The sequence below is a fragment of the Sapajus apella genome, unplaced genomic scaffold (genome assembly GCF_009761245.1).
Source record: "Sapajus apella isolate SASKATOON/1434 unplaced genomic scaffold, GSC_monkey_1.0 scaffold24, whole genome shotgun sequence".
Classification (NCBI taxonomy): domain Eukaryota; kingdom Metazoa; phylum Chordata; class Mammalia; order Primates; family Cebidae; genus Sapajus; species Sapajus apella.
The window spans coordinates 12073261-12145349 of NW_022436964.1; the positions used below are offsets into that span (position 1 = coordinate 12073261).

At 38.7% G+C, this 72089-nt stretch overlaps 1 protein-coding gene and 1 long non-coding RNA gene across 4 annotated transcripts in view; one reads left to right on the forward strand and one right to left on the reverse strand.

The window, feature by feature from the left end:
* Positions 1–5496: 5496 nt before the first annotated feature.
* On the forward strand, positions 5497–21836 carry LOC116559811. Its single transcript, XR_004272639.1, has 3 exons — positions 5497–5686; positions 10972–10980; positions 21824–21836. It is a non-coding gene; the product is annotated as an uncharacterized LOC116559811 (long non-coding RNA).
* A 25302-nt stretch (positions 21837–47138) lies between these two features.
* Positions 47139–72089, reverse strand: part of TMC1 (transmembrane channel like 1) — a 238850-nt gene continuing 213899 nt past the window's right edge. The window contains exons 15-21 of one of the 3 annotated variants that reach the window (XM_032290923.1): positions 67701–67768; positions 62920–63159; positions 56643–56768; positions 53061–53139; positions 52908–52959; positions 49782–49794; positions 48202–48710 (exon numbers count right to left, since the gene is read on the reverse strand). In XM_032290923.1, the coding sequence (XP_032146814.1) occupies positions 48602–48710; positions 49782–49794; positions 52908–52959; positions 53061–53139; positions 56643–56768; positions 62920–63159; positions 67701–67768 (687 nt within the window). In that variant the 3' untranslated portion in view covers positions 48202–48601. Of the gene's footprint in view, positions 47858–48201; positions 48711–49781; positions 49795–52907; positions 52960–53060; positions 53140–56642; positions 56769–62919; positions 63160–67700; positions 67769–72089 lie in introns of those variants that run through there. The other 2 variants (XM_032290921.1, XM_032290922.1) reach the window with 2 other exon arrangements.

Consider the following 72089-nt stretch of genomic DNA (forward strand, 5'->3'; position numbering starts at 1 on the left):
ACTTGCCCATCACTCAGAATGTCCCTGCTTGGGGCCTGAGAATCTGACTTCAGCTCTCTTCTATCTAACAGATGGACAAAAGCTTAAAAATAAAATCTGAATGCTGATGGAGGTGGGACACTGTAAAAATTTCCAAAGCTTTAGTGCAAATAAATATTGGAAATAAAAAAGATCATTGTGAAAGGGGCAGAAAGCTTCCCTGGAGCAAGATTTGTAGCACTGGACATTCTGAAAGGTAAAAGCTCTGAACCTTGCAAATCTAGGCATCTTTGCATATAACTGAAACTGAGAGGTCTGTCATATCCTAGCCCTAGGCAGAAAGGGCTGGGGACAGATGAAAATGCTTAGCTACAACCTGCCTTTGAGATAATTGCATGTTCCAAACAACATCAAACAAAAAGACAGTCCCGACTTTATTGGCATAAAGTGCTATTAGGCTGTCAAGAATCCTGTGATCTCAAACTGCAAGAATAGGCAGAAAATGACTTTCAGTGCAGGGGATATTAAGGGATTGCAGAACATTTTCCCCAAAGTTGCGTTATCACCTTTTTTTTCTCCAATCTTTTTGCATCACATTCTGGAAGAAAATAAACTAGGTATGATTTTCCCACAAGGCAGATGGTACCATTTAAAGAAAGAGATGGGTTTTGTGGGGCTTATGAAAGTTTCATCTGAACTTTCCCTGATCTATAAGTTTTTTAGAAGCAAAGAAATGTAGGCAGTTATGCCATGATTATACCCAGTAGGTAAAAAAGAAGCACTGAAATTACATTTCTGTAAATCAACTACATTTCAGTGAACTTTCCAGGGCATTTTGGTTGTGACAGGCTGTTTGCCGTAGATTTAAGAAGAAAGTCAGAATACAGGACTGCAAAGTCAAACTCCTTTCTCTAGAAACAGACAAAGCCTTTCTATGTCTGCCACAGGGCTCCAAATTGAAAGGAAACTAGTACACATTTTAGCCCAGAACTATTAATATATGGATAGTGAGGCCCCAAAGGGTTAAGTGGGACAGCTGCTATTACAAGGCTACTTAGAGGCAGTGTCATGACAAGAATTCAGGAATGCTGATTCTTAGAATCAGACTTTTCCCAGGATCACGCTACTTGTCACTTTTCTAAATAAAAATACTTGCATCTTCATATTGAAAGTGACCCAAGAGTTTCCAGAACACATATTATTGATAGTTGTTCAATTTTGTCAGCTTAGCGTGTGTTTGGAGAATTAGTTTTTAATTCTTACTCTATAAGGTTTGGGAAAGTCAGAATCCTTCTGTAACTTCAGGGCAAATGATTCAGATCTGGCAAATCAAGTTCTTATCACTCTGGAATTGAGAACTGGTATAGGGTTGGGCACATAACCACAGCTCAGCCAGTCAGAACACTATTCAAGACTGTTACTGGAATTAGCAGGAACTAGCAAGAATGCTTGCTAATATATCTGGCATATAGAACAAATGAGACCCAAGGGTTCTAGTTAATATACAGCTTTGTTTTTATCTCCTGCTGTCCCATGAAAATGTATTTAGTGGGAGAAGTTTTTCTGACCCTGCATGAAAATTCTCACAGACCTACAATTTTTTTTCACTCTCAGAAAATAAAAAGTTCTTTATACCTTTGTGGACAAAAAAAAAAAAAAAAAAAAAAAAGCAAAATTCTGTAAAATATTTGAAGAAATTTATTCTCAGCCAAATGTCAAGACCATGACCCATGACACAGCCTCAAGAGGCTCTGAGAACATGGACCCTAGGTGATTGGGTTACAGCTTGCTTTCATACAGTTTATTATTCATTATCCTGTCATAAAATTGGCTGTAGCAGTCACACTATCTGGGGATCTGGGTGTGATAGGGTAGACCTAGCCTTCATTACTTAGAGAGCCAGACAGAAATATTCCTGAGAGCTCAGGAGACCCTCTAGGTGTGGATGTTTGATTAAGGAGGGTCAAATAGAGACTAAAGCAGTCTCAAGTAGGACAATGACCATCGCCAAGAGCTTTTGAGCTTTAACTGTTTCAAATTTCCTGTGTGACTAAGTTATTTGAATATTGTGCTTTACAATAATCAAATCAGTCTTCATTTCTTGACAATACTTCCACTGTAATATATTTTATTTCTAAGCGTGATTTTCCATTCTATTATGGCATGTTAACCCAAGCTGAGGCTCTCAATAACTCTCACTTGGGATTCAATATATTTAGACAAATGCACATTTGTTTATACACCTAATTTGGCATACAACTGCCTGAGGCTTACTATCCTCCAAAATCCATCTGTGGGTCTTACAAGTTAAGAACTTTTCTTTTGTAGATGCCTAAATTGGCTTTAACTGACATCTTGAACAAGGCAAGATTATTCAGTATTTTTAAAATCACTTTACATTTTTGTATTATTTTAATTTTTAAATTTAAGATGTTATTAAACATTTTATTAAGTGCTTATTATACACCAGGAACTATGCAAAATTTTTATTCCTATTTTATAGATGAGGAAACAAGTCTAATGGTATTGTGCGAAGTCTACTTCACAATCTGTGGCAGACCTGGACTAAAACTCAGGTCAGTCTTTTAAGGATCACTCTGATTTCCTTTCTTTTTGCACCCTCTTTTCTTCTCCTGTGGGCTTTATCTTATGAGCATATTCCTAGTCTCCCTGATTTAGTCAGGATAGGCTATATATCATGCACAATAACAGAAGATAAACCTCCAAATTTCAGTGGCTTTGCACAATGAAGGTTTATTACTCTGTCACATAAAGTCTGATGCAGGGACTGGACTGTGCGTTTCCTGCATCTTATAGCTATGTCATCTAGAACATGTGGCCTTAAAAGTAGATGTTTCAAGTGGACAGGAGAGAAGTGGAAAAAGCACAGTAGTTTTCCCTGCCTCAGCCCAAAAGTAATACATTATAGAATCTTAGAAAATCCTATCAACTTTATAATTCTTGCTACCATCACAGAAAAATACATTCTATTTCAATGCCAGCTCAAAGAAATACATTTGCCTACATATTATATAAGCTCAGCCATTTTTTTTTCTGCATAATATTTTTCCATCTTTTCATCTCTGTAGCAACCCGAATCTCCCAACCTACAGATAATTGTTATCGGAGGTGTGAGAAAAGGAAAGCTTTTGGTGATTCCAATTTGGGCACATTGGATATTCACTTCTTCTTGTGAGTATTTGGCTTCTGGTGAGGTATAACATCTGCAGTGAATCCAAGAGACACTTGTGTACTTCGCCACCTCAATGCCAAAGGGGACACCTAAATCTGTGAATAACCATCCCTATGTCCAGCATCTACACAACAAAATAACAAGATTTTATAAATCCACCAAAGCACTTTGAGAAAAAGTTAAACCTCTGTAACAATATGCCTGGATAGCAACCACAAAAAATATTACACAAAGCCCAGAGGTAAAAACAAAATATAGAAGCAATCAAATGGTGCCATCCTTCAAAAAGAAAATACCTGATGTTGGAAAACTGCCTTACCCAAATATAAGCGGAAGAGGAAGACAAGCTGCTACTCCGGAAATGGTTTGCCTCTATTAATCATGACAATTCTTTTGAATTTTTTATCCCCCTGCCATTTGTTTTCTTTTTCTTCCCAACCTCAGTAAATGACAGCTATATTTATTGAGCTATAGGCTTCGAATTAGGGTGTGTGTGTGTAAGTATGTATTCTACACAATTTCTAAGTGTCCTAGTAACATGGTAGATGTTCTCGGATCAAAGAATCTCCATTTGCAGATTCAGTGAAGGAAACTTAAGTTTGAGGAAGGTAAGTTATTTCTTCATAAACCTATTAAGTTGTGAAGTTAAAATTCAAATCCTTGTTGGGATCACCTCAAAGGAAGCCCCCTTCACCAGATTCAAAAGGGGTACACAAGACCTCCTGCAACTCTTCTTCAGCATTTCAAATAAATACATCTGACTCTGCTCCACTTGGAACAGTAAATATATGGTAGAAATAACTAAAGAGACTGGGGGGACAGGAGCCTTGAGGCTTTTCTGTTTTTTTTTTGTTAAAGTCTTGAACGACAATCCAGCCAGGTTACTAAGGATCACACAATGTACTCTCTGTGTTCTTGCATGCTTTCACTTCACCAATTAATTCATTCATTTATCCTTTCATGGGTTTAATTGTTAATTTATTAACTCAACTTTCTTTTCTTTCATTGTTTGCCCTACTTCTGAATGCTCTGATGTTTGCTCCTTCCTTAGACAAACCTCCACACCCAGAGGGACTATATTCAAAAAAGGATTCCTTCCCAGTCCTCTGAGTAATGAGAACTCCAGACCCACCCTGCCACACCCAGTTCTCCACTTACTGTGACCACTGCTAGTTTTATCAGAGGGCCATATGGCAAAACCAACTGGCAATAAAGCACTTGAAAAAAATTCAGATCTCATCAACAGATTGGTTTTATTTCAGTGGTAATTTTGCAAAGGGAGGAAGTAGACTTGAACTCCTGAAGGCTCTAAAGCTAGGAAGCTCTGAGTTCAAATCCTGATTCTACCAAGTCTTATTGTGGGATCTTGAGCAAGTTATTTAAATACAAAGTTGCCACTTGTACTGGCAGGATAAAGATGGTACCTAACCCATAGGTTAAAAGAGGGTTACAGGATCATGTAAAATACTTAGAACATGTGACAAGACACATGTCAGTCACAGTTAGGTTCCAGTGAAAGTAGGAGATGAGATACACAGAGCAGAATAATGTCAAGAGTAGCAATTGGGTTACTCTTGAGGGAATGTAGGGGAGAAAACTTATGTTTTTCTTCTGCCTATCTTGGGTTCATTGGCTGGTTACCCTGTAACAAAAGACAGATTACAAAGACAAAAGCATGCATACTTACTTAAGTTTTATGTAACAAGGGAGGCTTCATTAGGAAATGAAGACCCAAATAAATGGTTAAAGCTGACTGTTTTATAGTCAGGTGAATGAAGAATGGAGAGTTGTAGAAAAATATGATAGGAGGAAAATAAAGAGTATGAACTAAAAGTAATAAACTGGGGGAAAAAGCAAGACCTGTTCATTCAGATTCCTCTTGGTGTCCTTGGTCTTGGAGATAAGGATGTTCCTTTCCTCCAGGTGTAAAAGGGCATTTCTCATATGAAGGTCTTAGGACTTCCTTCAGGGGAGAAGGAAAGGGAAAGGTCAGAGAGACCTTCTTGCATATACTGCTTCTCAATTTCCTTCAGCTTAAAATATTCAATATGCCAAAGGGCTATATTTTAGGGTAGCATGTCCTGAACCTTCTGTTGGAAACAGATGCTTGGTGCCACAAAGAAAAATCAGCACTGAGACAAAGGATCTCTCAGCAAGGCAATCTTTACTTCCTGCAGAAAGGGTACCCTCGCCAACAGTCTTTCTGGGAGAGTACAATGAACAAAGGAAAAGCAGACATATTTATCCCTTATACATTTGGGTCATCCTTATGCTGTGTCTCATCTTTGTTGGTTGAAACCAGACCTCACAATCTAAAACTGAACCAGATTGGCTAATAACTTAAAATTTTCTTGAATAGGTAAAGGCAATGGATAACAAAAGGAAAAGAGGAAATCCAAATATGGAAGGGACAGGAAGTTACTTGCAAAAGGACTTAGAAAAATAATAGCATAAATATCTTGGTTAAAATACAAGGACGTAGAATGCACTACAAGCCTGTGAGCATGTTTAACAGTTACATAGGCTATGGCTTAACAAGGAGTTATCAGCAAAAAGCAAGAAGGCTTTGAAGAAAGTCTTCAAAACAAACTGTTATTTCTAACACTTATGATTTATTAACAAGAAAGGAAACTTTGAAGAAAGACTTTTCTATTTCCCATACCCCCTGAGGAACATGGAGCAAGGAACATACAGTGATTGTCAAGACGTCTGCTCCAAACTGTTTTGGAAGGTTGGGTCTTGCCATGTATCCCCCAAAACTGATAGTCTCCTTGTAGAGAAGAGACATTCATCATCTCTACCATAAAATGAAGTAAAAGTTTGTCAACTGCTCCTTGCTCTCTTTTTTTCCCATATGAACAAGACTTACCAAAAATCCCTGAATATTTCTGGCTGGATATTTTTTGTTTTACAAATTTTGGACCAAATTCACTTTTTCATTCAAATTTATTCTCTTGCAAATTCCAGGCTATATTCATGATCCTTGAGGGCTTGAAGCCTTCATATTCACATGCTTTAGTCTCATCCTCAAAGTTTGAGGCTTTGTGTAGCAACAATCCTGAGCTAGGATGTTCAGACAACCATCCATTCATGCTACTGGAGAAAATGACTTTTCCAAGTTTGTCATTGCTGGGTCATGATAGCCAGCTTGGGCTTTTGCCCATACAATTGCCCACTGCTTGTGCTTGGCTGCTTGCCCTCTTCTCCATGGCTGTGATCTGCCCAACCAACACCCTGCTTAATTTAGGCCCCACTGAATTGACAGTTTCACGTGGAATTACTCTTTCTTTTTGTGTGATAGCTTTTTTAGGTCAATCTTGATATGCTGACTTCTGAGAGAGCCTTATTCTTTGACTTAACAGGATAGAAGCCTTCATGTTTAAAGTAACAACTGCTGGTTATTGATTTGCAAACTACCCCACAAGGCCCTCCAAATGGAGCAAGGTAGGGGGTACCTGTGAGGCAAGGTAAGGTGTGAGCAGACCAGCTGAGGGGAGCCTCCCTTCCTCCCTCCATCCCAATCAGAACAGCTCCTTCTTTATCTGTTTACATATTGTGCTTCAAAACAGGTTTTTACTTGAAAAGGGATTATAATAAAGGTTGAGTACTTCTGGCCTGAACTGACTCCCTTATTAAATAGGACTAAAAGTTTCAGAGTGCTATGACTTGGTGCTCTTTGACTACCAGCCTTGTTTCTCAAATTGGAGCCCATGAATTTGGCTTCCCCCCATCTTTCTTATTCAAAAGATGATTACTAAAAATATATTCTATGGAGGTGAATCTAAGCATAACAGGACACCTCCAAACCTTCTCCAAACAAGACTGAGTAATAGAGATCTACCTCATGTTGTGTGAATGTCTTAATCCTAGGTTCCGGGTGCCAGATTTAGACCTCTAAGATCATGTAAAAAGTATTTTCCAGGAGGCTTTATGGGTCTCATGTCTGCCTTGGCAGCCCAGAAATCCCTGAGGCAGGCTGTATACGTTAGACTCTGAAAAACCCTCAGAGTCATGAAAAACAACTTGGTAATGTCATTTAGTAAATGTAACACTAAGCAAGTGTTTTTCCCATTACCAATAGATTATAACATTTTTTAAATTTCCCATTTCTCTCAAAGAAGGATAGGCCCCATGGAAGAGATAATAAGCTCAGTTTCCTACTCCACTAATATTGCAAAAAAAGAGAGAGAGAACATGCAGAGCAATAGCTTAATAAAATTAATAAGCACATGACCCTTTCCTGATTTCTGCCCATCCATTCCCTCAACACAAATAAATGCCAGTGATTTTTTTTTTTTAAGAAATAGGTTTTCACTCTGTGATCCAGGCTGAAGTGCAGTAGCATGACCTTGGCTCGTTGCTCTGGCTAGGATTTCCAGAACTATGTCAAAGAGGACTGGTGAGTGCGGGTACCCTTGTCTTGTTCCTGTTCTCAGAGGGAATGCTTTCAACTTTTCCCCATTCAGTATTATGTTGACTGTGGGTTTCCCATAGATGGCTTTTATTATATTAAGGTATGTCCCTTGTATGCCGATTTTGCTGAGGGTTTTAATCATAATGGGATGCTGGATTTTGTCAAATGCTTTTCCTGCATCTATTGGGATGATCATGTGATTTTTGTTTTTAATTCTGTTTATGTGGTTTATCACATTTATTGACTTGAGTATGTTAAACCATCCCTGCACCCCTGGTATGAAACCCACTTGCTCTTGGTAGATTATCTTTTTGATATGTTGTTGGATTCAGTTGGCTAGTATTTTGTTAGGGATTTTAGCATCTATGTTCATCAAGGATATTAGTCTGTAGGATTTTTTTGTTTGTTTTTGGTTGTTTCTTTTCCTGGTTTTGGTGTTAGGGTGATGCCGGCTTCATAGAACTAATTAGGGAGGGTTCCTTCTTTCTCTATCTTGTGGAATAGGGCACACACTATTTAATCTATAACAGATGGGTAAACTGACTACTATATTTCTGTAATTATAACCAAAGCAGTATGTTCTGTGAAAGAGGGCAGTACAAACCATGGAGGAGGGGTGCCTAACTCAGATTTATCCCACAAGGTTAGGATTATGAGAGGCTACTGAATTCTGCTAAGATGTTGATGTACGTAAATGATAATCAGCTAGTATTCTGGAGGTCACAAAATTTGTAATGTCCCCAATGACTCCTGTAGATAATAGCACTATTGTAGAACCAAAGATTAAACTTTTCAGGTGTCTTTCAGACTTTTTCATTTCTGAGGACTAACTCCACCCAAACCCACAACTCATGACTTAACTGGTTCTGTGGCCCAGAGGCTGACTCAGTGAATATTGTCCACACCCCTAAGGTTGCATCCCCAACCAGTCAGCATTTCCCATTCCCTATCCCGCTGCCCACCAAACTATCCTTAAAAAGCTCTAGCCTCTAAGCCTTTGGGGAGATTGATTTGAGCAATAACTCCATCTCCCACATGGCCAGCCTCATATTAAACTGTTTTTTTACTGCAATACTATTGAAATCAAACCAATTAAATTCTCAGTGAATTGATTTTGTCTGTTCAGTACACAGGAAAAACCCATCAGATGATTGCAGAAGAAAGGAAAAGAAAAAGTAAGAAGGATATGATTTGGGGGACCTCTTCCAGTGGGGCCTGTAATCATAGTATACAACTCTCTGGAACAAAGGTGAACTCCAGTCTCTTAGAGAAAAACAATTGCCCATCCTTATTACTCAATGGTTTTCCTAGATTTGGACACAGAATTCAGTCCATCATATAGTCTACCCTAAGGCATGATTCTGTGAGCCAATAAAGTTTGCTTCTGTGTCTCTGACCCTCACATACACCAAAAAATCCTGACTAATTCTCCTCCCTCCCCACCTGCACAAACACAAATAGAATGTTTTCTCTTATGTATTTTATATATTATTATATATTATAAAAAATATATTTCATATGTAGTTGGACTTTTATATATTTATGTTATATATAAATATATAAATGTATAATATATATTTATACATTTATATATAAATGTATATGTTTATATACATTTATATATAAATTTATTATATATTATTTATATACATTTATATATATAAATTATACATTTATATATAATATATATTATATTAACATTTATATATTAAATTATATTTTATTATATATTTTATAAAATATTTATTTGTATAATATATGTTTATATATTATATATACGTATACATGGAAGTAAAGGCTCCAAGGCTCCCATACTGTTTCCTCTGCCTTGCACTACTACGTGTTTGATATACACAACTTTTCAATGTTTTGGCAGCTTCACCTACAATTTTTTTTAAAAACAAGGAGCAGGAGGTGATGGTAATCATCACAGCTTATTTTTTCTTGTCACACGGAAAGAAACAGATCTTTGTGGAATAATTTAATCTTTTGAAGGCTGACCCAGAAACACAAGTAACAGCTATCAATGCCTCTTCCAAGCCAGTGAGGCTACAAGAACAAGGGTGTCCAATGCTTCTTTTGAAGAAAGCTTTAAATTCATCTCACTAGTTTGGAATATGAGAAAAATATTTTAAAATGCATCTCTTGGCCTCTCTTGTTTTGTTGTTTCCTTCCTGCTACTCTTGGCGAGTATTAATAAAGGAGATGGGAAAAGTGAAAAACACAAGACAGAACTATATTTTTTTCACTTTTTTTGCCACTGAAATGAAAAGATTATAATAATAATACTCACCATTTATTAAACTCTGCTAAGCACATCATGGCCTGATTCAATCCTTTTAGCATCATACAAGGAAGTTATTATCTCCCCTTTACAGAGAAGGCTGTGGCTGGGGAGGTGGGGGTTGAGAACTCGCCTGAAGTCATAGCACATCCTAACTGCTAGAAACTATTTTCTAAACTAGGCACTTCACACTGACCATCTTATAAAGTCTCACAGCATTCCTGGAATAAATGCATTATTGTCAACATTTTTACAACTTACAAAAGGCTAAGTGGCACATTGAGGGCAGAATTCAAACTGAGGTCTTTCCAACTCCAAAACGTGTGCTCTGACTACTGTACCATAAACTTTCTCTTATCTTCTCAGAACAAACATACTGAAACTGCCATAGTTTCAGAACTGTGATAATCGATGCATGGTCCCCATTGGTAGATTTAGTGTTTTACAATAGAGTTTCTCAAAAGCAGTTTTAAAATATCCTTCAGCAAGCATTTACTGAGGCCTCCTCTAGGCCAGGCCTTGGGCTGGACATTGCAGGCATGGCCACAGTAAAGATGACTCAGAACTTGCCCCCGGCGGGGGGTCATAGTCTGGGAGCATTGGGTAGAGGAGCAGAAAGTAAATTAGAAAGCACAACACACAAAGCCACACACTTGTATAACACACACTCAGTAAATGGAGGCCCACTAACCCCCAGAGCAGGGTTTCTCAACCTCGGCATAATTGCATTTGGGGCTGTCTGAGTCTTTGTTGTGGAGGCTGCCTGTGCATTGTGGGGTGTTAGCAGCATCTCTGAATCCTACTCAGTAGCTGCCAGTAACCCCCCTGCACCTGTTCCCCTTGTGACAACCAAAAATGTCACCAGACATTGCCCAATGTCTCCTGAGGATCGGGGAGCGAGAATCACTGTTCCACAATTACATCCTGGCAGAAATAAGCAATAAAACAAAATCAGTGGCCATTAATAATACTACATGATTTTTAAGTAAGAGCTTATTTGCACACCAAGTACCTTAAAATCCTGATCTCGTCCCATCCTCATCAAAACCTAATGTGTGCACAAGCTGGAATGATACCTATTTTATAGGATAGGGCAGGGAGGCACAAAGAGTTTGGTGGATGCCTAGCTGCACAATAGTGACTGATAGAGCTAGCATTTGAATCCTGTCCTGCCATCTTAGTCAGTGCACCGAGATGCAAAAAGCATTTCTAAAGTGTACTAGGCTCTTTCATTTTTATTACATGTTCACTGCTATGGTTTGGCTCTATGTCCCCACTCAAATCTCATGTCCAACTACAAGCCCCACATATTGGAGGAGGGACCTGGTGGGAGGCGATTGTATCATGGAAGTGGATTTTCCCCTTGCTGTTCTTGTGATAGTGAGTGAGTTCACATGAGATCCAATGGTTCAACAGTGTGGGGTATGTCCCCTTTGCTCTCTTTCCTGCCACCATGCGAAGATATGCTTGCTTCCCCTTCACCCTTCTGCCATGATTGTAAGTTTCCTGAGGCTTTGCCAGCCATGTCTCCCATACAGCCTGTGGAATTGTGAGTCAAACCTCTTTTCTTCACGAATTACCCAGTCTTATGTATTTCTTTATAGAAGTGTGAGAACAGACTAATACATCCACAGACTGACCCAATCTAAAACTAGTAACATAAAGGAATGAACATTTATAATTTTATACAGGGTTATCCTTTGTGAATATTCATCTTATCCATTCTGGGCCTAATTAATCTTGCTTATGTTGGATGATTTGGTTATGGGAGTCTTGCTTTAACCAGGGAAAATATGTACTAATTCTGAAGAATGTAATACATTTCATATCTTGATTTATGTTTTGGCAGTTCAACCATGCACTGTGTGGGGGCCAAAAAATCCCTAAAGATAATCATATGATATTGGCTAAGACCAAATGCAGCCACTTATTTCTGTTGGTATGTCTTAATGAGGCAAAAAAGCAGACCTAGATGCCTCTTCTTTCTTAAATTAAAAATGAAACAAGATAAACAAAAAAACTTTGAGAGAACTCAAAGCTTAGTAGAAAGTTTTTGTTTAAATTGCCAATTCTATCATTCAAGCAATGCAAGTAAACTGTCCTCAAATAACTTTTCTAGGTATTTTTCAAAAAATTCTAAGTAGAATATTTGCTTTATAGGCATGGTTTTTAAATAGTTCACTGTCTAGGCTTAGATAACTTGGATAGAATAGTTATTATTTAATATTCAATATTTTACTTCAGCAGACTATTAGGATCTGCTCCTTGTGACTCAGTTTTTTGTATCTATGATCTGTTGGTTTATTACCCAAATCTGATAAGTAAACATCAGCATAGAAAGCTTTACTGTCGCTGAAGTTTTATTAAATAAATGAATGTAATTGTGGATTGTTGTCTGTGAAGTTAGGACCTGGAAGAGAAGAAAGCTACCAACAACATTCAAACTGAGAGAGGCCAAAATACTAATTCATAATTAGCCTGGTACATATGAAGGATCAAAAGGAAGAGGACTCTATGTCTGACCTCTGAGAGGTATGTATCAGTATACAGCCACGCCAGATGATGTCAGGTGGTGTGTTGTGGTGTCAATGACTTGATTTGAACGAAGAATCACTTGTAGGTTGGACACTGTTTATACACCTGACTCAAATTTGCCATTGTACCATTTAAGTGGAAACAAAGGAGAGCCAGATCTGCTAGTTAGTGGAGTAAACCTCTCACAATAAGAAGGGAGACTGGCCAACTTAAAATACAAGGCAAGTTATTTTCATGCACTTGTAAATTACATTATGAATAAGTGTTGGGAAACATTGGGCTGATAAAAAATTTACTATTGATATCTTCTAATGCTACATGAAGCAAATATGAAATAAAGAACCATTCTGAACGTAATCAAACTATAGATATTTCACATATTTCCACAACTAAGTGTTTTCACTAATTCTTATAGAATGTCCCCCATTCACCACAAATATGTCTGCCCTATATTAAAACAATAAGCTATTTAAATAATAGGGCTTGTGTTCCTGTATGCATAGGAAATGGTTCAATTCTTTCTGGTGCAATCAAACATCCTACCCCACTGTCAATCTGGCCATCTCCTACTCTTCTTTTTAGGTTTATACTTAAATGTCACTTTGATAATGGTTTATTCCCTAACCTCCTAATTGTAATTAAGTTCCCATGTACATTCCCTCTTCAAATTTGCATTTTATTCCTAGCATTTATAGCAATTTATAATTTTATGTGTGTGCCTCTTTAACGCCTGTCTTCTCATTTAATACCTTTTCTACCCCTGTGTATGCAGGCCCTAGCACCATAGTAGAGACTCAGCATGTGTATTTAATGAAGAAATAGTGAATATATCAGCAACAGAAATAAGAGTGACCGTAACTTCCTTAAGAGAGGCAAAGAGCAGCTCCTGCTCCTGGTAAGCCCTGACTGTATTTTGTTTCTTTTCCAAAGATGTCTGTGATATTCCTTGTTGTATATTTATAACAAAATTATTTTATCTTGAGCCAGCTGGAATGAGCTTCTGTTTCTTGCAACAGAAGTATCCTAAGTTAGAGCCAGAGGATGGGGGCACATTGACAAAACATAAAGCGAGTATGATAATAACAAGGTACCATTCCAGCAAGAACATCTGAAGAAAGAAGCAATGTCTCAGTATTGTTTATCTTTCCTTCATCTATTCTGAAACTAAAACCCTTAACCAAATTTATTTCCAAAGTTTAACCCTTTAATAAACTAGCCTCTGACTCCACCTGGTGGAGATACATAAATCTGTGAAAATAAACCGATACAAGTAAAGATTCAAAAGTCACCAGATCTCTTTCAGTCTCAAAAAGAAAACACACACATATCCCAGAATTCAAATAGATGACCATCCGAGATGTGTTATATGCACTCAGAGGTCCTGAAGAAGAAATAGTTTGAGTTGATCATTTGACTGTTGCTCTCAGCCATAATTTCTGCCTTTCTAGGTTGTATCAGGCATTTTGAGTGTCCAGAGACCCTGCATATTCTATTTTCCCAGTTACTTACTGCTAAGGTTTTAATATTTGTCTCCCTCCAAAACTCATGTAGAAATTTAATCCCAAATATGGCAGTATTCAGAGGTGGAACTTTTCAGAGGCGACTGGGTTATGAGAGCTCTGTTCTTATGAGTGGATTAATCCATGCATGGATTAATGGAATAATGGGTGAACGGATTAATGGGTTTTCATGGGTGCGGGACTGGTGCCTTTATGAGAAGAGGAATAGAGATCTGAGCTAGCACACTCACCCCCCTCACCATGAGAGGTTCTATGCCACCACGGAACTCTGCAGAGTCTCACCAGCAAGAAGCCACTTACCAGATGTGGTCCCTTGACCTTGGACTTCTCAGCTTCCATAACAGTAAGAAATAAATTTCTTTATAACTTACCCAGTTTCGGGTATACTGTTATAAGCAACCGAAAATGGACTAAGATACTTGCCAATGGCTCCTGGTTAGTTTCTACCAATAAGTACTGGCAGAAGTTCGAAAGGTAGGAGTGGTGAGAAGGGACCTTTTTTATTTTAGTTTCTATTGGCATTTTCCAGCAGCAAGGAAAAGCGGGCATTTCATCATCATCTTTTAGCATTCCCAGCACCCACAGCAAGGAGTCCCTTCACCTGCTGAGTAGCAGCCCCTCGGTAATCCTAGCGTCTATTTTAGGTGGTTCTTCATTTGCAGTTTCAGGACTGGCCCAGGTAGTTCTCTTCTCCATGATTCTGAGCTCTAGTGATTCTATCACTTCCATGTACTCCTTCAGCCACAAGTGTTATTGCTATTCCCAGTAGCCTTTAGCATACAGTTACCTAAATGTGCCCAAATTCCTGTATTATATTCCTTTGTTTGAAAAACCTTGAGTGATTTCTGACTCACTTCTGTCTCAAGGCCTGAATATTCTGATTCAGATGAATTTCAGATAATGGAAAACAAACAATTTAGTGAATAGAAAAGATGAAATATTTTTTAGAAAACCATGGAAGACAAAAAAGCAACTGGAAGTCACACACACACACACACACACACACACACACACACACACACTTTTAAGTCTAGAAGCTATAATAAATTATGGTAAAAGAGTGATAAGTTTGCCTACATGAATATTGAAGTCTTTTAAAATTTTTAATCTAAAGAAAAAAGTGTACCAATACAACAGAAAATTTCAGACTGGAAAAATATTTGTAGTCATTGTCTTAGTTTGAGCATTTGTCAATTGCATTACAGCAAAACCCTCCAAACTGCTCTCTCTGCTTTGAGTCTCTTCTTTTTCCAAACCATTTCTGCATATTGTCAAAGTTACATTTTTAGGGAACAAAGTAAATGCTGTCACTATGCTCTTTGAATTATGAGTCAACAAAGAGATTTTTTTAAACTGATTAATTTTATAATTATCCACAGAAATGCATATTAAAAGGGCAGTGAGGTGTCTGCTAACTCTTCGCTCTCTTGGATACAGCTTAATTTCTTCTTCGAGGGACATTTTTCTGAATCTTGTTCTTATACAATTATAGCAATTTTTCTTTCTTTCTCTTTCTTTTTCTCTCTCTCTCTCTCTCTCTCTCTCTTTCTTTCCTTCTTCTTTCCTTCTTTCCTTCCTTCCTTCTTTCCTTCTTTCCTTCTTTCCTTCTTTCCTTCCTTCCTTCCTTCCTTCCTTCCTTCCTCCCTCCCTCCCTCTCTCTCTCTCTCTCTCCCTCTCTCTCTCTCTCTCTCTCTTTCTTTCTTTCTTTCTTTCTCTTTCTTTTCTTTCTTTCTTTTGAAACAGGGTCTCACTCTGTCACCCAAGCTGGAGTGCAGGGGTGTGATCTTGGCTCACTGCAACCTACGACTCCTCGGTTCAAGCTATTCTCATGTCTCAGCCTCCCAAGTAGTGAGATTATAGGTATGCACCATCACACCTGGCTCATTTATTTCTGTATTTTTAGTAGAGACAGGGTTTCACCACGTTGGCCAGGCTGGTCTTAAAGCCCTGACCTCAAATGATCCACCCACCTCGGCCTCCCAAAGTGCTGGGATTACAGGTGTAAGTCACCATGCCCAGCCAGTTACAGCAGTTTTGAAAACAATATTCTAATCACGTCCTTTACAGAAACATGGATTAAGCTGAAGGCCATTATCCTAAGTCGGTTAACACAGGAACAGAAAACCAAATACCACATATTCTCACTTATAAGTGAGAGCTAAGCAGTAAGTACACATGGACATAGAGATGGGAACAGTAGACACTGGGAACTGCTAGCAAGAGAGAGGGAGGAGGGCAGAGCTGAAAAGCTACCTATTTGGTTCTTTGCTCACTAACTGGTTGATGGGATCATTTGAACCCTACATCTCAGTGTCACACAATTTGCACAGGTAACAAAGCTACAACATTTAGCCCTTGAAACTAAACTAAAAGTTGAAATTATAAAACGAAAAATTTTGTAAATAAATTATGGCAAATCCTTTAGAAATAAAACAATATTCTAAATAAACAAAATAGAGAATAGAAAAAATAGAGAAAATTAATGAAAACGAAAATGGATTCCTTGAAAATGCTTTTTAAATGACAAATCTTTAAAAAAGTCTCAAATAACTAAAATCAGAAGTGTGACATTACTACCCATTTACATAAATAAAAGGATTATAAGAGCATTATGAACAATTGTACCCCAACAAATTGAATAACGGAGACAAAATGGACATGTTTCTAGAAACACAAAACCTTCCAAGACTGAATGAGGAAGAAATCTAAACTCTGAATAGAATTATAACTAGTAAGGACACTGAATCAATAGTCAAAAACCTCCCCAAAGATGAAAGCCCAGAACTTCATGGCTTCACTGGTGAATTCTATCAAACATTTAAAGAAAAATTAACACCAATCCTCCCCAAGTTCTTAAAACAAAATTAAGGGGAAGAAACATTTTTAAATCACTCTGTGAAGTCAGCATTACCCAATACCAAAATCAGACAATTACAAAAAAAAAAGTAGACCAGTATCACTGATGAATATTTATACAAAAATCTTGAACAAAATACTAACAAACTGAACCCAACAGCATGTTAAATGCATCAGATACCATGCCAAGTGGAATTTATTAATAAAATGCAAAAAGGGGTCAACATATAAAAATCAGTTAATGTAAGACATCACATTAACAGAATGAAGGAGGAAAAAAACATGACTTTCTTAATTGGTACAGAAAAAGCATTTGACAAAATTAAATTTCTTTTCATGATAAAAGTACTAAACGAATTAGGAATGAAATGAAACTACCTTAACATAATAAAGGCCATATATGAAAAATCCACAGCAAACATTATACCCAATGATAACAGACTGAAAGTCTTTCTCCATGCTCAGGAACAAGCAAAGATGCCTCTTGCTTTCAACACAGTAGTAGAAGTTCCAGCCAAAGCAATTTGAGGAGAGAAAAGAAAAAAAGGAGAGGAAAGGAGAAGAAAGAAGAGGGGAAGGGAAGAAAAGAGAGGAGGGGAAGGGGGAGGAAGGATTAGTCCGTTCTTACAGTGCTATGAAGAGCCTCCTGAGACTGAACAATTTATGAAAAAAAGTTAAATTAACTCATACTTCCACAGGCTTACAATCACGGCAGAAGCATAAAGGGGAAGCAAGACCTTCACATGGCGAAGCATGAGACAATGTGAAGGGGGAAATGCCGCACACTTGTAAACAAGATCTCAAGAGAAATCACTTATTATATCATAAGAACAACCAGGGGAAAATCCACCCCCATGATCAAATCACCTCCCACCAGGTGCCTCCTTCAACACTGAGAATAAAAATTCAACATCAGATTTGGGTGGGGACACAGAGCCAAACCATATCAAAGAAAGAGGAAGAAATAGAAGGCATCAAAACTGGAAAGGAAGAAGTGAAATTATCTCTGTTCACAGACTCCTTGATCTTGTATGTAGGAAATCCTAAAGATTCCACCCCTCAAAAAAACCCTTAGAATTAATAAAGGAATTCAGCAAAATTGCAGCATGTAAAAATCCACATGCAAATATCAGTCGTATTTCTATACACTAACAATTAATAATCCAAAAAGAAAATTAAGAAAACAATTCCATTTACCATTGCATAAAAAAGAAAAAAATGGGTAGAAACTAACTTAAGGGAAAAAATATGCCCTGAAAACTATACAATATTGCTGAAAGAAATTAAATAAGATATAAATAAACAGAAATATTTCCCATGTCCATGGATTGGAATGTTTATACTGTTAAGACAGTAATACTACCTAAACCAATTTACAGATTTAATGCAATCCCTATCAAATCCCAATGACAATTTTTGAAGAAATAGAAGAATCAATCTTAAAATTTATATGGGATCTAAAGGGACCCCAGAAAAGCCAAGATAATCCTGAAAAAGAAGAACAGATTTGAAGGTCTTTTTTTTTTTTTTAAACTTACTACAAAGCTACAGTAACCAAAATGGTATAGTACTTGCATACAAACAGACATACAGAGCCGTGGAATAGAATAGAGAGTCCAGACATAAACCATCACATGTATCGTCAAATGAATTTCAACAAGGGTACCAAGACCACTCAATGAGAAAAAGATGGTCTTTTTAAACAAAATAGTATTGGGAAGATAGTTATCCACATGCAAATTAATTAATTTGGATCCTCATATTATACCACATACAAAAGTTAACACAGAATGAACCAAGTTAAGGACAACGTATTGTATATTTCAAAATGACTAGTAGAAAGGAATTGAAAAGTTCTCAGTACATAGAAATAATCAATAGCTGAGGTGATGGATACCCTAAATACCCTGACTTGATCTTTAGATAATCTATGCAGGAAATAAAATATCACAGGTAACCCATAAATATGTACACATATTACATATCAAAAAAGGACCAAAACCTAAATGTAACAGCTAAAATGATAAAACTTTTAGAAGGAAAAGTAGGGAAGTCCCACGTGAGATTACATTAATCTTGGTTAATCTAAGATTAGATTTGGCAATGATTTATTGGGTATGAAATCAAAAGCTCAGATAACAAAAAAAAAATCAGACAACATCAACATTAAAAACCATTGTGCATCAAAAGACACTGAGTAAAAATTTTCTCCCACAAGATGGGAGAAAATATCATAAACCATATATCTGATAAACATCTAATACTCTGAATATACAAAGAACTGCTACACTCAACCACAAACAAAACAGCAACCCAGTTAATAAATGGTCAAAGCTCTTGAATAGATATTTCTTCAAAAAAAGAGATACAAATTTCTGAAAAGCACATGAAATGATGTTCAACATTACTAATCATTAGAGAAATGCAAATCAAACCCACAATGAGAAATCACTTCTCATCCATTAGCATAGCTATTATTTAAAGGACAAAAATGAAATAGAAAATAATGGTCTGTGAAGATACAGAGAAATTTTCACCCTTGTGTGCTGCTGTGGAATTGTAAAATGGTGTAGTCACCAGGGAAAACAGTATGGTGGTTCTTTGAAAATTAAACATAAAAGTACCATATAATCTAGCAACTCCATTTCTGGGTACATACTCAAAAGAATTAAAAGCAGAGACTGTAATATATATCTGTATACTCATTTTCATAGCACTGTTATTCACAACAGCCAAAAGTGAAAGCAATCTGTGCTCTGTGTCCCTTCATGGATTAAACAAACATATATATATATATTTACTATTATTTAGCCTTAAAAAGAAAAGACATTCTGACACATCCTACAAAATGGTCGAACCTTGAAGACACTTGAAAATGGTTAAAATTGTAAATTTTTTATGTATATAAAAAATAATAAAAATTTTTCTTTAAAGGATCAATGAAATGATCAACTTATTACTGTAACATTTTATATTATTATTACTAAATTTCAATGTAAAATTTTTCTGCCACTGGAATAAGAAAAGATAAATGTATTTTTCAATGAAGTAATTTATAGAAATGCTTATAAATTCTGGAAAGTAATACTTGATGAATATGTAACTTGCAAACATCTATCATTGTTAGCATGTCTTTTAACTTTATTCTAAATATCTTTTGATATCAGAAATTTTAAAATGTAGTCAGTTTATCAATAGTTGTTCTTGTATCTTCCTTAAGAAATATTTTCTTGCTTATTATCATCAAGGTATTCTCTTTTATTCACTTAAGGTTTTTTTTTCTTTCTTTTTCTTTGAAACAGGGTCTTGCTCTGTCACCCAGGCTGAAGTGCACTGGTGCAATCTCTGCTCACTGCAACCACCTCCCAGGTTCAAGCAATTTTTTTGCCTTAGCCTCCCAAGTAGCTGGGATTATAGGCATGCACTGCCACACCTGGCCAAATTTTGTATTTTTAGTATAGACAGGGTTTCATCATGTTGCCCAGGCTAGTCTTGAACTCCCAGGATCAAGCCATCTTCCCACCTTGGCATCCCTAAGTGCTGGGATTACAGGCATAAGGCACCGTGCCCAGCCCTCATTTGACTTTTTAATCCATCCGTAATGATGTAAGCTATAGAACCTAAGTGGAGAGCTTTTCCTTTCTGCTTTGTGAAACATTTGCTGTCATAAACCAATGTCTTTTATATACTAGATTGTTTTTAGGCTCTAAGGTTTATTTTTGTTTGTTTGTTTGTTTTTGTTTTTTTGTTTTTACCACTGCAATGTTTTGATTATATAGTAGGAAGTCCATGTGGCCAATTAAATCCCATGCCATAAGAAAAATGAGGTAGCAATGTGACTAAATGACTAAATTTAGTCAATTTGGAAACACTAATGCTGATGCATGATGCTATATGTGTTTGTGTGTTTGTGTGTTTGTGTGTGTGTGTGTGTGTGTGTATCTTTAATACTCTCACCAAAAGTGATCCAACAATAACAACAATCCATTCTCCTACAACTACCACTCATATATTAATTTTTGGTCTTAATGCTATTGTAGACTGAAGGAGAACAGGTTGCCTTGGAGGTAGCTCTTTGCAAATCATAAGGAAGAAAGGTAAAAGTATATATGGGTCTGGATTATCTTGGGTTTTTTTAATTATTATTTTTAAATATACTCCTTACCATGAATTTGAGAATCTTTAAAAAGTGCTTCCCACAATTTCTTTTTTCTTTTTTTTTTTTTGAGACAGAGTCTTGCTCTGTTGAATAGTCTGTGGAGTCCAGCGGCATGATCTCGGCTCATTGCAACCTCTGCCTCCTGGTTCAAGCAATTCTCGTGCCTCAGCCTCCTGAGTAGCTGGGATTACAGCTGTGCGCCACCACACCTGGCTAATTTTGTTTGTATTTCATTAGACATGAGGTTTCACTGTGTTGGCCAGGCTGGTCTCAAACTCCTGACCTCAAATGATCTGCCCACCTCAGCCTCCCAAAGTGCTGGGATTATAGGCGTGAGTCATCACGCCTCTCACAGTTTCTAAACCTAAAACAGTTTTGTTCCTTCCATACTGTCTTGTGTCATTCTAGAAAATATGTGTCTGATTACTAGTAATAATAAAGCACTTACAATAAAAGGAAATCCCATACAGTTACAGCCTTGGGCAATTTGGTTGGTTCTTTTCTTAAAATATAGTCAATCTTCCACTTGTATATATAATGCATGTTGTAAAATGTGTTACACTGTTGAATGAATATGTTGTAAGAAAGCCTGTACTCTCAGAAAGATAAAATATTATATAAATCTTTAGTCAAGATATTTTCCCTGCTGATAAAAATTGCAGTAGATTATTTACAAAGATGTTCACATTCCTTCATGCTCCTTTGCAGTATAAGTTCTCATTCCTCACAGTACAAAGTAGTGTCTATCCTCTCTTCCTCCTTGAATTTGGTTTGAATTTGTGACTTGCTTTGACAAGTTTCAGGCCTGAGTTTTAACAGGCCATGCAGCTCCTGCTTTCATTCTCTTGGAACCGTGCGCTCACTATGCTGTGAAGCAGTCCAGTCTTCGTTAACGGAGATGAAAGATAATATGGAGGAGAATTGAGGTCCTCTAGCCAACAACTAGCCCCAATTGCCAGAGACAGATGCATTCCATCTTGGACCATCTGGCCCAACCACTGGCTGAATACAGCTGCCTGAGGGCATCTAGACAAGCCCAGCAAAACTACTCAGATAATTCACAGAATGTTCTGAATTAATAAATCATAAGTTTAAGCTACAGCATCTCAGGATTATTTTTTTACACAGCAATACGTAACTCAAGTAACAACATATACATAGATATAAACAACAACATTTTTTTTTTAGATGGAGTCTCACTGTGTCACCCAGGCTGGAGTCAGAGGTGCATCTTGGCTCACTGCAACCTCCACCTCCAGGTTCAAGGAATTCTCCTGCCTCAGCCTCCTGAGTAGCTGGGACTGCAGGAGTGTACCACCACACCTGACTAATTTATGTATTTTTAGTAGAGATGGAGTTTCACTGTATTGGCCAGGCTGGTCTCGAACTCCCAACCTCATGATCCACCTGTCTCAGCCTCCCAAAGTGCTGGGATTTCAGGCATGAGGCACTGCGCTGAGCCACAATAACAATTTTTTCAAAGTTATCTCCTGTTTGAGTTAAAATTTTTTAGCTTACTTCAAAGGACGCTGCAGATTTTGTAAGCAAATGAGCAGGAGATTTTTATGTTAATTTTTATAGAGGCCCCTAAGATTTCTCACAAAAGAAGACTGTGGAACACTGAACTCTTTTTTCTCATGGTTAAGGAATGTATTGTGCACTGAGATAGAGCAGGGACCCTGCTTATGGACCTGCAGGTCCTCCCAAGCATGGAAGTAAAGGAAAGTCTTGAGTTCCAACAAGGAAAATTTCAGGCACCCAGCTAGCCCTGAGAAATAAATAGGCAATGTGATAAGCAACAAGGCAACTTAAAACAATAGATTCATGGGATGTTTGGTTTCCCTACAGAAACTACAGATAACATCTCAACATATGTCCCTGAATTGTTTTTCAGAAACCCAGGACCCCACCAAACTGATCTGCTGGCACGTAGACTTCAGAGAAGGTGGAGTAAGGGGGAACAAGGAACTGAATTCTGACCACTATTCTTTAAATTTCTTTCTGAGGGGCCTGGAGGAAGTTACGTCCATGAGCCAGAGCTAACAGTCTTTTTGCTGACTCCAAATTTTTAAACAAAGCTTCTCTTTCTTAACCAATTGTGAATCAGAAAGTCTTAAAATCTACCTCTGACTTGTAAGCCCCCCACTTTAAGATATCCCACCTTTTTAGGCCAAACTAATGTGTAGCCTCCATATATTGATTTATGATTTTCCCTGAAATTTTTGCATTCCTGAATTTTACCACGCCTTTAAAAACCTTTACTTGTAAGTAATTGAGGAGGCCAGAACTTAACTGAGAGCTGTCTGAATCTCCTTGCTTGGTGTCCTACAAATAAACATCCTCCTTTTGAAACTGGGCTCAAGAGTCCCACAGGCAGTTGTTTTTGGATAAACACAGAAATTGACCCTTCTGCTGTTAAAGCTTGAAACTTACATTTGTTTTATCTGAGTTCCTTCCTCAGGAAATGACCTCCAGGCCTCTCACAAAAAGTATCCAAGAACTGAAACCAGAGGCCAGACCCCTCATCATGATTGCTTCCTTGCCCATCCCAAGTTCATATTTTCTTACACATTGTTACATTACTTCCCTATTATATAAACCCCTGGTTTTAGTCAGTCAGGGAGATGGATTTGAGACTGAGCTCCCATCTCCTTGGCGATACTTGTCATCCCAGTGATTGGCTTTCTGTGCAGTGAGCAGCAGGACCTAGACCAAACCCCTGGTGTTTTGGTGACACGTTCTCCTGCTGCAAACCTCAATGTGGATGTTTGGCCTTACTGTGTCACATGAACAGATTCCAGTTTTATTCAATAACAAATGTTTCCCTACCAGCAGACCTGTGAAATTTTCTCCACCTTTGGATCACTGAAGTACCTTTGTTGATGTTTATTTTTATATTGATTTGTTTCCTCCAATACTGAACCTCAATCCACAGACATTTTTCCCTATTTTTTCCATTTCCAAGCTTGAGCCTTTAGACATCATCCATCAGAGTTTTCAATTGCAGGCAAAAATATTTAACTTCTACTCTTTTGAGGAAAGCAGAAATTTATTGCAAGGAAATCAGAGTTCCCAAAACTGATGACAAGCTAGAGGATCAGGCCTGTGGAATCTATAACTAAAGAGCTCCAAAGAGCTCTGCAGAAGAAACCAATATTGAGATTATGCATCAGGGCCAGACTAGTTCATGGGAATCATTCTTTTGCAATTAATCCCAATGTCTTTGTGGGTCACCTACTTGAGAGTTAAAGTTCCCGAAGAGAGTTCCTGATTGGCTGAGCCCAGAGGTCATGGCCTAGCCCCTGGCTGCATCAGTGTAGAGACTGAGAAGATGTGGCCCCTTAGCTTCCATGGGGAAGAAATTACTTCTCACCAAGTCCACAAACAGAAGTAAGTCTCTTTGATGGTACTAAGAAGACTTGAATGCCAGACAGCCAAAAAGCAGCCATGTGCATTACAAATAATTTTGCTACCATTTTGAACATGTTATAAATTTGTTCTTTTCTGTCTCAATTATAAACTTCATTTGAAGGGCTTTAAATGGGTTAGAATCTACCTTTTAAGTACCACTAAAAAGTTCCATATTCATCTTAATTATATTATTCCTTTTTTCAGTTTTCCAGTTCATAATATTTTTAATAAAATAAAATGTATATGTTGTAAGTTTTATTTAATTGTTTGATCCTCATTGTACAAGTATTGTGTGTGTAAAACTAACATCCTGGGTTGTTAGCAGCACTACAAATTAATGGCTTGCAATGCTCATTTGTCAACTAGATGAAATTTGTAAACCAAAAATAAAATCCTAAGCCCTTCATCCAGCTGAAAGGACATGCTCTTGGCCAAGGGGACCCCAGAGAAACCTGAAAAACCGAATTCCCGACCATGACAGGAAGGGAGGTCAGACACAGCTCATTACGCCTCGTCCCTTTTGGAGCTTAGGCAACGTTAACCAGCATTAACGTTGAAACACAGATCTTAAGACTAACAGAACATACTCCTCATGGCAATAAGATATCAAATTCCCACCTGACTCTGGTATAACATCACATGACAGATAACAGACACTGAAAGAAATCAAAATATTTCATCTCAAAATACATATATTTGACATATTTTGAAATGACCCTGCAAAGCCATCTCTTGTGGAGAAAATTTGCATCTGTAGAGAATCTCCATTAATGCAGCTAGGGCTTCCCTTTCTAGATATTTCCAGGATTACAGAGAGATTAAATGAGAGCCTAACATCTTCAAGGTGTGAAAACAGACATTTATTATTTATTCTCTGAAAGCTGCTACCTGGACACTTCATCTGTATAACACGAACCTTAGTCTCCAAACCCCGTTTATTTTAAATATTTCTTTCTACTGACTTTAAGTCCTTAGACAAACCTTAACTCTTTCAATCAACTGTCAACCAGAAAATCTTTGAATCCAGCTATGATCTGTAAGCCCCCTCCTTCAAGACATCTCATCTCTTTAGGCTGAACCAATGTATATCTTCCATGTCTTTATTTATGATTTTACCTACAATTCCTGCCTCTCTAAAAATACATAAAATCAAAATATAACCTAACTGCCTCAGGCAAACTTTCTCAGGACCTCTTGAGACTCTTCCCCAGGGCCATGGTCACTCATAATTGGCTCAGAATAAACCTCTTAATATATCTTACAGGGTATGGTTTTTCCATTAACAAATTCCAATATGAACATACTGAAGTCAAGGACTTCTGGTGTCCCATCCCCTTTCTCATGAGGAAGTTCATTTATACCTGCTGTAAACCAAGGCTAATGGAAACTGCTATTGGGGGTGGAGGAGGGGCATGGAGGGAGTTTCTTTTCTCTCACTAATTCTGTTCCTTTACCTGAAAGCCTTCATTACACAAATACAAACATAATAACAAAGAAGTGGGTATCATAAGAACATTAGGATTGAAGCCTAAATGGAATATTCTAACAAGTGCCTCTTAATTGGAGGAATCCAAATCAGGATGAAGACAGGTATGAGCAGTGAACAGATTTGAAGTAAGATTTGCTCATCATAGGATATCTGTCTCTAATCATACAGGTTGTCATTTCGATAGCACAGTATAATGAAATGTAGCATTTAATCAGAAAGCATTGATTAATATATTAAAGCCATTATTGCAATAAGAATGGTTCATTTATATATAGATAAAAAAATTAAAAACCAAACCATTGCTTATCAAATTTCTTACCCCCCTGGCACAGACTAAAAGAACAGCTCAGTATAACACTTTATCTCCAGGCAGGTGAGAATCCTGCAGCTCCTTCTTCCCAACACGGTATTGATAAAGGGCCTCTTATCTCATTATTACAGTAATGGCATTTTAAAATGAAAATGCTAAACTTTCATTTCAAGATAGCAGAAAGGACATGATCTTTTCCTTTCATACCAAAACCCTAACAATAACAGAAAACATATTTTAAGAGATATTCAGCCATGCTGAAAGATAAAAATGAGAACTTAGATAAGAAACTGTGAGAAATCCTGGAAACACAAGAGGCCAACAGATTGGATTTATGAGGAAACTCATAGCTCGAGATAAGTGTGAGAAAGTTCCAGCGGAGAAGGTGGGAGCAGCCACAAGGGTTTTCTACATGAGTATTTTAGTGTGAAAATTCTTTCGTGGTATTTCTTGGGAAATTTATGTTTTTCAGAATCTTAAGAAAAATCAAAAAATCAAGTTAAGAAACTAAGAAAAGGATTTACTTCTTCCATAATTATTAAAGACTAGCAATCAACGTGGAAGCATTACTGGTTAGAAGGAGTTCACTGATGTCTAGTTGAAAGCAAGACATTTTGTGGCTGAAAGTTAAGGCCAACATTTCCAGGAATCTAAACAGAACATGGAGGAGAAAAGCAAGAACCATCTCACCAGTCAGTCTTGCCATAATTGTTATCTTGTGATGAACAGTTGCTCATGGCCCTGTCTGCTGCTACTGGTAAGTTATTCTTGCAAATAATATTAATATTAATAAGTTTATTTGTATAGTGTACTTTAAACAAATCTTATGACTGATGTGCCCAGAAATAAGAAATTTGCAAAGCAAAATAAGTCCTTTAGTTAACAACTTCAACTAGTGATTCTGTGTAATATTGTTAACCTTGCTAGCAGATTCTAATATAACAATTTTTTTCTTTTTTCTTTTTTTGAGATGGAGTCTCTCTCTGTTCCCCAGGCTGGAGTGCAGTAGCAAGTTATCACCCACTGCAACCTCCACCTCCTGGGTTCAAGTGATTCTCCTGCTTCAGCCTGCTGAGTAGCTGGGATTATAGGCACCCGCCACCACACTCGGCTAATTGCTGTGTAATTTTAGTAGAGACAGGTTTCACCTTGTTGGCCAGGGTGATCTTTAACTCCTGACCTCAAGTGATCTGCCCATCTCGGCCTCTCAAAGTGCTGGGATTACAGGTGTGAGCCACCATGCCCAGCCGTTATCACAATATTTGAATATTGCTCAAGAATATTTTCTGGCGTTTTTACTGTCTGATTATTTGCTATAGGTTACAGTTGTTTGTAAACACTTGAAGAGAAGAAATGAAAGAAGAAGAAAATGTGAATATTATTGAAGACACCCCCCTTGGGAAATCAAAAAGTGTTCTAAAATCTGAATTAGTAAAAGCAATGTTGATTTCAATAGAAAAACTAAAATTATTCAAAAAAGGAAATGAGCTTATATGAAGCTACCTGTATCCTAAAGCCTGGCTTGAATATAGTTTTGGATGCACTCTTAATACATGAGCAAACATCAATGTGAAATAAAAGCAGCAGTTTTTGTCACAAAACAAAGATGAAGACTGTTGGATAAGATGGCCAGTGCTTTGTGTTTTAAAATTTAATAGAGAATTTAGAAATAAAGCCAAATACAGCCAGTTGAACTTCAACAAAGCATACAACAATGTAAATTGGAAAAAAGATACCACAAAAGCAAATGGTGCTGGAAAAGCTGGCAAACCACATGTACAAGAATGAAATTGGATTCTCATCTCTCACCTTAAACAAAAATCAACTCAAGATGGATCAAAGACTAAATCTAAGATCCAAAACTGTGAAAATTCTAAAAGATAACATTGGCTTTTTTTCTTTTTTTTTTTTTGAAATGGAGTCTTGCTCTGTTGCCCAAGCTAGAGTTCAATGGCTCGATCTTGGCTCACTGCAACCTCTGCCTCCTGGGTTCAAATGATTTTCCTCCCTCAGCCTCCCAAGCAGTTGGGATTACAGGTGCCTCTCACCACACCCAGATAATTTCTGTATTTTTAATAGAGACAGGGTTTGGCCATGTTGGCCAGGCTGGTTTTGAACTCCTGATCTCAAGTGATCCGCCCTCCTCAGCTTTCCAAAGTGCTGGGATTACAGGCATGATCCACTGTGCTAGGTCTTTAAAAGATAACACTGGAGGCCAGGCTCAATGGCTCATGCCTGTAATTCCAGCACTTTGGGAGTCCAAGGCAGGCATATCACAAGGTCAAGAGATCAAGACCATCCTGGCCAACATGGTGAAACCCCACCTCTACTAAAAAATACAAAAATGAGCTGGGCATGGTGGTGTGCACCTGTAGTTCCAGCTACTCGGGAAGCTGAGGCAGGAGAATCACTTGAACCCGGAAGGCGGAGGTTACAGTGAGCAGGGATCGTGCCACTGCACTCCAGCCTGGCAACAGAGTGAGACTCCATCTCAAAAAAAAAAAAAAAAGATTAGAAAAACTCTTCTGGGCATTGGCTTAAGCAAATTCATGACTAAGACCCCAAAAGCAAATTCAACAAAGACAAAAATAAATAAATTGAATAAATTGGACCTAATTAAACTAAAAAGATTCTGCAGAGCAAAAGATATAATCAGCACATTAAACAGACAACCTAAAGAGAGGTAGAAAATATTAACAAACTATGCCTCTGACAAAGGATTAATATCCAGAATCTACAAGAAACTCAAAGAAATCACCAAGAAAATGACAAATAATCCCATCAAAAAGTGAGCAAAAGGCACAAGTAGCCATTTCCCAAACAAAGATGTAAAAAAGAGCCAACAACCATGTGAAATATGTTCAATATCACTAATTATCAGTGAAATACAAATTAAAACCACAATGAGATACCACTTTACTCCTGCAAGACTGGCTATAATTAAAAAGTCATAAAACAATAGATGTCGGCATGATTGTGGTGAAAAAGAAACACTTTTACACTGCTGGTGGGAATGTAAATTAGTACAACCTCTATGGAAAACATGGCAATTTCTTAAAGAACTAAAAGTAGCTTTACCATTTGATCCAACAATCCCACAACTGGGTATCTACTCAAAGGAAAAGAAGTCATTGCATGAAAAAGACACATATACACAAATGTTTATAGTGCACAATTTGCAGTTGCAAAGATATGGAACCAGCCTAAATGCCCATCAACCAATAAGTGGATAAAGAAAACGCGAACATATACACCATGGAATACTACACAGCCATAAAAAGGAATGAAATAATTTCTTCTGCAGCAACTTGGATGGAGCTGGAGGCCATTATTCTAAATGAAGTGGGAGCTAAGCTATGAGGACACAAAGACATACAGAGTGATATAATGTACTTGATGACTGCAGGGTGGGAAGTTGGGAGTGGGGTGAGGGATTGAAGGCTACATGTTGAGTGGGTACAGTATACACTGCTTGAGTGACAGGTACACTAAAATCTCAGATTTTACCACTGAAGAACTCATCTATGTAACCAAAAACCACCTGTACCCCCAAACCTTGTAAATTTTTAAAAAATCAAAAATGTTAACTTTTAAACATTAAATATACATAATATAATGTTTACATTTTAAATGACAATTGTTTTAACACCCTCTTCTTTCAATGTTTTCTATTATAAAATGTCAATACCAGTTAAAGATGATTTTAACACATCATTTTAAAACATATCATTTTGCCCCAATATACTGGTTTATTATAATAATTTTAAAAGTTATAAACTTTCTATAAAACCCTTATGGTAGAAAATGATTCATAGTTTAATATTATGGTCACTTGTTACTAATTAAAAATATGTATTTTTAGAAAGAGAATAATATCATTTCAGGAATTCCGATTATTTGTTCTGAAATTTCAAAGATTACTATCTGTTGGGAATTTAGAAACCCCATAATAATCTAAAATGTCACTAATCAACAGTGAAAACCAGGAGGCCATTAGAGCCCAAAGGAAGAGGCAGAAGGGTCACTCCTGTATGGCACCTTCCTCTCCTGGCTGGGTGGCAGTGCCTGGGGTTGTTGAAGGGAGCAGCATGAAGATGAGACCTTCATTTAGAGAAAGGACAAGGCCAAAGAGAATGTGGGAAGACCCACACTCAGGCCCACTTTGGTTAATCCTTCTTAGTTTTTTTGTAAACTATTAAGACATTTAAATTTTCAATGGCTTGCATTTACCTCTTCTAAATATTCAGCTTTTCACTTGACTTTGACTGGTTACCAAGAAAACATAAGTATTATACCCATATTATTTTCAAAGAAGAAAGCATGCTAGTAACTACAACAGTGTCTGGCATGTAGCAGGCACTCAGTAAACAAGTGTTACATGGGTTGATCTGAGTCTCTGCCCAAATCTCATGTCGAATTGTAATCCCCAGTTTTGGAAATGGGGCCCGGTGGAAGGGGACTGGATCATGGGGGAAGATTTCTCCCTTTGGTGCTGTTCTCATGGTAGGGTTTTCACAAGATCTGATTGTTTAAAAGGTTTAGCACCTCCCCACTCTCTCTTCAGCACCTGTTCTGGCCATGTGATATGTACCGGCTTCCTCTTTACCTTTCACTGTGATTGTATGTTTCCTGAGTCCTCCCTGGAAACAGAGCAGATGCCAGAATCATACCTCTTATACAGCCTGCAGACCCATGAGCCAATTAAACCTCTTTTCTTTATAAATGATCCAGTCTCAGGTATTTATTTATAGCAATGTAAGAAGGACTAATACAATATGTTAAACTAATTACTGGATGTTGCAATTCACAGAGGAACAAATAATCCTTTTGCTTGGGACTGGCCAGTTTCCTGTAAGTCAGAAATATGCAAATCCAATCAAATTTTTCATAAACAAAATATTGTGATTGAAGATTAGATTCTTTATCATAACTCTGATATCCATACAACTTTCTGTAAAAATTTTAAAGATTGTATCTTTTTTAACTTCAGCCAACTGGAGAGTGAAGCATCTGCTTTAACGGGGAATTTCAAATTTCTTTAGAATTATCGTGAGAATAATCTTAGCGGAAGTCAATAGGAGACTCAGAAGCATAAGAATACCTCCTAGAATTTAGATATAAGAAACAGATTAAAGTTAATAGTCTTATTTTCTCATTGTAAAGTTGCCTGCTCATCTTACTGAGTATAAAATTGGGATCCAGTTATTCAAAATCAGTGTGTTTAGTATGTGTAACATAGCAGAGTATTTACTGCTGGTCACCAACTAATCCTTAAGCTTTTTTTATTCTAAAAATAATTGGGAATAAAACATTAACAATTTAGCTAGACAATGCATTTAAAGCTTTAAAGTCTGCCTTAAAAACTGCGATATATCAGTTTCAATGCCAGGAATGTCGATTCAACAAGATTCATTAGTACCAAATGTCTGCTATAATAATTCCTAGCACGTAGGGAGTTCTATGTGCTAGACTCTGCATCCCAAGCTCTTCACAGATTGTAACTCAACCAGTTTTCATAAAACCTTGTGGAAGAAGTGCAGTTACTTTTCATATTTTACAGAAGAGGACACTCAGTCTCAGAGACATGCATCTCTGACATGGCTAACACATGTCAGAGCTAGGCCACTTGGACCGCAGCCTCCAGAGTCATTGAATGGTAACCCCTCCCCTCCTGCATGGATAGCTCCAAAGCCAAAACTGCTGAGTCACAGTGACAAGACTGAGCCTCTGGCCTTGAACAGCTCAAACTAATAGAGTAAATAGATACACAAGCCACTGTGACGATAATAATAGTAATAAAAGGTTATAAATGCCAAGATAAAACCATGAAGCATGTAGTGTAACAATTCAGGAAGATGCCATAGCCTAGCAGATAAGAGCAGAGACTCAGGACTGAGAAGGTTCTCACTCCAGTGCCAGCTCCAGAGGCTCAGCTGCATTAGCCTCTCTGCTCTTCAGGAGCCTTATCTGTAAAGCAAGGATGGTCTTCGTGTTAACTCAGAGAACAGGCATGTCAGGTATTCAGAGGAGTCCTGTAGCCCAGAAAGCCTAAGTCAGTACTATCATGATCATGGAAGAGTACATTATTAATGGAAGCTGACTTAAAAGAACTGGGAAGACTTCCTGAAGGGCTTTAGATTTCAGCTGAGCCTAGAAACAGGAGTTGCTGTTTTAAAAGAGAAACAAAAAGGAAAACTCCAATAGTCTAGGTGCAGCCCACAAAGCACCTTCCAGACAACAGAAGCAACTGGGAAATGAAACAACAAACAAATAAGACAAAGCCACATCTCAGAACAGGACCTGTCGTATGGACCCACGTACTTGGAGAGTGAGGTTCAGGGAAATTCCAAGTGAACGGGAGTAAATAAAGATGGAAACCTAAGGACGGACTAGGCCCTAAGGTAGAGAGAGGTTCTTCAAGTACCTCAGCCCATAGGGACAAATCAGTGGTTTTCCTTTTACCTAAATGGATACATGTTTCTTGTCTTAGAGAATTATTATTATTTTTTGAGACAGAGTTTCACTCTTATTGCCTAGGCTGGAGTGCAAGCAATCTAGGCTCACTGCAACCTCTGCCTCCCAAGATCAAGCGATTCTCCTGCCACTGCGACCAGCGAGAATTATGTTTTGTTTTGGGTTTATTTTCTATTTTAAATGTAATGTTTTAATTGTAAGACTATAGAATACCAAGAGTTCCAAACTCTACATTTTTCTTATTCCTTTAGCTCTGCCTTCAGCATATGTCATGGTAAAAAGTAAATTAACCTAAATCTATACAATAAAAATAATAAAAGTAAAATAAAAATTACACAGATAGGCTGTTATGTTTTCAGGGTGTTTGGTGCTTGCTGTTTGTTTTTATAGCTAGTAATTCTGAACAAAATCAAAGCACATAAGCAATTCTAGCAGGAGATAAACTAAGCTGTCATAGAATCATAGTTTCAGTCATTGCATTAATCAGCATTAACTTTGTGTTAAACTTGACAAAAAAGAAAAACGTTTGAGCTCCACCTTGTGGTAGCATATCTGAGCCAAGCTCAAGTCTCAGGTTCTTTGTGCAGGAAAACCATGTCATAGTGAGCCTGCAAAAAAACTGAGTTACTTAAAGAAAAAAATTAGGAAAGCTTTGAAAAATTGTTTCAGAATGTGCAAATAAGGGTTGCTTATTTGAAGAGTTTCTAATATTAGAAATATCATAGTGTACACTAATGGCCCTTGGGCAGCATCCTGCTAACAGAGGGAGTGTGCATGTGTGCGTGTATGTGTGTATTAATTTGAGCTAATTACTACCATTTAAATATTTTAGTATGTGACGTAAAAATCAAGATTTACAGCTTCTGTTTAGACACCAGAAGATCCGGGAGCCCTGTGTCTGCAATAATTAGCTAGAGCTGAGCATTTGATGCCCCCTAAAGATACTGCATGTTGTCTACATTTCACTGGCTAACCAACAGAGGAGGCAACACAGAAGTGGCAACACGCATGTCTGTCAACGCTTCCTCCATCTTCACTGTACCCCGTATTGTCACCCAGACGACCTACGTAAGACATCATGGACATGCTGCCTGCTGTTTGACACAACACAGAAAACCTGATGTGCCATTGCTCTCAAACAACTTTTATTTTTAAAGACCTTTATTGTTGCTTTGCTAAAAAATAAAATGATAGCTTTCCTTGATCTCACTGGCCTTGAAGGTATTTATCAGCGTTAAGATCCCAGATGTTATTACATACACATTTTGCTTCCTAGACATTGGTACTATGCAAAGTCTCATCTGATCATGTCTGAGAGTTCATAGTTTATGAATTGATCTATCAGGCTCTCTCACTGCGTGGCCTGCTCTGTTCTCCTTCTTCACTCCTTCAGTCCTTCAAGCCAATACCTGAGAAGTGCCTGCTGTGCTTGTTGTAAGGAGAGCAGACTCCTCTGAAGTAGGCTTTGCCGGTGCTCCCCAAACAGTCAGTTGATGGTAATATCACACCGGTTTCCTACTCTATTCCCAGGTGGACTTGCAGGGCTTTATTTCCCAAGAACCAAAAGTGCATTACATGTACTCCACTGTCTCAGAATCCCCCTCTATGAACAGCTCCATTGGATTCTGGCTGCTGTCTCTGTCTGTCTCCACTGTACTCCAATCTCATCCGTTCTTCTTCTCTTCCCTCCTTCCTCAAAGGCTACATCTCTATACATCCATGCAAATCAACTGCTTCAGTCAGATGGAGAGGGAGCCGCCAACACTATCTACTTATCAGAAATTTCCCGGAAGGTCTGAATTCTAGCTCTGGGTATGATTTAATTGGAACTCTCACTAAAACTTATTTAATAAACTCAGAATTCTTATAACAACACTGTCCAGTAGGGATGAAATGGACACTACAAATGCAAGCCACGTGGCATCTTAACCTTCCTAGTGACCACTTAAAAAAATATGTTCAAAATAGTGCTTTTTAGACATGTAATCACAATGAAAAAATATTAATGGCATATTTTATACTAGCTTTTTCATGTGGAGTCTTCCAAATCCAGTGTCTATTTTACATCTCAATTTCCAGCCATTTTGCTAGCTCAAGTCACATATGGTTAGCGGCTGCCATATTGGACAGGTCAGGTTTACAGCATAGGAAGAAATTTTAGAAATCATGTTATGCAACCTCCTTGTCTTGCAAATAATTGAGACTTTTTAATTTCATTAAGTTGGACTTCACCTTTCTCTGGTGCCTCCTTAATTAGCTTAATAAGTGACCTTCTGAATTCTTTTTCTGGTAAGTCAGAGATTTCTTCTTGGTTTGGATCCATTGCTGATGAGCTAGTGTGCTCTTTGGGGGTGTTAAAGAATCTTGTTTTGTCATATTGTAGCAGGAGCGGCCACGGGAAACGGATCTCTCAAACACCGAATATAGAAGGAAGATGTTTATTCAGCCTGGGAGCCTGAGCAATAATTTGTCCAAAGCTCGGCTCGTCTAACAAAAGAAGGTTCCACCTTTATATAGGTTTATACTTTAGCTATTACACGTGGAAGAATCCTGGGTTTATAGTCTTAGAAATCACATACAAAAAGGGTCTTGGTTCCAGTTTACAGTCTTAGGACTTACATGTGAAAAGGTTTCTGGTTTAATCTTGTTTTAAGTAAAAATAGTCCCTTCCAGAGAGCTTCCCCAAGATCAAGCCTGCCACTTACAGGAGGGTGAAACAGGAGGCGCCAGTTAGTCAGCCTTTTCTTCTATTGCAATGCAGTGTGATAGTCAAAGGGGAAGTTGATCTCAGATGCCTGGGTCTCCTTCTTCACCCCTCTGCCCCTTTGAGACCCTCACCACTCCATATTAGTGAGAGGTCTCACTCTTATTCTCACTTTCCAGATCCTCTGAAGAAACTGATCAATGATTTATATAATATACTTGTGACGTTATTTTTCTAGTCTTATTACAGCAGTAAAGGATTTCTTAACCATTTAGAGGAACCAGGGTAATAGTAAACCAACACCCACTACTGTTATTACACTAATGGTGAGGGTTTTTAATCCTCCCAAGGCTGAGGGCTAACCTTGCAACAAGGACTTAGGGTTGAGTTTATGCTATACCTGCACAGGCACGAGTGCCAGTTTGGCTATATTCTTAACTGCATGACCCTGGCCGGCTATGTGCCCTCAGCAATTGGTTAGTTTGAATTTTCCGCAGACTCCTCCTTCAGCTGCTGGCAAATAATCTACAGCCAGCTGGTTCTGATAAATCGCATTTCTCATTTGAGTTTCTTGTTGGGCTAAAAGGGACAGAGCTTTGCCCGCTTTATTAGTGAGTATTTCCAAAACAGGGGTCCAGTATTCTCATAAGCCATCCTCTGCCCATGTGGCCAGCCCATAATACTCAATAATTCTCTCTGGTGGCCACTCATCATCTGTCCAATCTCTTATTTTTAGGTCTCTTTTCTCCTTAGCAGAGTAGACTGAATACCCTAACAGTTCATCTGTTTTAACAGATTATAGGAAGAAAGAGGGCTTAATGATGCCTATGACACAGCTACCTGTCCATCTCCCGCATTACACACCTCATACTGAGCACCATTATACAAACAGGTTCCCTTTTGTGCCCCTGTGCACTCATAGTAACTGTAAAACAAAAGAATGGAAGTGACATTTCACCCTACCTTTGTAACCTGGTGGACACATTGAGAGCATTCTTCAAACAGCTCAAGTCCCTGCTGTACAAGTCCAAATATTAAGAAGAACAAGTACCACGGTGAAGTTCCTCAAGCTTCGGCCGTGCGTGGACCAGCCAGCTTCCAGGATGTGGCCGGAGCAAGGCTTGTTGCCCTTTTTAAGGTGATTCTGCAGTCCTTGCCTTGATCCAAGTCTCAGCTGTTGCTGGTTTTTACACGGCTGTGGTGAATTCAGGCTGGGATTACCTCTAACTTCACGCTGTGGGAGTGGTCAGGATCAGGTCTGAGGTCCTTTCCATTGTGGCTTTAGGGGGGCTGTACTCCTGTCCTTTAGCCACATGTGATCACCTAGTGAGAAAGGGTGAACTGGGGAGAAAAAGGATTACAGGGCATTGGTTATTTATTCTGGTTGAACGATCCTCAGCGATTCTCCCTAGAGCTAGTAACTAGCTTCCTAACTCAATCTCTCCCCACTCCCAAGGAGTTCCCGGAGCGCCCGGAGCAGGGGAGGGGGCCTATGATATAAGACTTCGCAGCGGAATATCTTGTTGTTGTTTTTTTAAAAGAGGGTACATCTAATTTTGAATAACAACAAAAGAAGTGCCCGCACACACTTTAATCTTGTTTCCTGACACACCTTCCCTAAGCTGTTTTTGATGGTCGGGTTCATTCTTTCCACTTTTCCAGAACTCTGAGGTCGGTAGGCAGTGTGCGGTATCCAGGTGGAGGCCATTGCTGTTTTCCGGACTAAATCCTCCACAAATGCTGGTCCATTGTCTGATCCAATGCGCAATGGCAATCCAAACCTAGGGATAAGATCTCGAAGCAGCACACGGGTTACTTCATGGGCCTTTGCAGTCCTAATCAGGAAGGCCTTAACCCAAGCAGAGTATGTGCACACCAGGACCAACAAATACTTATGTCCCCCATACTTGGGCATTTCAGTAAAGTCTACCTGGAGAACTTCAAACGGAGCTGCTCCGTAAGCTTGAATGCCAGGGGGAATAGTTGGACCCTGCCTCACGTTGTGTTGCCGACATGTAATGCATCGCTGTGCCACAGTTTTGGTCAAGGCTGATAAGTATGAGATGTAAAGTACCGGCCCAACATCTTCTCAAGTGACTCTCGACCTAAATGAGTGGTCTCATGGACGGCTTGTACAACCACTGCACAAAGCAGGCCCTGGTATTTGGCCGGCCTACCAATGAGGTCTTTTGGTATTCATTAGAGTCACCACTGTGTGGGGTGCTTTGATATTTAAATTCTTCCCAGAGTTGAGGCTAGAATCTTTAATTGCCATTTCTCTTCTTCTTCTTTTTTTTTTTTTTTCTTTTTTGACAGCATGAAAAGGCTGTGTTAAATTGGCTAGCCCCAAAGCCAGGGCTGACGGAAGTTTCACTTTTAGCTTCTGCCCCATTCAAAGGGTGTCTTGTCTTCTCTCCTCTTTGTCACTTTGTATGGGGGTTTGGCCAGTGCTGCGAAGTTTGGAATTCCACAATTTACAAAACCCACGGCTCCCAGGAGCTCTCTCACCTGCCTTTTAGTCTCAGGTTCTGGCAGGTTGCAAAATGGCTTGCTTCCTCCCTGCTTCTAGGCTATGTTCCCCCTTCTGGATGGTGAGCCTTAGATGTTGCATTTGCTTTTTGGCAAATCTGGGCTTTCTTTTTAGACACTTTATATCCACAGTCCTCCGGATGCCAAAGTAAGTCGTCTGTTTGTGCACCCAACTGCCGTGGGGTGTCCTGATAGAAGGTTATCAGCATATGGGGGCAGCATGCAAGCAAGAAGATTTTGGGGGGGTGGTTATAGGTTAATGCCTCCCCAAGGATGTTGAGAGAGTTTCTGAGCCCCTGGGAAGCTGGGTTCAGGTGTACTGGGTGGTCACGCCTGCTACTGGATTTCTTCCATTGAAATGCAAATAGTTTTTGCCCCTCCGAGGCCAGTCAAAAGCTTAAGAAGTATTCTTGAAGTCCAATTAAGTGAACCAGCTATTCTCTGCTGGCAATAATCCCAACTGCATGTACAAGTTGGGTGCAAAGCCACGCAAGCCCTGCACAGGCCTGGACAATAATATCAGTCTTCTGTTTCTGGCTAGGAAGTCTCCATCCTCCTTCCCAAGGGACAATGAGAGCCTGGATAATCCCCTCCTGAGGCAGTTTAGGCTGCAAGGAGTCTTTTTTTGTTGAAGAGATAGTGACGCTAGATTTGCACAATAGGTTTTGCTGGAGAAGGGAGGCAGGGGAGGTCCATTAAGTATAAGAAAAGTCTGTTCTCTTAACACCTTAATAGCTTTAACAACATTGGTTTTGCTTTTTTTCGGTGGGAGGTTACAGGGCTGTCGTCTGGACCATGGGCTCTTTGGGGGCAAATGAGTCTGGACCCCCTCATTTCTTTTAGTCCAGTGGCCCTTCCATTAGATTCAACAGAGCCCCTTCACTTTCATCTGGATCCTCGTGCTTAGAATTGCCCTGTTCTCCAGTTAACTGTGGACATTTTCTTTTCCAATGTCCTATTTTTCAACAAAATGCACACTGACCGCATTGCAGGCGTGGGCGGGCAGACTGGGGGGCTTTCCAGGAATCCCCCTTTTCCCACACTCCTGGGGGCATTCCTCTCCTAGCAGCAGCTATCGAGTCAGCCTTCCATTGAGCTGATGCTCCTTTTCCCTATGATTTTTTCTCTGGTTTACCGCCTCTCGGTTTACAAACACCTGGTTAGCTATTTCCAAGAACTCTGAAGTATTCATGCATGCAAATCCTGCCTGTTTCTGCAATTTTCATCTAATGTCTTCTGCACACTGACTGACTAATGCCATATTTATCATACACTGGTTTTCCGGACTCTCAGGATCAAAAGGAGTGTACATGCGGTAAGCCTCACATAGTCTTTCATAGAATTGGGTAGGGCTTTGCTCTTTTCCTTGAAGAACCTCAGAGACTTTATTAATGTTTGTAACTCTCTGTGCCCCTTTTTAAAATCCTTCTAGCAAGGCTTCTCTGTACCGGATTAGCCTCTGCATACCCACCGGAGTGTTCGGATCCCACTGGGGATCAGTTCCTGGTAACTGGACCCTGACATACTCTTGGGGGTTCTGGTAATCTGCAGGAATACGCTCCTCCAGCCGTTTAGAAGAGGCTTGGAGTACTCTCTGCCTTTCATCAGTGTTAAAAACATGCATAAGTAGCTGATGGCAATCAACCCAAATGGGGTTATGAGTTTGAATAATAGTTTGCAGTAGGTCAATGAGAGCTTGTGACTTCTCAGTATAAGACGAGTTGTTATTTTTCCAGTTAATAAGATCAGCCGAGGTGAACGGCAGGTATGTGAAAACATGCTTTTCTACCATGTGGCCATCCTCATCCACTCCCGTGTAACCTCAGCTCTCTCAAAGGCATCTGCACCCTGGCCTTGGGTCGCAGATGGGCTGCCAGAGGGGGAGTTCCCTCCAGGAAGCAGGCAGCAATGGGCAGAGTTTTTCCACACTCTCTTTTGTCTACTCTGAGGGGTTTAGGCTGTGCAGCTCTGGTGGGGATGCCGAGGTTTCTGGCTCAGGGGCAGGGAGGCCTTGAGGAGGAGGAGGAGGACAAAAACTCTTCTGCCTCCAGATCTGCCAGAACCTTGGGAGTCCCTGTTCCTGCCACTGAATCTGCCCCGACCTTAGAAGTCCGCATCTCTTGGTGGCGAGGGGGATGGTGGTTTCTAGCAGTCTGTCCCTTGGCCGCTAAACCAGTCACTGCCTGCTCTCTTAGCCACTTCGGAGGAGGATTCAAAACTAACTGCAACCACGAGTCTATGTATGGAAATTGATCAAGGTGCTCTAGCTCGCTGTATATAACCTCACGCCTTACTTTGAAGACAAGATACCTATCTAGGGTCCCCTCTTGGGGCCAACCTACCCTAAATGCTGGCCAATCTTCCCTACATAAAGCCTTTAATTTCTCTGGTGTCATAGTTACTTTATAATTCCCACTAAATCCCTTCTTGAAATTTTTCAGCATGACCTCTAAAGGGCTGGGCTTGCTATGGGAGTGACCCATATTAACACTTCAAAGAAACAATTCCCACAGTTAGGGGAGAGTTAGTTCACTCACAGCAGTTCCCACCCAGCAAGATGCAGCATGGAACACTCTCCAATTTACATTCCCTTCAATCCTTTCACAACTGCCCAGAGGCTTTTTCACTCAGCCTTATGTGGCTGTCTCTAATTCTTACAAATTGCTCAACACATGAGGCCCTTCATATTGGGCCCAATACCTTTCACGACTGATGAGTCCATTCGAACACATCTACACACACACACACACACACACACACACACACACACACACACAATTGCTCTCCTTCCAATTCAAAACCATAAGCAAAAAGCTCCCAAGGTTAGTTACAGAGAAAGAGAACCACGTTCAAAAGTGCCGAATCTGGCACCTGTGGGTGATCAGGCCACGCCTCCACCCAAAATGGGGTGGACAATTTTCCTGGGTTCAATCTTACAATATTCAGTGGTCTGGACGTTCCAAATACTCGTTCCTCCTTGGTGTTCAGCCACTGGGTGGATCCACACTCCTGGACCTCCCTGCTTGGCTCTGGCGAGGCTTTTCCATGAGACAAACACCTGCCAGGGAGCACTCTCAGGATGCGCCGCCCCAGCGAGCAGGACCCCCCCCCCCCCACCAACACACACACATACACAGGGATGCTCCACAGGGCTAGGCAAACCTCCTGAGAGACTTTCTCCTGCCATCTGCTATCCGAGACTCGCTTCCCAGCCCAGGCACCAAAAATGTAGCAGGAGTGGCCGCAGGAAACGGATCGCTCGAACACCTCATGTAGAAGGAAGAAGTTTATTTGGCCCAGGAGCCTGAGCAATAATTTGTCCAAAGCTCAGCTCGTCTAACAAAGGAAGGTTCCACCTTTATATAGGCTTATACTTTAGATATTACATGTGGAAGAATCTTAGGTTTACAGCTTCAGGAATCACATATGAAAGGGTTCTGGTTACAGTTTTAGGGCTCACATGTGAAAAGATTTCTGGTTTGATCCTGTTTTAAGAAAAAATAGTGCCTTCCGGATAGTTTCCCCAAGACCAAGCCTGCCACCTACATGAAGGTGAAACAGGAGGCGCCAGTTGGTCAGCCTTTTCTTCTATTGAAATGCAGTGTGATAGTCAAAGGGGAAGTTGATCTCAGATACCTGGGTCTGCTTCTTCAATATTATCGGAGTTGTTTTTCTAGTTCTTTATTTGAGGAGATTATGTCAGAGGGAAGATCTGGGGCTCAAGGGCTGCTGATCCAATTCTTTTGTCACACAGGGTGCTCCCTTGATGTGGTGTTCTCCTAGTTCCCCTAGGGATGGAGCTTCCTGAGGGCCAACCTGTAGTGATTGTTATTTCTCTTCTGGGTCTAGCCACCCAGTAGAGCTACTGGTCTTCAGGCTGGTATTGGGGGGTGTATGCAAAGAGTCTTGTGATGTGATTCATTTTCAGGTCTCTCCGCCATGCATAGCCGCACCTGCTCTGGTGAGGTAGCAAGGGAGCGAAGCGTGCTCTTGTGAGGATCCTTAGTTGTGGTTTTATCGTGCTGGTTTTGTGCTGGTTGGCCTCTGGCCAGGAGTTGACACTTTCAAGAGAGCACCAGCTGCAGTAGTATGGGGAAGATACAAGTTTGCCCTAAGGTGGCCTGGAAAAGTATTTGGGTTTCTCAGGTGGTGGGCAGGACCATAGAGCTCCCAAGAGATGATATCCTTTGTCTTTGGCTACCAGCACAGGTAGAGAAAGACCATGAGGTGGGGACAGATTAGGTATGTTTGAGCTCAGACTCTCCTTGGGTAGGCTTGCTGTGGCTGCTGTGGGGGACAGAGGTGTGGCTCCCAAGCCAATGAAGCTATGTTTTCAGGGGGATTATAGCTGCCTCTGCTGCATCATACAGGTCACCAGGGAAGTAAGGGAAAGCCAGCAGCGACAGGTCTCACCCAGATTTCATGCAGTCTGAAAGGCGAGTCTCTCTCTCCCACTACCCCACCAACAGCACTGAGTTTACTTAGACGTAGCTGGTGAGCAAGGCCGAGAACTAGCCCTAGGATACAAGCCGCCCTGCTGAGAAAGCAAGCAGGGTTTCCAGGTTCCACACCTCCCTGCATGCTGCAACTTCTGTACTGGTATCTGCATCCCAGTTCGCCCCCTCCCCCAGATTATGTCCGAGAAACTCTGTATTTAGTCAAAAGTGTTACAAAGTGCAGCTGGAAATGTCCTTCCCCACTGTGGTCTTTCCTCAATTTTACTGGCAGTCCTCCCCAAGGACCCCCACGAGACAAAGTCAGAAATGGCTTCCCTTGAAACCAAGAGTGCCCACAGCGCTCTTCCCGCTGCTTCCTCTAACCCCTTTATTTTGCTTGATTCTTTAAATTTATCTCATTTCCCAGTGAGGACTAATCCTTCTCCTGTGATCTGGACCTTCAGGTTCTCCAGTGAGCATGTGTGTTTGGGGCTATGTTACCCCTCACACTTTTGCACACTCACAGTTTTTCGGCTGTCTCACAAAGCCTGCAGAGACAAGCTGCTTCCTCCAAAGAGTCTGTGGATTCCCTTGGCTTTTCTCGTATGTTCCTGCAGTATTGCCTGGAGCAAAAGTTGACAATGTAAATCTCCACATGCTGTTCTGTTTGTCTGAGTGGGAGCTGCAAGTTAGTCCTGCTTCCTACTTTCCCCTACTGCCATTTTTCGCCTGTTGTCCCCTGGGTTTTACTGTTTTTCCTATTGTCCCCAGGGCTTTACTTTTGAACCATGATCGTAACCTGAGAAACATGACCTTCATGAAACTGACAATTCAAAAATTCAAATCATAATAAAATATCAGGAGCTCTGTTTTCACTGAGTAAAAGAATAATTTTGGGTTATTTTTAATAATTAAATCAAAACATAAATATAATACCAAAGATTTGTTAATCAAACAGAAAAAAGTTAATTTCATAGGTGGCACTTTGGATTGGTTATCAGATGTAGATAATATTCGATTTTATGCAGCATGTGAGATTGGATTCCAAATAATGGTTTTAAAAATTTTCCTTAAAACTTCTTTAAAAGAAAAACTGATAATTCCTATAGAGATTTTATGTAACCACAAATAAAACAGTATCAAGAGAAAAATTTAGTGACTTCTAAGGCTCATTGCTATGAAACAGAAAACCTATTACTAGTAATATAATTGATCCATATATTGATCATGACTGCCTTGAAATGTGTATATATTGATTTAAATGTCTGTATTGACAATTAATGCATTTACACAAAAGTTTGTTCTAAAAGGTCTCAAATTTAAAGTTAATCTTTCTACTTTAATGTAAAATTAATCTTTTAATCTTTAAATTATCTAAGCGTACAAAGTAGAATAGTTAAACTAATTATGCTATATTAATGTAGAGGAATATTTTATAACTATTAAGATGTTCTGAAGTAATTTTTGTGACATAGGAAAATGTCTAATTAAGTAATGGGATAAAACTAGATATATCTTATGATCCATGCTATTTTATTGTGTCCATGCATATATAATTGCAAATTTGAAAAAAAATGTTAACAGAAGTTATTTTGCATGGTGGAATTGTGGGAGTTCTTTTACATTTTTATTTTATTAACATTTTCCAAATGTGCCATCATTAATATGTACCATTTTATAAATTTTTAAATAACCATCCCCATTTTGTATGGAAACTTCTTTGTGGTATATATGAAGAAAACATGTATGACACAATATCTAACTTGTCAGAAGAGGACAAGTATTTTATGTACACATTTTTTTCATTATTTGTAACTACTGAGTCATCGAAATCAGTCCTGGAAAAGGGCAGCTGGTCCATTTGAGGCCAAATGGCCAAGATGATCCATTACAAAAGAACTTTGAGAAAAAGGTATCGCACGACAAGGCTTGAGAAGTCCTGATGCCGTCATATAGTCCTGATGACTATAGTTCTGTGGGTTTGCTTTTTTTAACATCAAGGTTAGGTCTCAAAGTTTCCTCCAAGAATGCAAGTGCATATGTGCATTGAGAGCTGAAAACACATGCCAATCTCATTCTTGAGTCTCCTGTTTTTGAAACCCTGCTTACTTACTCTTTTGGTTATATTTCTGGCTCTCATACTTGTAGAGATCCATCAGGATAAGAAAACATAGCTCAGGTCAACGTTTTGTTAATATAAACCCCTTGATAAAGCTTAACTACGTGTTTCTCTGAGAAGCCTAAATAATTCAAAGTATATGTTGAAATCCAGTTTCTTAGTTTTTCAGATGAATAGCAAACCACTTTGGATAAATCTAGTTTTTGCATATATTTCTCAGAGATTTTTTATTTTTCTCAGACAGAGTAAGAGGTACAGATTTTTGTTTGCTTCTTTGCCTTATAAATTTCTCCAATAGCTTTGATTATTAAAAATGGAAATGAAGATACAGAAATAAATAGCAATCAAATCATCCTAGTGGAAGGCTATTTTCTGAATAGCCATAAAACGGTTTTGGAAGTGGTCTTCACTGCTTCAGATTCTTGTCTATATAGTAATATGAAAACATTTTCAACAATTCTCTGGAGACTGAAAGGGTTAATATTTCTAAAACTGCTTAACTTAAATCAGGTGAGTGTTTAGGTGGTATGAAACTCCAACATATTTTTTAATTTATAGAAATACTGAAACTTGGCATATCGTGTCTGAATGAACATAACATGAACATTCATTTATTCAAAAGTATGCTGCCTGCTCGGCGTGGTGGCTCACACCTGTAATTCCAGCACCAGCAATTTGGGAGGCCGAGGCGGGCAGATCATCTGAGGTCAGGAGTTCAAGATCAGCCTGGCCAACATGGCGAAACCCCCTCTCTACTAAAAAATACAAAAATTAACGGGGCGTGGTGGCAGGCACCTGTAATCCCAACTACTTGGGAGGCTGAGGCAAGAAGAATTGCTTGAACCCAGGAGGCAGAGTTGCAGTAAGCCGAGATGGCACCATTGCACTCCAGCCTCAGCAACACAGTAAGACTGTGTCTCAAAAAAAAAAAAAAAAAAAAAAAAAAAGTACACTGCCTTTAAGAGATGAATGTCTTTGGGAAACAGTTTTTCGTCTCTCATCATTCTTATGAAGTAGCTCAAGAGAAGGAAGTGCAATACACATTGTAAATATGACAAAACAATAAACCAATTTGCTAATCTTACTACTACACAGGGCAAACATGATCCAAGTAGAAATAAACAATAGCTTTATTTATTCATTTGCATTATAATCTAATTAAATAAACTCAGCCTATCAACCAATAATTCATTTCTTACACTATAGTAACATTTTTTCAGGCAAATAACAGACGTTTTTGTCTCATGGTGCAATTGCTGTAAGTTAAATTGATTCAATTTAATTAACAAGCATTTATCCAGAGCCTACTTGTGCACAGCACTATACTAGGCATACAAGAGAGTTAGAAGATATAACCCCTGCTCACAGAGAATTTACAATCAGAACAAGAAAGATAATCCATGCATTCAAAAAGTAATAAGGAACCATTACCAATCACATGAAAATCTATATAAATAATAGGCTCTGAAGTAAAGACACAAGAGCCCAAAGAATCCTAAAAAAGGAGTGACATTATTAAGGGTGAAAGCTAATCTGAAAAAGATAACCAGAGGAATAAAGTTTAGAATTGTCAGGGAAACAGTGCAATTATTCTATGGCCAATAGAGTTTCTCCTTCTTTTCAATCATCAGTAGATGATGATTGAAAAGAAGGAGAAACTAAAAGACAGAATCATAAAAAATAGCAAGTCAACTGCAGGGAATGGTAGGCAAATTGGCTTAGCTTTGGAAAGGCACACTGAGTTAGGAGATGCAATTGAAGTCATACAACAAGGCTAGTGAGGGCATTGAGTGTTACTATTTAAATTCAATTCAAAGTGTGAATCTACAATAATGCTTAAACATATCTATATATTAAAGCCCTCCACAGAAGTGTGTTTACTTAACCTTAACGAAAAGCAAAGAAAAAATTATAGAATATTAGAATCTAAGTTTACAGGATATGATTACTAGAGTAAGTAATTAGACAAACATAGGCAGGGCAAGAGAGGGCCCCCTCAACCCACAGGAATGTCAGGTGGCCATTAGTTGCTGGTCAGGTGGTTTTTAAACTCTCTCTTTAAAATAATAATTGGTGGCAGCCAGTGCCAGGGAAAGGCAGGCTCCCAACAGACAGAAAACACCTGAGCTGGAGATCTCAGGAGTTGGACAAGTGGGCTCAAGCATGTGCACTCAGCAAAATGGCAGAGTTTAACTGGTATATGACCTTCTTCTAAGAATGCTGGAATGGTAAGGGAAAATGCCACAAGTGAACATGCACACAACTTCAGTAACACATTGTGCACATAGCTCCTCCCAAGTGGTGGCAGGCCACTGAGCACACAGAGAGCCCATCTCCCCAAAATATCAGGGGAGGAGAAATGCAAACCCCAGAACCATGCCAATGTATAAAACCCCAGGTCAAAAGCTGAACAGGGCAGTTGGAACTCTCAAGCTGCCCACTTGGCTTTCTTCCAAGTGTACTTTATTTCCTTTTGTTCCTGCCCCAAAACTTTTTAATAAACCGCTCCTGCTCTAAAACTTGCCTCAGTCTCTCCCTCTGCCTTAAATCTACTTCTGCCCCGCAGCTGATTTCTTCCCTCCAAGGTGGCAAGAATCCTATCAAGTTTGATGTAAACCTGTATGGATTCACCGCCAACATAATCACTGGAAGACAAATGAGCATGAGCAGACCGAGGTAACAGCAGTCATTTATGACGTCTTTCCTTTTTGTTTTTTAACTTCAACTCATAAAAAGTTAGGCTGTATAAGACTCATGTACTGTCTCAAGGTAAGAGGTCTTCAACTCAGTGCTATCCAAGCCCCAATTCACATAGGATTTTATTTATAAAAAGCCTATTTCTCTTCATACTGAACCCAGCACCAAATACAAAGGTTTTAGGTATATATTTGCAGGGGGTATGGGTGGGGAAGCGGGTAGAAAAAAAGAGAAAATAAGGTATTGGTTTCAAAAAGTGAGTTAATGAATGATTACGAGTACTTTTTTCGCAGATATTTCTGAACTTAGAGGAAAAAGGATGAAATATATTTGCTCTCAGTTTAAGAAAACTAAGGCAAAAGAAATGTATAAAATGAAAGTTCATATAAGTAATTTCTTTTTAATTAATCCACCAACGAAACCAGTAAATTGTATTGCTGGATCACACCCACTTCTAAAATCAATTGGTTAAAAAAAAAAAAAAAAAGTCACGAAATGGAGCAGGGGAGAGAGTCGCTGCACAGAAACAGTTTCTGAATTTGGAATAAGGTGAAGATTCTTTTTGCTCAGGTAGGATTCATGATGCCTTGATTGCCCGGAATGACCTCGAAAATCCATCGGGGTAGAACAGGAAAACAGAAGTTCCACAATACTTGTTCTCTGGGCCTTCACAGATTTGAAACAGCAAGGCAAAGTGAACCTTCTCTGGGTTCTCAGGATACTTATGACTGGCCACCAGCAGCTGCAGCTATTAAAAAAAAAAAAGAAACAAACAAACAAAAAAACAGTGAGAGAGAGAGAGGAAGATGAAGAGGATGAAGAAGAGGCAAATAAAAACGTAGCTTTCAGTGTGCTTAATGGTTCTGAATGAGGTGGCCAGAAATAAAAAAATCTGTATTGTCCCACAATATTTAGCATTTTTATGTTCAAAATATTTTCATGTTTCTTAGTTTGCAAAGTCTTCACAAATTCTAAACAAGGGAGAATGAAAGTACTACTTTTTTTTGGTAACATTTATATATTATTTCTTATGTGATGAATAGATAAATGTATTCCTTTCATATTTTTTCAATAAAAGAGTTCCTCATTTTTCAGTAGATATTCAGTAGGTATTTACTGGGTAGCCATACACATTATGGAAACATATCAGATGAATAGCAGCCTATAGCATTATACTATCATTTAAAACAATAAAGATAACAATAAGCCTTAATTAGAATTTAGATCTTATAAGTCAGAATTTTCCATTCTTAACCACTAATTTGATAATATTAAATTATACAAAAGCACTGCTGGTATGTGTGATGTGTGTGCTTCGAACATTTCATCTTCTGCAAAGACTAGACAATTCTAATCAATTGTCTACCACTAAGGTAGACTCCATCCCAGACTCCATTTAAAAACAATACCCCAGGTAAGCACTGTGGGATGAACAGAGTGAAGATGGAGATAAAACCATTGCTCTCCTGTTGTAGGAAATACAAAGATTTCCCTAAACTGCAGAGGTAAATACACTGAATTGAACTTTCACCTTTTCACAAACATGACAGTCAAGAAATTTTGGGGGTGTTGGGGAGGATGGAGGAGGTTGTTGCATAAACCTACAAGGAAGGGGAGAATAGGAAAAGAGACGATGATAAAATTTTAGAAGCTGGAAAGCAGACAGATTAGTGATACATGACTTACCAATTCTAAGAAACTGAAAAGCTAAGCCAGGGGAGGAAAAAGACAGTAAGCAACATAATCTACACACAAAATCTCCAAAATTCTCAGTAATGCACAGCAACAGGTACCTCTGGAAGTCAGGAACCAATACAAAGAGGATGTTTTAGCTGTCCATTTAAGAAGCAGTCAAGCTTGGTGGGGCAAAGGGGTGGGGTTATTAAAAAACGAAGCAGCAGCCGGGAGCGGTGGCTCATGCCTGTAATCCCAGCACTTTGGGAGGCCAAGGAGGGCAGATCACAAGGTCAGGAGTTCGAGACCACCTTGGCCAATATGGTGAAACCCTGTCTCTACTAAAAATTCAAAATAATTAGCCAGGCGTTGTGGCGCATGCCTGTAATCCCAGCTACTAGTGAGGCTGAGGTAGGAGAATTGCTTGGACCTGGGAGGCGGAGGCTGCAGTGAGCTGAGATCGTGCCATTGCACTTCAGTCTGGGTAACAACAGCAAAACTCCGTCTAAAAAAAAAAAAGAAAAAAGAAAAAACAACAACAACAAAAGCAGCAGCAGTTAAAAGACTGAGATCTGAGATCGGCTTCGCTTGGTACAAATGAATAATTGCTCCCCCGCCCCAACTGCAGCCTTTAATCTGGCAGAAGGCCAGAATAATTTTTTTTCTAAAAAGAGTAAAACAGAGATGCGTCTGGGCTAGAAGACTACAAGGAGTGCCGCAGTAAAAACAGGGGCCAAGTGAGCATTTGTAGGCTGAACGCTGAGTCCCGCCCGTGTCGATTTTCCCACGCAGGTGCTACAGGTTTGCTGGGCAATCCTTTACTCCCTGGGCAGGATTTCAGAAGTAATTTTTCTTAAGAATCTGATCAGCCTAAAAGGAAAAGCCCAAAAATACTGACAAGGGGGTCAGCAGCAGCCCAGGCAGAGTCCTTCAATGAGGATCTGCCCACGAGCCCCACCCACTTGCCTAGAGCTTCCAAACCCACCTTTGCCTCCTACCCTGAAATATGAGCTGAGAGTCACAAAGCCGGGGATCACCAAGCAAGGGGGAAAGAAAGGACAAAACAGCTTAGAGAAAACAGACTATCAAAGGCAAGAAAATGTCAAAAACAGTTATTAATATTTTCATAAAGACAGAACAAGTCATTGCAGCCATTGAACAAGGACAGCATGCTGTTTAAAAAAGAATTAAAGAAGAAAACAGCTTGCAGAAACTAAAATTATAATAGCAAAAGTGAAGAGGCAAAGAGAAATGTTAAAATTTAAAGATAAGGAAATATTCATGGGTAAAGCAAAGAGACAAGGGGAATGTAAGGATGAAAAATAAATAATAGGAATTCTACATGCAAAGAAAAAAAACAACAGAAAATGAATGGAAAGAATTCATAAAAATTCCCTGCAACCAAATAGCAGAAGAACCCACTGATGAGTACACAAGGAATAAAAACAGATCCATGCAAGACACATCATCATGAAATTCAGAACAGGCAGATAAGGAGACCCTATTGCGTTCCAGATTGGAAAACCAAACAATCAAAAACACAAGTTGCTCAAAAGACTAGAATCACAATGGCTTTAAACTTCTCAATAGCAATAGTGGAATACAGAAGGCAATGGGAAACCTCTGAAAAAATATTATTCCGAAGGGATATTATTTCTAATATAATTAGATGAGTATTTTTGACACTCAAACTACCAGTCAAAAGGGGGAGTAAGAGAAGGACAATTCCAGACATGGTCTCAGAAAATTTGCCTCTCACACGTCGTTTCTTACCCACAAAATGTGAGCAAACCAAAACAGGGGAAGTTGGAGAAAATGGAAAACACGACATCCAAAACAGGATAGAGTGACAGAGATCCTGCTGAATGACAGTGAAGAAAAATGAAAGGATGACAGCTGTAGCCCATACACCAGCTGAAATTGGAGAGGTTCGGAAGATTCTGGGAAAGATTTCTCCAAGGAAATGAAATGGATAGATAACCCAGTATGTCTGAATATATTGAGAGTATAATTCAATCAATAACAGAGATTTGGAAATTAAATGAATCACTGAAAAAAAATATATAAAAAAGAAAACGTTTAAAAATAGAAATTCTGAATCCTGAGAAAACTTAAAAGTATGCACAAGTACCATCGTTTACTGCTTAGCCCAGCTGTGAAGACATTGTGTGTCCATAATAATGTATACTGGCCTAACCAAAATAATAATATAACTACATAGTAGAATGCATAAAGAGACTGGGGCAAGAGTCTAAAAACGTTTTAAGAATTACCTACTAAAATTTATTATCTCTATTGTAGTTATTATCTCCATTATTACCTACAAAGGATATAATAATTTTAATAGATAACACTTCAAAGTCAAGAAATTACAACAAAATTAGTCAATTTGGAGATAAATATCTAAAATCAATTTAAAAACTGAAAGTGTCTTGGGGTAGTTGAGTGTATGGGAGGGGAAGAGAGCAGAATTAATGTAGGAGGCGGAAGAAGATGGTGTTTTTCATGATAAACTTTATAGAATTATGAAACTCTAAATAAAAAAACTCTAAATTGTGCACACATGCAGCTTTGATTTGAAAAATTAAAAATTTTATTTAAAAAGTCTGATAACTGTACAGCACTGTAATCATTTAATTCAGCACCCAGCATTTAGCCTTACATTTCTGCATGCTAGATAGAAAAGAGAGAGGAAAAAGAAAAAAGGCTAAGTATGAAGAAGGCAACAAAAGCAAGTCTTGAACATGTTGTTTGGGGCCACCCAGCATCTTTGTCCTCTTCTCTTAGGTAGGTGTGCCCTCCCCAGTGCATTTCATGTGTCAGGAAAACTGACCAATCCCAGGTCCAAGGGTGGGTCCTGACTCAGACAAGTATGGTAAGTTACATTGACTGGCATAGGAATGGACACATGACCCATTTGGGGCCAATCGGAAAGAAGGAGAGATTGAGGAATTTCTAGGAAAGAAGTTTTACAGTCTGAGGACATGGCATTGGAAGTTGCTGCATCCATTCCTGCTGCCATAAAGGTCAGCCAGTGTGAAAGGAGGTTAGCTTCAGAGATTCCCAGAGAGGTGGGCTCAGACCTGACCCTCTTCTAAGAATAAAAACTACCCTGAAGTCTGGGCTCGGTGGTTCATGCCTATAATCCCAACACTCTGGGAGGCAAAAAGGAGAAGATCACTTAAGCCCAGGAGCTCAAGGGCATCCTAGGCAACATAGTAAGACCTCATCTGTACAAAAAGATTAAAAATTAGCTGGGCATGGTGGCGTGCACCTGTGGTCCCCACTACTCAGGAGGCTGAGAAGGATCACTTCAGCCTGGAAAGTTGAAGCTGCAGTGAGCTGAGATCATATCACTGCCCTCTAGCCTGGGCCACAGAGCCAGATTATAACAAAAAAAAAAAAAAAAAAAAAAAAAAAAAAAAGTGGCCTGAAGCCATACATACCATTTCCCTGCATTTGTGTGACCAAAAAAATTACTCTTTCTTAATTAAACTAATTTGAGGGTTTTCTTACTTACAGTAAGGAAACAGTCCTACTAATATAAAGAGTTTTAAAGTTAGGAGTGAGGTAAAGGTTGGAAAAGATTTTCATTAAAGTTCATAGGTATCGCCTTTCCATGGGGAACTCAAAGCATAGTATTAATTTTGGCACCTAGAAGTTGGCTTTATTCTAAGATTTTTAAAATTAAAGAGGTTTAAAAAAAAAGAAAGAAAAAAGAAAGTTTAATAAATTAGAAAGGGCTTCTGGCAATCAGTGAACCCTCTTGGGATCTTCTCAGCATATCCTTCCATGTATGAAAATAGTCAACATGGGCAGGAGAGCATCTGCATTTGTATCTGCTGTTTGTATATGACTATATGGGGGACTTCATTTTCTGTGCATTTTCAAGATCACTTTCAAAAATCATTACTGCCAAGTTTACATGCCAACATTTTCATTTCTCTTTTTTTTCGTCCAATTAGAAAATAACCAAATCCCCTGGATGTGATGCCTGAGAAGGGCTAAAAAGGTGGAGGGTAAGGACTGTTGCATGACTTGCTGACGGCAATAATGCCACTTGCCATCCAATGGAGAAAAAGCAAAAAAAAAAAAACAAAAGGAAACATAAACCTATCTCCAACCTGCTCGTGCAGCTGCCATTTTCTTGTTTCGCATTTTGTTCTCCAAAGCTTGCTACACAATAAAAAAATGAGAGAAAAAAATTAGATTTCCCAGTGCTTTCTACTACTTACATTAATAAAGATAATATTTCTATGAAATAAATTGTATCTTACCATTTTCATCTTCTTTTTTAGATCCAGATTCACTGCCTTCTGGCCCTTGGCAGTAGCATTGAGATAATAGATAGTCAAACTAAATTAAAAAGAAAAAAGGATATGATTTAGGGTATTTTTCAGTTCCCCAGAATACATCTTAAATTTCCATTAATTTAGTTATGAAATATCAGCATGGGAATGAACATTAAGTTATTTTGTACTGTAAATCTCTTGTCTTATAGATAAAAGCTGAGGTCCAGAGGTAAAGAGACACACTCAGATGACAGAGGGATGAAGCTGGGGTGAAGCTGGAAAGCTGGGGTCCAAGGCTCCTGATCCACAGCCTGCTCTGTCTGCTATTTCACACTGCCTCATATCAGCTTCTTCCTGGAAATGTATTAACATCAGTTTAAATTATAATTGAAAGTAGCATTTTAAATGGTTGGCAATGGCATCCCAGAGAATTGAAAACCTACTGCAGTTTAGGGAATATGTCGAACAAAAAGGAAAACGGCTTTCTGCCTTAAATTTTGTCCTTTGGCCTTTGCAGCTAAGAATGTAAGCCTCATAGGCATAGATAACGAACATGGAATTTTTTCCGTAGAATGTATTGTTTGCATTTACTTCTCCCTCAAAAAGAAAATGTTGTATAAAGGAATATTCTTGGATTTTAAATGACATTTACATTCTAGAAAGGGCAAATTCTAGCCAGACAATTCTGTAAAAATAAATATGCTTACCTTCACTTAACGCAAAACGAACAAACAAACAAAGAAAAAATGCAGTAGAAAAGGTAACTTACTCTTTGCTGCAAATAACTGGATATTGAACATATTTCCTCTACTCCCCAAAATGCAAGACAATATTCTTTATGAGCCATCTGGTTCTAGCAACATCATGATTGACATGGTTTGGCTGAGTTTGTTTATCTCTTACGTGAGTGATAGGAATTTAGCTAAGATTACATACATAAAAGCATGCAGGACAATATCTGGCATGAAACAGGTGCTCAATAAATGTGTGTGTGTGGTGTATTATAAGGATTTTCTTAGAAAAGTTCCTGGATTTGGAGGATGAACTCAAAAGATTTCACAAGTCATTTTAAGTTCTGGAATTCTCTATTTATCCACCATGTTTTTCTGCCTTATAATGCACATTAAATAAATATTCCTCACAAATCTTTTCCTAGTCTCTAAAGGAATGAAATTGCCTACAGAGAACTAACCTGAAGTCTGCTTAGATACCCAAAAAACATCCAGGTTAATTTAATATAATCCACTGGGGGAAATTCAAAATACTAGTACAACTCTCTAAATAAAGGTAATAAAAAGCTAAACCAATTGTATGGGCCCCATAAAGTAGAAGATGAGATTTCCGAATTTGAAAAAATAAAATAAGCAATAAACTAAAATTTGAGTTTTAAATCAGAACCTCAGAGCTACAATCAACCTTTCAGGACATCTATTTGACACTTGCATGCTCCCAGCTTTTCACCAGGCTGTCCAGATCAAAGCAAACTAGGTCCTGCAGGCTGAAAAGGACCGCCAGACTGTTTTGTATGGCCCATGAACTAAGAATTGTTTTTCTGTCTTTAGATGCTTATATTAATAACAACTTAATTAGATCCTCAATTTTGCCTCTTGGCCTAAAATGTCTGCTATCTGATCCTTTAATTAGAAAAAGTGTGCTGAGGCTGGGTCTATACCATCTCTATCAAATGGCTTTCAGCCCATCTGGAATTCCCACTGATTCTGATCCCTGTTTGGTGCTGCAAGTGAGTGTAGGAAATAAGTGTGAAGAAGAAGACCTGAATTTAAATTCAGGTCTTAGTCACTTGATTGGGACCTAACTTCAATGTGTTATTGATAGTATGATTAATGAAGCCAACTTCTCAAGGCTGTTATGGGAATTAAACAAGTCAGTGTAAAAATAGTGCCTGAAACAAGGCAGTGTTCCTTTTAAACACTCTTAGGACCAATTACAAAATCTTTGGATTAAGGCATTTGAACAATGCCACTCCTTTACTTAAAAACAAAGATATCTCTGAATAAATTAAGAATATAGTAACAAAATCTGACATTTACATTGTGATTGTGTGTGTGTGTGTGTGCGTGCATGTGTGTGCGTGTATGTGTGTGTGTGTGTGTTTTAAACAACATCTCATTTATAGCACTACAGGGCCTTGACTCTTAAAGGCTACAGGATACTGATTACTATGCTCTCAGAAGCCACTGTATCATGGAAATATAGAGAAAGAAAATCGTTTCAAAGGCCATCTGGTGAAACATGCTGCATTCAGTGGTCATTTTCTAATTCATCTGTGCCAGAGATTTACTATCACATTCTTAACAGCACCCCATTATCAAGGTTATATAATATATAATGGTAATCTGATTTACTGTTTAATTATCCCTTCAGGTTATTAGCTCTCCCTCACAGAAAGAATCCTGGTAAAAAGACGTGAGCACTGGATTTACTGTCAAAGGTTCTGCTTTAGGTCACACTATGACCATTTTACTCTCTCTCTCTCTCTTTCTCTCTCCCCCCCCCACCCTCACCTAGGGAAAATCACTTTCTTTCTGTAAGTCAAATTCTTAGGTAATAAAATTGAAGAAGATAAACCTGCCCTCACTACTTTATGTGGCTTGTGATCATGACAGTAACTGGGTCAAAATCCCTGCTCATTTACTGCAAACCACTGTGAGTTCTCTCCCTGAGATTTCCTCGCCTTACCTTTATTTAAATGAACCCAATCCTTTGCATCAACTTTGTTCCTAAAGTGTCCTTGGTGTTGTTTAATATTTACCCAATGACTGAGAGTCACGGCAGTTCCAGGTGTTCTATGTAGGAGGCACTCGGGGACTTGAAAGGAAGAGCCAGACACTGCGTTTGGCTATTCCACAGCAAGTCAATACTTTTACTCAGAATCTAAGTTTATCTGTGGTGGCCAAGAGTCAGAAGCCAATGAACGTTATATGAAAACAAAAGTCATCTGCCAAGTTCCCCTTTTGAAATCACTTCTGAGTTTCAAGGGACAGACTACAGAAACTTCCCAAAACCCTCTGGTCCTTGATTCTATTATCGTGAACACAGAGTTATTGGCAGCCCTCTAATAACAAGCACAGGGCAATTTTTAAGATCCTTTAAGCCCTTGACCCTAAAATATAGACTTTAGGGCCCCCAAGGGGAATATTAACTTAGAGGCTCATTATTTCTATATATTCATAGCCATCTGCTCTATGGAACAAGAGGTGGAGGCCAGGTTGTTGGGGGAAAGCTCAATGTCCTGATTAGATTAAGCATTTAGCATTTATATTTCCCTTGCTTTAGCTGTTTACAGATAATTACTTTGGTTACTTGGGAACAAATCTTATAATCCTGGGGAAGCAAAGACAGATGCAGATGGCTGTGAATTACATCCAATAGGATCAGAATATGGCTCATGAATTTTAGCCTCTCACCACCATGTAATCAGTGTTGAATTTGGGTAAGTTACAGCACAACCCTTAGGGAGAGTGAAAGCGCTTAAAAAGCTGAAAAGTAAAAGCATCCAGGAAGAACATCACAAAGCCTCTTTCTATGAGGAGGGAAAGCACGTACGCCATCACCAAAATGACAGCAATGACCAGCCCAGGGTTGGAAAGCTGTCTCAAGATCTTCGCCATCCAGCTTGGGAAATCATGCTCCAGGGTCTCTCCAATGACTTCAAACATTCTATTTTTGCCACTAGGGGAATTAAAAAAGGGGAGACAAGTTTATTAAGAACATATGGAAAAACCATGGTTACAGGAAGAAAACTGTAACTCTTTCCCCATTACTGCTTAGGTCCTCTTTCAGGTTAGGAATCTGATGTTTAGTTACAACTGCTGACACACTGACCTCATGTAGTCAATAGACGGGTAAGATATGAGAAATATGATCCCAATATAAACATATACTCAAAGCAGTTATGAAATTAACCACATACGTAGGAGGAGATTTTTTTAAAACTGTATTTCTAAGATTTTTCTTGAAATATGTTTTGTAAATAGCTCGTAAGTCTGCCTCTCAGTCAGCTGTTCTTGCAGGAGAACACTCTCTTTGAGCTAAGTAAACAGTGCACTCAATTTTTAATTAGCCTTGGAAATGAGAGCAAGGAATAGCCCAGTGGAATAAAATCCACATATAATCCAATATCTTTCCACGCAAGAGCTTCCATCTCATTTTCCACCAGACTTCCTTCAGCAGATATGTTAATAGGTAAGGTAACCACACCGAATAATGGATTCTTTCCCTCTCAGTTTCTTCTCCTGGACAGGCCCGAATGAATACCAGCTTAGCTCTACTGCTAAAGGCCATGAAGGCCAGTATCAGCCAGTATCTATAAACTAGAAAGATGAGAACAGGATGTCTTGACTTACAATAGAATAGCTAGAATTGTACCATAATATTCATTATACCATTATTTTTTCTGTATACGCATATTTATTTTACTATGAAAAGATGAATTTTCAGAAGAGATTTGGATTGGGTTTCGCCAAATTGTATGCATCTTCAGAATAAATGTGGGTGCAATATTTAATATAATGTTTAGTTTTGCTTTTGTATTTTAATCTTTAAGCATTTTCAACTACCAATGTGTGTCATTGTTAGACACACAAGTCAGTCCCAGATTGTTTTTTTTCTCCATATCTAACCAATACTATCTTCGAACAGACAGAGTGACTCCAAGTATTTTGTCAGTAGTCATTGGACTACAGAGGTAAAAGTTTTGCTTCACAAATTAAAGCTCTACAACCTAATTTTCAAGATCTATGATACATAAGAAGGAATGAAGCTTACAAGCAATATAAGATTATAACACCCTATTCCAGTAAGTTTTATTTTTCACCATTCCATTCTAATTGTTCATACCCCCCAATACAACCTTAGCCAGATGGAATACAGGATAAGCAGATACATTAAAAGTACCAAAAAAGATAACACCCTCTATCCTCCCTTCTCCAGTACCTCAGGTTATAGCTGATGGATGTGGTTAGAGTGGGGGGATTCAAATTTTATGAAATTATCTCTACCCACAAAGGCCTTCCCAGCATCCACTGTGACCCAAAGCAAAACTGCTGAGTCCCTGGGGATTCTTGTATATCTTTTTCATGTCAGGCCTGTTACCAAACAAAGGAGTCCAGATACCTTAATTACATACAAACTATAGAAGCATCTACAAATCCTTGGCAATGCCTTCTCCTGCCAGGTTAGCCAAAGTGTGTTACTACACAATATACTCAGAATTCTTTTCCAGTTGTCTGTGCCTATCCATCGTCCTGCTGTAGGCATAGTGCCACTCTAGATTAGAACTGCTTATGAGGAGGCCTATCTTCCCAGCTGGGTGATAAGCTTCACAGGACCAGAATCAATGCTTAATGCACGGACTTAACCCTTTGTTTCCTCTAGTGCTTAGTGCACAATATGCAGACATTATTCATTCATTAATTCAAACTATTGATCAGCACTTTACTGTGTCCTAGACCTACGAGATGAAAATGCGCTATCCCCAATCTCTACAAGTCAACAAAACTATTAAGAAAAATAGATGCATAAAGCATGATTGCAAAAGAGTAATATAATAGCAGTGTCACAATATAATGCTAACTTTTAAAACTAAAAACCTGCACCTAGTATACTGATAGGAACAGGAGGAAGCCAAATGCCTAGGCAGATAGGGGCAGGTACCTGGTGAAACACCACCTCCAAGCCAAAGACAGTTTAAAGCCTGAAAGCCAAGCTACAAGTTAACTCCTCAGACCAGTTTGAGAACTTGTCTTCCTGTTTGGGGCACTTTCCTTTGATTGATCCCCTATATAGGGGAAAACCAATTAGGATAGGGTAGGTATATGTAATGCGCTGTTGTCTACTTTGAGTGGTATCTTCATTTCAACCTTTTTTGCATACTCACAAACCAATCAGCACACATTCTCCATCCTGTGCCTGTAAAGACTACAGACTCAGTTGGTAGAGGGGAGAGACAGCCTGACTTTGGGGAAGAGACAACCTGACTTCGGGGAAGATGGCCTGCCCCTCCTGGCCCCTCTCCAACTCCCCTCTCTGCTGAGAGCCAATTTCATCACTCAAAAAAATTCTCCACCTTCACCATCCTTCAATAATCTGTATGACCTCATTCTTCTTGGATGCCAGACAAGAGCTCAGGGCCCACCAAATGTGGGTACTCAGGAAAAGCTGTCGCACTGGCCCTTTGCCCTCCCCGGCAGAGGGCAGCTGCCCCATGTAATGAGGCAAGGGGCCAGCTGAGCTGCTAACACACTGCCATCCATTGGGCTGAGGATGGTGGAGCTGAGGAAGCACTGTAACACCCCCTTTGGGACTTCAGAGTCATGGGCATCCTCACTTGGGCACCACTGCGTTCCCCTCAAGGTGACACAATTAGCCTGGCCATGGGCCCCACACGGAGCTTGCTCTTGTGTCAGTGCAGGCCATGTCTAGCCAGATCCTGCACTCGCCTGCTCACGTACTTCCTCCCATAAGGGGTTAACCACAGCAGGCCGAGTAGACAGGGTGCCCCTCTGTGAGTCCAGCAAAGGAGCTGAGGAACATCCTGTATCCATACAATCTCAGTTATGAAAAATTATGCTTAAAAGGCAAACCAGAGTATAAAATGCTAAAACATTATTTCAGGTTTCCGAGATTATAGGCAGTGTTTCTTTTCATGTAAAAATGTTTCTATAATTTTTAGGTTTTCTAGCATAAGCACATATTATCTTTGCAGTAAGATGAATATACATGAAAAATAAAATTGCCATAATGTAAACACAGACATGTATAAAAACCTAGAGAACCACAAATTGTTCAGAAATATTGACATAGATGAAAGGAAACATCAGTGTCAGGAAATGAGATAGAACAATTAGAATTGTCTTCATCTGCACATCAAATAAATAGTTTTTAAATTGTCAACTGTTTAAGATAAATCCACTGGCCACCCTGTTAGAATAATTTCTTGGAAAATTTACCCTCTCTAGCCAGGTCTTATTAAAACCAGACAAGCTAAAATATCTCATCAAATTGCTTCATTGAATGGATAAATGTACTATAGCCATCTTACCTGAAAACTTTCCTGCACTGGAGAGCAACTAGCCATCACTGTGATACCTCCAGTAACCTAGTTCAGATTCATTCTTTCTAAATTGCTGCTTGCCCAGGAGCCAGATAGAGTCAGACAACCTTCACCAGGAAGGTTAAGCAAATCACCTAAAACTCAGGGTTAATAAAGATGACAAACCATGAGGTACCTACTAATACAAGCATTCTCACTTCATTTCTAGAGCAAAACAATCCTTTCAAACTTTTAAGTCCAGACTAATAAACAATGTCAATATCCTTTGGCTCCAAAATGAGGAAACCGATAGGAAAAAAAAAATCTAAATAGCATAGAGATATCCCTTCCGAGTACTCCACTGAAAATATTTAAATTTCCCTGATTTCTCAAAAATAACCCTACAGAACTGACTCAAGTAACCAAACACTACCAGTTCCCCAATAACCAATGGAAATTAAAAAATAAATAACTAATTAAAAAAATAAAAAAATAAATTTCCCTGATTTCAAAATAATGATTTATGTGCAGTAATTTTTCCTAAGTTTGCCAATTAGAAAACTCTTGGTCAAAGTCAGATACTATGGCTTAACACAAACTATTTTTTTTTTTTTCAGTAAAAATCAGAGTAAATCAGTGTGTGACATAAGGAAAGCCAGAAGAGTTAGGGCTTAACAAGCTGAAATTGTGCAACTATCGTTCATGTCTAACTCAATGGTATTGTAAATCTGAATGCATCTGTGTAACCACCACCCAGATTCATGTTTACATTGTGTGGTTGCCCTAACAGACAGCTAAGGTCCTTTGCTATGTTTTACTGAGAAGGATCAACTTCCAGTTAATAGCTTAATGCAGACCTCAACTTATCTTGGATAATAAGTTGTGTGAAAAATTTGCAATTAACTAAAGCCTTTGAATGGCATATTTCTTGAAATTTGTACTCTGAGATTGGTCAGGGATTTATTGAGACGATGTCTCCATCAAGACTGTAATTTCATATTTAGTCTCCAGATGTCACTGTCTGCATTATTTATTTCAGCCCACTTGGAAACACACACACACACACACACACACACACACAGAGGAATTAACAGAGCTTGTCAGCATCAGTTTTCTGAGCAGACAGAGCTTTAGTTGGTTTAGCTCAATCAGCTGACTTAATATTTTCTCTGTTTTCTGGCAAAGCAATAACTCAAACTACCGTTAGAGTGAAAATGTCTCTCATATACTTAGTCTGTTAGCAATGAACCTTTTGACTTTAATCAAATAACGGGTCTGACAACATAAAGGCAGAATTATATGTAGGCATTACAGCATCATGCATATAATTCACATGGCTGTGTTTTTTTTGAAATAGATTCACTCTGTCACCAGGCTGGTGGAGTACAGTGGCACGATCTTGGCTCACTCCAACTTCCGCCCCCCGGGTTCAAGTGATTCTCCTGCCTCAGCCTCCCAGGTAGCTAGGATTACAGGTGCACGCCACCACACCCAGCTAATTTTACATTTTTAGTAGAGACGGGGTTTCACCATGTTTGTCAAGATGGTCTCGACCTCTTGACTTAGTGATCCGCCTGCCTTGGCCCTACAGGCATGAGCCACCGCGCCCGGCCCACATGGCTTTTTACAGTCTCGTTTTCTTCACTGAAAAGGAGAAACAGCTCAAGAGCATGCTGGCAAGTGACTCAACATGCAGAGATTCTTGGGAGAACTTGTGGTAGAATCATTTCTAAGACCCTTTAGGGAAAGAAACCTCATCCTCCAGATCCCATGGACTTAGCTTTCTGATATGTGTCATAGAGGGAAGAGAACGCTGCCATAGAGAACTGTGGAAATGTACATCTCTACATTGGATCAAGGAGCCTTTGTGACTCTTGATTCCTCATTTGAGTGATAATTAGGAGAGAATATATATGTGGAACAGCCTTAATTTTTTTTCATTAGCATGTGGCATTTTGGATAACAAATTGGGTGGCCCTTTTTTTTTTTTTTTTTTTTTTTGAGATGGAGTTTTGCTCTTTTTACCCAGGCTGGAGTGCAATGGCGTGATCTCGGCTCACCGCAACCTCCGCCTCCTGGGTTCAGGCAATTCTCCTGCCTCAGCCTCCTGAGTAGCTAGGATTACAGGTGTGCGCCACCATGCCCAGCTAATTTTTTGTATTTTTAGTAGAGACGGGGTTTCACCATGTTGACCAGGATGTCTCGATCTCTTGACCTCGTGATCCACCCGCCTCGGCCTCCCAAAGTACTGGGATTACAGGCGTGAGCCACCGCGCCTGGCCCAGGTGGCCCTCTTTATGCTCATTAGTATTTAATAATGATTCCTCTAGGTAAAGTGTGGGGTATTCTCTGTCTCTTTCCTTCTCTCTCTCTCTCTCTCTCTCTTGTTCTCTCTCTAATGATACACATGAGAAGTAGCAATAGCTGATTGTCTGGATGTGATGGCCCTGAGTCAGGCAAACTCACATCCAGACCAGTGTCATCAGACCTTGCTCTTAGCTATCTCCTAACATGGAAATAGCTCAGATTCATCATACATGGTTTACCCAGGCAGAGCCTGGAAAATGATAAAGTATTTTCTCTTTTATGATTCCCAAATGCGGAAATAGATAGAACTTGCCTAAGAATCTCCATGTCACCTAATGAACCTGAATACCCAAAGGGTCTCATTTCTACCAACCAAAAATGCCATTGTTTGGGGAATAAAAATAGCTTATAAAATGAATGGCTATTCCCACCTCCACTCCTGAAAGAACACCATGACCAGGTCAAATTTCAAAAACAAGAGACCTGAAGGGACCACAATCAAAAGATGGCGGGAGGGACACGATCATGTACAACACAGGCATGGTGGACAGGAAGAGGATGAGAAGTAGCATGCCCAGGTAGAAGTTATTCGATCTGGAAGCTTTGAAGACCCTGGCCTCAGGAACATTGCAGCACATCACGGCCCAGCACTGGAAGTACATGGATGTGTGGAGTCGAAGGATATTGATGCCTGGGAGGCTGGGAGCAAAGAAGGAGCCCATCCTAGAAAGAAAACAGAGCTCTGCTCAATTTTGAGTCTACTCTATAACAAAGTCACACTGCACCTTGACCACCACTTTCAACCGCACAAACCCTTTTCATAAACTGCATTTTTCTATTTCCATCTTCTAAACACATTTTGCCATTTTCCATATTATTGTAGGAATTGCATATCATAATTCTTTCATAGATAGGATGCTGTTAACTAACTCTACCTATTATCATTAGTGAATTTAAACTACAACAGAATAAACAATATTTATAATTCTTTTACTTCTTTCTTCTAATTCTAAAATTAACTGTTCCTAACACTCGTATCATTGACTAATATATCTATAAATATAACTTGTTCAAAATAACCCTTAAAGTCACTCCTATTCCAATAAACTGTGCATTTGAATTCATTACTTTTATCATGAATAATGAATTTTTGCTTAATGACAGGAGGTGAGGGCTGCAATGGACCAGGACTGCACAAGTGAAAATAAAAAGTTTTGCTTAATGAAAGAAAAAATTAAAATAATTTTTTTCTGATGTTGATCATTTTCTCTTTGTAGGTGGTATGGTGTTTTAAAGCCGATTGCAAAGATGTATTTATGCCTGATAACAGTGTTTTGTTGAAAATTTCTAACTAGCTTATAGGTTTTTGAGAAAAACAATTGACACATTTATTTAAATTTAGTTTATCTGTTTACTTTCTTACTTCAGCTTGTCCTGGGAATTCTCTGCTTTGTGCATTGGAGCTTTGATAAGTATTTTAAAATACTGATTTTAGGTGGGAACCACTTAGGTAAGGTCACTTTTACTTGATGGCTTAGTTGATTATTTCAATAAAATAAGTTTCACTCTTCTTGGGTGAGAAAATTCATTAGCATTATAAATCAATACAAATAGCAATTTATTATCTCAAAATCAAAAAGAAGATAGATGGGCACTTATTTTAAAAATGTAAAGGGAGTCCTGTCTTTTCAACTGTCCTATCTATAGTGAAGCCCTCAACATTTCTCGCTAGGTTTAGCATTTTGTACTTCCTGGATATGCAGAATAGTTGTTTAGCCAATCCAATGTAAATTTGGTACATTACAGAGACATTTTAAATTTAGATGAAGAAATTATTTTTCACTATAATTGAACTTTTGCCAACCCAAAGTTAACTCATTTCTTAGAAAAGTGGAATCTTGTCACAATTTGGGTTCTTCAATACAGTGAATTTTTGTTACAGGACAGCAAGAGACAGGGAACTCCAAAAAAGTGAGCAAATAAGCAAGTGATAGTCCCAGCTAATGGGTTAGAATTGCAAAGCACTAGATTATATCCAACAATACCAATACTTGTTGATGTAATACACTTTGAGTCTTTCTAAAAATCAGGTGGCGACATCACTTGTTTCGGCCAATAAAGTATGAATAGAAAGTAGGTGTCTTACTGCTGGGTAGAAAGTTTAAAAGCCCCGTGTGGTTTTTCCTTCTCTTCTCTCTGCTACTGTGATAGCGATGTTTCAGATAGATCCTATTCCATCTGTCTATGTCTCCAAAGTGAAGATAAGTTCTAAGAGCAAAGCTTTTCTTCCACCCCACATTGAACATGCTCTTTTTAAGAGCTGCTAAGATTTTGAGATTGTTTCATTGCTGCATAACTTAATCGATTCTAAAATGTAATTTTGCACATAATTCAAAATTGAGACTTGCCTAATACCACATATATTTGTATTTATATACATGCACATTGTTTGTATGTATATTCTTATTATTTGTGCATGAATCTATAAATAAACTTTAAAATTTAAAAATAAATATCACAAAGACATTTTGAACAAATAACTCAAGAGCCATAACCTAGAAAAACAAGTCCTGGCATAATATCTGAATATTAATGCTCATCCTATAGGCTCATAAATCACTTATCACCTCGGCTCACTAAGTCCCTTACCCAGACCTGATCCCATCATCTGTCAGTAAAAATCATTGTAATACCTTAGCCTTATAAAATGCTTTTCTTCCAGGAAGATCAAAGAAAATGAAAGCTTCTTTTATTTAACTCTCCCTATTACTTCAGTGACATGTACATGTCAGGTAAATTATTCACATCTGATCAACTGAGAAAGTAAGGGGAAAAAGGTGATAAACCTGGCTGAGGGTACCCAATGAAGTGGTGCTGGAGCAGTGTCCAAATTCATTTTCTCTCTCACTCTGTGTTCTCTGCTATTTCTCTATATACTGCTATGATAAAGATAGTATGTGCTTTCATCACTTAAAAATATTAGCACAGAAACCATCATGTGTATTTCAGAAAAATAAGTGTATAAATGAAGGTTACTGATCATTCAGCCAAATCATAACAAAATGGATTTTATCTATAAATGTTGATGTTAACATCTGCATAAATAACCTCCACTACTCAGCGTCTCCAAAAGCAGTAATTCGATGTCTCCAGTCACAAGCCAATGAAACTGAATAAAAAATCCCCATGCCATTTTCATTGTTTCTGTAGAAAATGATTAAACTCAAGCATTAGATCCTCATGCCTCATAAAATAATGGAAAAATTGTGTGTGAGTACCTTTGTGCAGAATGAACCTACTAATTTTACATTATACCTGCTCCACACCTCCCTCCACATGACATACCCCTCCCTCAACAGCCTCCTAGGTTTAGGAAAAGAGTATTTGTGCCAAGTATTGACCTGAAGGTGAATAATAGAATAATAGTCAGTTTCCATCTGGAACTTCGAAAAGAGTGTGAGTATCTTTGTATACTCAAAAACGCAATTGCGTTCTAATACTCTCTTCAAACCAGCCAGAAGCAAGCTTGACCACTGTCTGAAGAATAAATAAATAGAAAATGACAGTGCAGAGATTTTGATAATGGATCTATCCATGAGAGAACTGGAAAAGCATTTTTGATATTTAAGAATTTCAATATGAACAATAGTGGACTAAAATAGTTGCAAAATCACAAGTGAAACCAATCAGGACATCCATTATAACAGCTTTTCTGACAATAAAAACGTATTTCTAGGCCAATCTGTTGTCTTAACTCTGAAAGAACACAATCGACGTGCAGCAGATGTCTTCATAAACGGTACCCACAAGGCCTGAGGGATTTATGACACTTTGTATAAAAGCCACTGACAGAACAGTGGTTTCTCATTACTCCCATAGCTGTGTTAGCCATTTTCTGCCATGACAGCAAACTGAACTCTAGGAAATGAAAGCTCAGAACCCACAGAAGCTGCTCCCTTTACTTCTGTGTCAGTAGACATTCCCTGGGCCACCTTGACTTTGAGATTTTCCACTGCTTGGAAAATGAAGGATGCATTTCCTTCCTTAGTGACTCTGGACATGTGAGTCATACTTGGAAAATTTAGAAAGGAAAGGTATAAAAATCAGATTTTTGAAACCTACCTGACCAAGGAGGAAATAACATTTTTATAGTGTCTTTTCCATATTGATTCACCTAGTCAGGCACAGGAATGTGACAGTCCCCATGAGAGGATGACAGAGCCCTTGAGGGTGGTCTTTGTGTGACTGAAACAAGACAGTTTTCACATTTGCAGAGGGGTCCAGTGTCTGCCAGCACCCAAAGTTTTAGTAATTCAGCCCAGCTATATTTGTGCAATATATGAAGCTTGTTCAAAAACTGAGTCTATACTGGCACTTGTGAATGGCACAGTGGTGTGGTTGATAGCATAATATTGTTTTAGCTACATGTCCCCAGGATAAAGTAGCCCGATAGTAATTGCTTGTAGGCTGGAAATCTGAAGTGACAGATTTCCAAGACACATAGTCCCCAGATGAATCAGATGTCAAGATTCAATTTTTAAACTCAAAAACGATTTCTACTGTATCGACTCATCTTAACCTGTCAAGTTTACAGTGAGAATGCTTTTATTTGACAAAAGATATGACAACCCTTCACACATGAAAAAGAAATTATTCTGATGTGCCAATGGCCCTATGAAACATATGACAACCCTTCACACATGAAAAAAAAAATTATTCTGATGTGCCAATGGCCCTGTGAAACAAGTTACAAAATGAAGATCATATTTTAACTTGACCTTCATAAAACACGTGTTTTATCTCGATAAACTACTGGATTTGATAAAATATTATTTTTAAAATTAGCTAAAAGTTACATTTTGAATATATTTAGTAGTGACAACTAAATAAACTCAGTCTCCCAGAAAGGACTTAGGTTAATCTATTTCATACTTAACATGTGGTAATGTAATTATTAATGTTTCAATTCTAGATCCTGGTGTCACAAAATGTAAAAATATAGTCTTCAAATAAATCTACCAACCAAAACATAGATTCCCATTATTTGATGAAGGAGTGCCCTGCAAAACAGAGCGACACCTTTGATGATTGACGTTTAAGATATGGAAAAAAACAGAAACTATTTACAGGCATCTACTTCGCAAAAGTAAATATTGAGTTAGACATCAATTGTGTTCTCCTCTAACACCAGGATTCAGCGCTTTATGCAAAAATAACCTTGGAGGCTTTTCTGTAAGTGATAAGCTATCCAACAGCTGGCCTACCAGATCATGCCTTGGTTGAAGATCAGAGCGAGGACGTTGCCACTGATGTCGAATTCCGTGTACGAAGGCTAGAGGAGACACGGTGTTCATTGGATTAGCATCTCACATGGTCAAAACTGAAAGGCAAGTGGTTCTGCGTAGGCATGGCTAAGGTTTCAACTACTTTCCTTCAGCAACAATAGCAGAATAATCACTAGGATAAGTAACCAGAGATAAATAAAACAAAGAAAGCACCTTTTTTTTTTTTTTTTTTTTTAACATGAGACTCATTTTAAAATGTTGTCATCCAATGGTATGAAAGAATAGCAAGACAGGCTTTCTTATACACTGCTGGTGAAAGTAAAAACTGTAGCAACCTTTCAGAAAAACAATTTGAGACTACATATTAAAAGCTTTAAAAATCTTATTCTTTTTGACTCTGCAAGAAAACTTCTAGAATCTGTCTTAATAAAATTATCTGAGGTGATGATAAACTTTAACAAGCAATGATGAAACCATCTAAGTGTTGAACATTAGTTAAGTTTATACAGTATATTTATACTATGATATATTGCAATGAATTACAATCATTTTGAAAGAATATTTATGTGCATGAGCAAAAACTGTGTTCTAATGTTAAACAAAAAATATAAAGTCACACATTAATCAACTATATGAAACTACACACACAGACTAGAAAATAATCAGCAAGATAGTCATAGCTTATATGTGGGTGATGGACTATAATTTTCCTTTTCTAAGGTTTCATATTAAAAATTCTTTTAATGAAAATGTGAATTAACTTTAACATAAAATAAATATAGCAAAAGAAATGTAACAAAAGCTTAAGAAGTTATTCAATTCAATGTCCAGTCTTCATGTGTTGGATAATACCATCACGCTCAGGGCAGCAACACTTGGTGGGAAACTGTGATAGAGTGGTCCATCCAAAGACTTCCTAGTGATACATTACGCATCCTAACAGGAGGTTCTAACAATGGAGTTAGTGCTAATTAGCAAGGGCAATAAAACTGGCTCTTATTTAATTTGGGCTAGAGAATCAGAGGAGACTGACCAATTGGTAATAAGGGAATAAGAGAGCAGAAAATATGAAATAAGAATGCCAAGAAGACCGTGGAAAAAGAGACCAAGATACTGCCAGGTCCCTAGCTGCTCAGACCACACGTATCCCCATAACAACTCCCTCCCCAACACACACACACACACACACACACACACACACACACACACACACACACTGACTTAGGAGAGCCTCTGTTCCTCCCAAACCCAAGAACTCAAAAATATACTTGTAAAAAAAATATAATTGGTTCCTGATTTGGAACTCCAACAAAACCATTCCCAGCTTTCAAATGCTTGGGCTCAAGAGTCTCATGAATCCAGGCCTCAACTTCATCACTTTCCTAAAAGGCAGTGTTACTCTTCTATTCAACTGAAACATAAAGACAATCTGCCTTGTAACAGAGCAGCAAGTATGGCATAACAGGAATGGTTAACCCTCAAGGTAAAATAAGATGATACATAATGAAATAATAAAGAGTCCTGTGTATTAAACAGAACAAAGATGACCTGGATAATTGGAGTATCATTTTAGATACTGTTGAAGGACAGCTACAAAGTGTTTCAGTAGTTTGCAGATTTTCTAGAAGGGCAATGTTCACAAGAGGCAAAAAGGTTTGGTGGACAGTTTTTGTTCTGAAATCAGCAATGAAAAAAAAAATGTTTCCTTCATGGAGAATAAATGAATTGCTTCTTTTCTGGAGAACATTAACTCTGGGTCTCTTTCCTTCTAGGGGAGTGCCCTGCTCTGGATGACCTTCAGCACTTTTCCCCTGGTGCCCCGTGTGAATCATAGAACACATCTAAAAAACGCTCATTTGGGTGGCCTGTGCCATCTGTGGCCTTGGAACAGCCTTCCTCTGTGCCAGTTTAAAAATCAAACCTTAAACCTTGGCCTCCTTAGAATGGTGTGATGAGGTAAGCCCACCAAACTACTGAACATGGAAAAAGCTCAAAGTTTTAAATACCTATTTTCTTCACTCTCTCGACCTCCTGAAGGTCATTTGAGATGAAATATTTTATAACTAGTTAACTAGAAAGCATAAAGGACACCCTAGGGTCCCTAGCTTCACGCTGTGTTTGTGGCAGGGGCAGCTGGAGGAACAAACCCCTTGATATATAAATTGGCCTGATGCAGAGAAAGGATATAGGGTGGTCATACTGGACCAAGTGGATTTGTAGAATAGACATTTGACGGGGATTCAAATCTGTATTTTAGACTTCACTCTACCATTTCTTAGCTAGATGAGCTGGGCAGGTCACTTATCTCATTAGGCTTAGTTTCCTGACACGAAAATCAATAAAAATGAACTAGACCAAGGGTCAGCATACTATGGTCCATGTGCCAACTCTGGACTGCCACCTGTTCTAACAAATACATTTTTATTGGAATACAGCTATATTCATTCATTTATATATTGTCTATGACTAGTACTAAATAGAGTTTAGCAGTTAAAACAGGGATGCTATGGCTTGCTAAGGTTAAAATATCTAGACCTTTAGAGCAGAAGTTTGCCAACTTCTGAACTATGTATATAGTATAAAAGTCAGTGCTCATTTTTTTAGAGGTAGGCTTTTTTAAACATGACGTTCTATTTTAAAATTTTAAAGCAATACTTTAATAAATATAAATCAATTTGCAATACATTTTTAAAAACAGTTTCTAAAACAGAAAAAAACTCAAAGGTAAAAGATGGTTATGGAAAAAGGAAAAAATAGATTCTCTTGAACTTTGCGATCATAAAATTATTTGACTGCGATAAGTATAATAAACTCACTAATGGCTGCTTATTGCTGGCGAGACTGTTGGGGGCCAGCACCAGAAAAGCACGTGTGGATTTGGGCTAAAGTCCATCATAGTCAAGGGACTGGAAATGATGTTGTTTAATTTTTGGACCTTTGCTTGTGATGTGCTAGGTCATCCACCCAGAGGGAAGACATGTGGTGCTCACTGGACAAAGAAAAGGCCTGGGAAGATCCCTTTTCTCTCTGCAAGTTTTGTTATTTGAGGCAGATTGCCAACCTGTGGATAACATGAAATGCAATTCAGGATCTTAGAGAGAATTAATTCTGTCACAGCATGAGTTGCCTGACCTTCTCCACATAAATCCCATTTCCCACAGCTGGAATCACTCTGCTTAGAGCTGCAAGCTGGCCTGGGCTGTGGCTCCAGAGCAGTGGCTCTTGGGTGTGGTCCTCAGACAAGAGTCAGCTGCATCACCTGGGAACTTGTTAGAAAAGCACAGTCTCGGGCCTCGCCCCAGATCTACTGAATAAGAAATGCTGTTTTCACAGGTCCTCAGGGGATTCTGATGCATGCTCAAATTTCAGAACCACTGATCTAAGACACACTATAGCCTCATCTGCTAGGATGATTGAGCACTTGAGGCTTTGTACTTCAACCATAGCTGAGAGTAGGATCCTGTTAACTGCAGACAGATCCTGTCCACATATTCAAAGGGCACTTAAAATACAGTCTGTATTGTCCCTGTTTCCATGTTCTCTACTCCTCATGGGATGGTGATGATTTCTTACTTACTCTTTATCATGATACCTTCCCGAACTGATATATAATATCTCCATGTTCCCAGCTAGAGAATAGTTGATCTTCTAATTCTGTATCCCATCTCATTTGCTAACTCCATTCTACTACAGGTATGTGTAAGGCTAGGAACATACCTGTAGTAGTTTTGAGTTCCAAAAGCCATAGATTTGATGCATGAATTATTCAAGTTTTAGCAGAGGTTGTAAAATTTCTAGAGTCAAGCATTACAGTGAAAATTCAACATGATAGAAATTTGGTTGATAGCTTTGAAGGTGATGAGACTCGGGTTTCAGGCCTAACTCTACCCCTAACCAGCAATGTGTCTTTGAGCAATTATTTAACATCCTCTAGCCTCAGTTTACTGCAAAGTAGGAACAATAATACCAGCTCACAGCATTGCTGGTATGGTCACATGGAATAACATATGTATTTTGTAGATTTTCTCACACAAAATAAGCAGTACGTTGAGATGTAATATAATACAATATAATATGATTGGGAATCCACTCAGGTAGTCAGTCAATTACATGCCTCTTATTTACCGATAATCTTAAGCACCCTTCATCAGACTTTAAGCACACTTCCCATCGCCATTTATGTAAACTGAACAATGATTACCTTAAAAATACAATTGTGAACATCATGCTGAGTTTATTGAACATTCCTTTACCCCATCATGCCCTGAATCTAATTCTATTTCTTCCTGGATATTCTTCACTTGCTTTGTTGGTAAATAGCAAGAATGGTGTCAATGAAAACTGAAGTGAAGATAAAGACATTCTGCA